This window comes from Halichoeres trimaculatus, unplaced genomic scaffold, assembly GCF_033239565.1.
Source record: "Halichoeres trimaculatus isolate MK-OKI-2021-1 unplaced genomic scaffold, fHalTri1.1 fHalTri1_scaffold_15, whole genome shotgun sequence".
Taxonomy (NCBI): Eukaryota; Metazoa; Chordata; class Actinopteri; order Labriformes; family Labridae; genus Halichoeres; species Halichoeres trimaculatus.
Window position 1 is genome coordinate 22,768,852 of NW_027437193.1, and position 70,359 is coordinate 22,839,210.

At 40.3% G+C, this 70,359-nt stretch overlaps 5 protein-coding genes across 6 annotated transcripts; 3 read left to right on the top strand and 2 right to left on the bottom strand.

Moving 5' to 3' along the window:
* The first annotated feature begins 5,080 nt into the window (after positions 1-5,080).
* LOC141804271 (uncharacterized) lies at positions 5,081-11,553 on the top strand. Its single transcript, XM_074688615.1, has 8 exons — positions 5,081-5,145; positions 8,114-8,178; positions 8,778-8,876; positions 10,403-10,431; positions 10,525-10,594; positions 10,699-10,833; positions 10,913-11,010; positions 11,090-11,553. Exons 1-8 carry the CDS (start codon positions 5,081-5,083, stop codon positions 11,444-11,446), a joined length of 918 nt encoding a protein of 305 aa, XP_074544716.1. The 3' UTR covers positions 11,447-11,553.
* A 309-nt stretch (positions 11,554-11,862) lies between these two features.
* Positions 11,863-14,724, bottom strand: sf3a2 (splicing factor 3a, subunit 2). The gene is made up of 8 exons (XM_074688971.1): positions 14,626-14,724; positions 13,646-13,934; positions 13,486-13,532; positions 13,197-13,306; positions 13,035-13,084; positions 12,692-12,832; positions 12,528-12,596; positions 11,863-12,416 (listed from the first exon to the last, which is right to left on the bottom strand). Exons 2-8 carry the CDS (start codon positions 13,841-13,843, stop codon positions 12,144-12,146), a joined length of 888 nt encoding a protein of 295 aa, XP_074545072.1. The 5' UTR covers positions 13,844-13,934; positions 14,626-14,724; the 3' UTR covers positions 11,863-12,143.
* A 999-nt stretch (positions 14,725-15,723) lies between these two features.
* Positions 15,724-19,712, top strand: plekhj1 (pleckstrin homology domain containing, family J member 1). The gene is made up of 6 exons (XM_074688750.1): positions 15,724-16,138; positions 16,523-16,590; positions 16,743-16,809; positions 17,173-17,263; positions 18,044-18,107; positions 18,452-19,712. Exons 1-6 carry the CDS (start codon positions 16,045-16,047, stop codon positions 18,542-18,544), a joined length of 477 nt encoding a protein of 158 aa, XP_074544851.1. The 5' UTR covers positions 15,724-16,044; the 3' UTR covers positions 18,545-19,712.
* A 380-nt stretch (positions 19,713-20,092) lies between these two features.
* Positions 20,093-29,593, top strand: LOC141804790 (fizzy-related protein homolog). The gene is made up of 14 exons (XM_074689408.1): positions 20,093-20,283; positions 21,042-21,115; positions 21,544-21,672; positions 21,848-21,911; positions 24,375-24,505; positions 24,593-24,678; positions 24,769-24,952; positions 25,067-25,132; positions 25,978-26,080; positions 26,222-26,406; positions 26,575-26,808; positions 26,978-27,082; positions 27,984-28,076; positions 28,185-29,593. Exons 2-14 carry the CDS (start codon positions 21,047-21,049, stop codon positions 28,224-28,226), a joined length of 1,491 nt encoding a protein of 496 aa, XP_074545509.1. The 5' UTR covers positions 20,093-20,283; positions 21,042-21,046; the 3' UTR covers positions 28,227-29,593.
* Positions 29,594-48,408: 18,815 nt separating this feature from the next.
* Positions 48,409-54,884, bottom strand: LOC141804872 (spindlin-Z-like). 2 transcript variants are annotated; one of them, XM_074689524.1, is made up of 6 exons: positions 54,802-54,870; positions 54,460-54,512; positions 54,119-54,160; positions 53,199-53,458; positions 52,220-52,453; positions 48,409-49,039 (listed from the first exon to the last, which is right to left on the bottom strand). In XM_074689524.1, exons 3-6 carry the CDS (start codon positions 54,136-54,138, stop codon positions 48,834-48,836), a joined length of 720 nt encoding a protein of 239 aa, XP_074545625.1. In that variant the 5' UTR covers positions 54,139-54,160; positions 54,460-54,512; positions 54,802-54,870; the 3' UTR covers positions 48,409-48,833. The 2 variants fall into 2 exon arrangements, with proteins under 2 accessions (XP_074545625.1, XP_074545624.1); XM_074689523.1 differs by lacking the exon at positions 54,460-54,512 and having other exon boundaries at positions 54,802-54,884.
* Between the last annotated feature and the right edge of the window lie 15,475 nt (positions 54,885-70,359).

The following is a 70,359-nucleotide window of genomic DNA, read 5'->3' on the forward strand; positions in this document are numbered from 1 at the left end:
ATCTGCTGTTTCTCGAGTGTTCGCTTGAGGCTGGCTCCAGAAAGTGCCGGAAGTCATCTACACACCAAGCCAAAAAAAGCCATTTTCAAAGCAGAAATTAGCCTGGTTCAAAAAACGTCTCCTGTCTGAGTCACTAATTTTGCTATCGGCACACACTGTATGCTGGGTGAAATTTTTTCTAACTCGGCTCAGAGGATATTAAGATCCCAAGCTTGCCCAATCAGATGCACAGATCAGGGTCACATGACTGAGAGACGCCCGAAAGCTGTACATGAAGCCCTTGCCACTACCAATGTGGCTGCGACAGTCGATGTGCTTCATTTTCAGTTTCAGAAACAGACGGGTGGCGTCGGGGAGACTTGTTTTATACAGTCTATGATAAAAACTTTGGAGAATTCATTGTCTATGATGGTCTAAAGATGTGCATCTAAAAAAATCCGCTGCTATAAAATTTCATATAAAAATGTATCCTTATTACACAGCTTTTTACTTATCAGCTAGCTTTGTTAAATACTTGATTCTGATCAGTTACAGCCCCATAACAAGGGTGACTAATTCTCAATCACAAAAGTTCTTGCACATTGGACCTCTGCTTGTTGACACTGTGATGAAAAAAGAAGTTAGTTTTTATCCCAGGCTGGACTCAAGAGTTGGAATTTAATGTAACAAATATAATAATTAGCACAAGGAGCTCCCAGCCCCCCCCCCACAGTCTCTGATAGGAAAAAGTGGGCCAACATGCTGTCCTGTACAGCTGATGAGTGCATTTTTAAAAGCGATACCAAGTAATTCCCAAAGTTGGGTCCTGACCCAAAGGTGGGTCACCAGAGATTTTTTATGGGTCACTAAATTAGTTTTCAAAATGTTTATATGAGATTCATGCTTTCCTCAAACAGAGGAAATCTCCCCTCGTAGACTTGTTTACTGATGATTGGCTCCTTACACTGTCATGGCTAGCTTTGTTTTCCTTTACTGTCACGGGAAACATGTAACTACTTTTCAAAAGTCTGAAGCCATGAGTTGGCACTACTCAAACAACCATTGCCAAACCGCCATATGTTTCCTACTGTTTTACAGCTCTCAGAGGAAAACACTGTCACTGTGTCACCATTACACATATGAAAGAGCTGACCCATAGATTACTTTGATTGTTGGTTTCCAAAAGAAAGATTTGAAGTCAGATTCAAAACCTCTTTGAGTTTGAGAGTCTGAAGTCATTGCTGGATCTTGGACAGGCACCAGCTGCAGAAATGGGGCTGTTACAGCTTGTTACAGCTGTGCAGTGACGTCACGCTGAAAATGAGACATTGATGGATGCTGCTACTTTTACTCTGGATGAACATTGCATCTTAATATCTTGTCTCGAATATCACATGACTGGGATACAAGTCTGAAAAGCAAGCAGGCTAACCTTTCACAGTAAAAATGTAAGTATTTTCTGAGCATAAACCTGACAAAGCTGTAATGCATTTGTCAAACATGCTAGGCCTGTTAGCTGGTACAAAAGATATAAGACTATGCAAAACATGATAACAGAACCCTTTTTATATTTGCACAGTTATTATGTCAATTGGTTTACAGATTGGACATATTTTGGATTGGGTTGTCGTCGCTTGCTTCCCCAAAAAAGCAGTAGTGATAACAATTGTGATATTGTAGTGGACACTAGAGGGGGATCTCACACTAAAATAGACAGGAGGAAGTGAGTTAAGTGATGACGTGAGACCAGGGCTGGTTATTAATCAGCGTGCCTGTTGAGCTTGGTATTATTGTAAACTTCAGAGCCTCCATACTCTGCTCGTCTCTTTTGTTATCGACCTCCACAATATTTTCATTATTTATGTTTCAAGGCTCGTCAACAGTAAAGCCTCAATAAGAGGGAGGCAAATTAGGAAAATACCACAATAAATATTCCTGCACAAGTTCTATTCCCTTCTCAAAGGTTACTCTGAATGGACCTTTTTGTACTGCCTTTATGCCTTTTTTGGAGAGGATGATGGTGAATGCAGAGGGAGTGACTCATGGGAAAAGGTCTCAAGCTTGGACTTGAGCCACCAGATCAAGGTCTATGACTTTAAGTACATAGAATAAACCAGGGCTCGAAAAGTGTCCAGCTTGGTTTGAATTTTAGACGAACCGGCAGGAGAATTTTCCACTTTCCACAACTGAATTGAATGCATTGATTTGACCTGCATTATGGGACCTGAATCTGAAGGGGCTTTTTTATTTGTATTAATGAGTTGTTTTTGGATAGTTGGCAGCATTTTGAATCGGTATATGTGTGAATGTCTTCAGCTGGTGGCTGGGTAAGTGGTGAATGTCAAGAGAACTGGTGGTTTTTAAAAATAAAACTTTCAGGATGACCAAGACCCTAGTATTACATTGTAGTCCTGCTCACCCTGTCTGGATTTTAATTAACAGAACCATCAGATGAGAGTTCACTAACTCTAACTTCCCCAAACAACACAACTTTTTTTCCTCCTCTGAGCCTGTGTCTGCTTTAGTCTAACCCATCTCTGCCCTTTATGTACTAAAGTAATATCAAAGCCCTCTTGCTGTACAGCACAACACCACCTCTTAAAATCAATAACATTTCTTTGAAAATACTCAGTCCCTCCACTCCCAGCCTGCCAACTCTCGATTACATTGCAACCATTTTCAGAGCGCTGACTGTAGTGCACGACTTCTGCTAACCCCTGTACCCATGAATCACTGACCTCCCTCCAGACCAAAGTTAAAGACAACAAATCTGCTGAATTCAAGCGCTTGGAGGAGATTCATGCCTCAGTTATAACCGCTGCCAATTGCCCTGGCAGACAGCACCAGACTTATTCTGTTATTATGTTCTTTTACCTTTTTGATGGTTTTGTCTCCAAGCACAGACTGTGAAAAGAAATGCCCTTAACAGAGAAGCAGAGAAGACTTAAAGGAAGCCAAAACTCAGCGGAGGGATAAAAGAGAGATCAACAGAGAAGAATTACACAGCAAGGAAGAAGACAGAGAAAAGATTTGGATTTTTTGCAATCAACATAAAAATGACAAGACATGGTTGTGTGAAGAATGGAGGACATGAGCTCAGCTCGGTAAACACAACCAGTTGAAGTCTCTGCATGGAGCACCTGATTCTGCCGGACTAGAAATTCTGGAAAGACTTCACTTAAAAATAGTAGAAAATAGTTACAGCTTCCCAGATACTGAAGTTGGAAAGTGTAGAAGGAAAACCACTGGACAAACATGTATGTTAAACTACTGTCTGACTTGAGTCTCAGGTTCACAGCGGAAAACACATCATCTTTAGGTTGGTTGTTTATAGTTGGAAACAAAGATAGTCTCCTTCTCTGGATGATTGAAGGAGTCTTCTTTTGTGTGTGCATGGCTTTTGTGGTCGTTGTCCAATAAATAATTTAAATGTGCTTTGGCAATGTCTTCCTTCTTCCTGTTTCTTTAAACTGCTACATCCCTCATCTATTATTTTGTTTGGGTAATGTACACTCACCAGCCACTTTACTAGGTAGACATTGCTAGTACCAGGTTGGACCCCCTTTTGCCTTCAAAACTGCCTTAATCCTTCATGGCATAGATTTGTCGTCTGAACATCCATGATGAGAATCTCCCGTTCCACCACATCCCAAAGGTGCTCTATTGGATTGAGATCTGGGGACTGTGGAGGACATTTGAGTACAGGGAACTCATTGTCATGTTGAAGAAACCAGTCTGAGATGACTCCAGCTTTATGACATGGAGCATTATCCTGCTGGAAGTAGCCATCAGAAGATGGGTACACTGTGCTCATAAAGGGATGGACATGGTCAGCAACAATACTCAGGTAGGCTGTGGACTTTAAACCAGGCTCCGGTGGCTGAGGCCAAATTCTGAGCCTACCATCTGAATGTGGAGCAGAAATCCAGACTCATCAGACCAGACAACGTTTTTTCCAGTCTTCTATTGTCCAGTTTTGGTGTTGCTGTGTGAATTGTAGCCTCAGTTTCCTGTTCTTAGCTGACAGGAGGGTCACCCGGTGTGGTTTTCTGCTGCTGTAGCCCATCTGCCTCAAGGTTGGACGTGTTGTGTGTTCAGAGATGCTCTTCTGCAGACCTCGGTTGTAACCAGTGGTTATTTGAGTTACTGTTGCCTTTCTATCAGCTCCAACCAGTCTGTCCATTCTCCTCTGACCTCTGGCATCAACAAGGCATTTTGGCCCACAGAACTGCTGCTCACTGGATATTTTCTCTTGTTGGGACCTTTCTCTTTAAACCCTACTGATGGTTGTTGGTTAAAAGTTTCTGAAATACTCAGACCACCCTGTGTGGCACCAACAACCATGCCACATTCAAAGTCTCTTAAATCACCTTTCTTCCCCGTTCTGATGCTCGGTTTGAACTGCAGCAGATTATCTTGACCATGTCTACGGGCCTAAATGCATTGAGTTGCTGCCATGTGATTGGCTGATTAGTTATTTGTGTTAACGAGCAGTTGGACAGGTGTGCCTAATAAAGAGGCCGGTGAGTGTACATATTTTATAACGCTTTTCACTCCATCATTACAATAGTGAATCTCTACATAAGTCATTCAACCATGTGCTCTCCATTTGGACCCCATGGTTAATGTTATTTCACGCTTCATCATACTTCTCAGTTAGGGAGGCATGGAGCAGCACCCACTGGGTGCTAGATGGTCAATGTGTCCTCGGAGCACAGTTCCTATTATGTAAGGACAAAAGGGGGCAGAAGGCTCAGCAGGTCTCTCTCGTGCCTTAATTTGGAGCGCATATGCCCACAAGCAATGTTTGCTCACCGTACTGAGCACGATGTATCCACAGGAGACCTCCGCCGCCCTTGAAATATTCTTAAAGTCTTTGGTCTAAACTTGGCCGACTTTATCGTTTTTCTTTTCAGCCTCAGTATGAGCTGAGTATAAAATTAAAAGAGCTTGGTTTACTTATCCACATTTAATCTTCAGGTTCAGTGATATTTTAAGAATTAATTTAGAAGAATTAATCATCTGGAACTAGAGTGAACGTCTTGCCAAAGATGATGAACTGGACCTGATGAAGATGAGTCTTCTGGGTTAATAAGTAAGCATGAATCAGTGGGGCAAGAATGTGTTTCTACAAACCAAAGACTCCACTTTTCACAATCAGAGAAGGTTTGGGCTCGTTAGCCTCTCTGGCTACGCTCAAATCTGTGACTGTCATTATTCATCAACCAGTCTTGAGTCGGGGACCAATATATTGACTTCAACATTTTGCCACAGTGTCAACAGGAAGAGGGTCCTTGACAGAGATAGATTGGATATAATGTGTGTGTTCAGGTTGTGGATGTCCTTGTTTTTTGAGTTCTAACCAATCAGATTCTAGTGTACAGTAAACAGGTGATGATGCAAATTAGAATCATGACAGGGTGGGCAGGACCCTGACGGAGAGTGGAGGAATGCTCTGGCCAAAAATGCAGGCAGGTGTTTTGTGTTGTCATGTGTATTATCAAGAGACAAGAAGTGGATATATTTGTGTGTGTAAATATGAGGTCTACAACAGAGGCTACCTTTTTTCTTTAAAAAAAAAAAATTAAACTTGACTGTATCAGCTGCTGCGTTAGATAAGATTAGATATTAAAGAAGCTATGAGGAGGATCTGCTTTAATTGGACTGCCTCGCCACTTTCTGGCCCTAAGTCTCACACTCACTGCCACAAAAATATGATTTTTAACAAGGCGTGTGTTTGTTTTGGAACTGATTTTCTTTGTTCAAAACAACTTTTTACCAGATACAACATGACGGGGTAAGGTATTTATCAGTACCATTGCTTAGTGCTGTTGATTTTAAGCGTGACAACAAGCAAACATTGTCAATTTGTACCAAACATCAGTAGCTGGCTATATGTAGTGCTAATAGTAGCCCGGTGCTCAGAGACATGTCAGTAATTAGCAAACGTTAGCAATTCGTGGTTAGCAAATCCTGGTTAGCTATGTCCATCCAGTCATCCTCCAAGCAGAGCTAACGTAACCTCACTCTTCATTTTATTGATGGCCTCTCAAGTTTAAATAAACCACTGCAGAATAACTGCTGACTGTGGGTTGGAATCAACATCATCACAAACAGTTTAACCTTTTTAGCCTTTAGCTCAGGCTGTATCACTCTTCTGTTTATCTTTCTTCTGCTCCTCTGTCCTTTTTCTGTCTGACAGTTAGGCTCCTGTGCCCACCATCACTACAAAATTAATCACAGAAATTGTTTTCAAGCAGATAAAGACACAGATCTCTCTTCTCACTTCTAAACTTTGTCAGTTTGCACAGTGTTGTCACGGGGACTTCCACCAGCTGTAAATCAATCCGGTCTTGTTTGATTGGATAAGGAAGCTACCAGGAAGCTACGAAATAGCATTTCTAAATAACCTACATTGGCGCTGATAATCTCATTTTAAAGTGTGGATTACGATTGGGCATGTATCTAGAAGGGAGACTTTTTCAAGATCACTTTCAAACTCCTAACAGCTTCTTTGAGTAGTATTTTGAAAAGATTGTGAATGTGACCGGAGTCCTGTAAGGTTGTGTGTTGATATTTTACTTTAATCATCCACTCATCCAGAGAAACAAATCCACTGAAGATCTAATATGCTACAGTCCTGCTATTAGCCTTAAAAGATACTTCGTTACAGCTTTGCTGGGAGCTTCATGCAAAAACTGGTATGTTGTTGTCTACATTGATATTATCAGTAATTTTTGTGTTACTAATTTTATGGGACTTGTGTTTGGTAGATAATGGTATTACAATGTTTAAATTTTATTTTAGTCATTATTCTTATTATAATATGGTTATTGTATTTTTTCTAATTTTCTCCAAACACATTCGCTGATGTTTGGAAATAATAAATAAGAGTTTCACTTTGGCAAATAGGAGAGCAAATATTTGTGCAAGTCTAAATTCACAGCAATCAATGCATTTGTGTGTAATAAATATTTCTGTTTACAACAGCAGTTTACTCGCTTTAAATTACCATAAAGCCTTACAGCTAAAAGGTTCATGGTGGTTTCTTGTAATACATGGTTCCCAGAGTGATGGACAGTCAGTTTTTATATATTATGCAAATGATGCAACTCTGGCTGCTATTTGAAAGCCTTGTCTTGGACCCACAGAAAAGGTAACAGAGCTTTTTTAAGTGATCACTGATCGGTACAGGGATGTTTGATTCATCTGGGCTGAGTCCCAACCAAGGTGTGAGTCACCAACATCACCACAAATCTGTTTACAAACACTTCCTCTTCCTCCCACATGAAGGTGGCCTGCAACCACCTCACCCTGATAAAACTCGATCATCTTTACATCTGCTTTCACTGCTGCTTCTAGGAGACCTCTGTATCCAGTAAACAAGTGATTTTTTCTCTGACAGCTTCACAGCAGAGAAGGAGAAAATTCATTGGTCTCATTCAGATGGAAAGATAGTTGAGGGAGGGAGACGCACTAAAGGCAGTGTAACGATAGGGTTTGATAAAATAAGAGACTGACAAAATCATCAAATGTGTCTCTGTGTTTGATAAAGAGGGTGTTTTGAGGATGAGCTCTTAAAAATGAGATGTCTCAGCCTTTCTGGTAATCTCCATGAAGGTTAGTTTGTCTGGCAGATTTCATTTGAGAGAGCAGAGCTGCCTGAAAGTACAGTGGCGCTCTCTGCTGGTCAAGCACAAAAAAGTATTTGTGTTAAGAACTGTGCATTACTCTGCTCAGATAAAAACATTAAATCATCTTGAGAAAGCACATTTAACATTCATTCCTCGTTTTTCCTCATCTTTTTCAAACTAAAGACACAGTTAAAAAAAAATATCCACAGTGTTCATCCATCGTGTAATTACTCACAACTTCTGTGACCAAAACATTTTAACTTCTTAGTTTCTGTGTGAAGAGTTTTCTAACTTGGCTCACTTTCCCACCAAAACTATCACTTCCTTCTCCCTCTCTCCGTCCTCTCCTGGGATTTGACAGCTGTATGATGCATGTTAATGTTGGCCCTGCCTCAGTGACCGCCTCTGACTGACTGACAGTTTTTGTTTTTTCTTTCTCTGGCACCTGTGCTCGGCTGTCACACATGTCAGAGTGTGACTCCGCTGTCATCTCTGTGCAGGAACAACAGACTGCGTGACAAAGACTCCTCCAGCTCTACCCAGGGGACCCCAAATGTTGAGGCAGGTAGGTCCTTCATTTGGCTGGGGTCTAAGTTGAAGCGTCAGCATCAGATAAACTAACCTGGGGTGAAACGTTGGGATTTAAAGGTGACACCGGCTCTTTTCTCTTGTTGCATTTGTATGCAAAGTGTTTCCATCTGTCCCTCCAGTGCTATTGCTTTGTCTATTTATAGGGCTGCTAGAACATTAGCTCATGTAGAAATGTCATGTAAGACATAAAGGCCTCACAGCATTAATCTGTTGATGTGAAGGTCAGGAAACTGCTCAGTCTTGTTCACAGACCTGACAAGATGACCTTTTACTTGTATCTTTTTGGTGCAGCCAAAATGGAATAAAGGAGACATTAAAAAACTTCTTTCAATAGCACAGTGATGAAAACTAATAAAGATAAATGTAATGACATTTTAGACCTCTGAATCATGTTTCTGTTACAGCTGGCAAGCAAAGCATTTCTAAAAATAACAACAATCTGTAAGCTACACAGGCCTCTGAATGCAGTGATGATCATATGTAAAGCACATCGCACATTCCTAACTCTGCTGAGTCCCAAGAAGAAAAAAATCTCAGTTTTGAGTTATATTGTTCCCTATCTTTCTCCCAGAGAAGGGATGGAAGAAAGCTATGAGACATTTGAGGAGGAGTTATGGCCACCAAGAGCAGATCCTCCTCCACAGAAGCCTGTTCGACAGATCCGCAGACCAGGTGGTCGAACAAACACACACACTCACACACACAGAGTCAGTAATGACTGCACATAAAAGCCTTTATCCATTGTACCTATATTGTCTGACTCTATAAATACCTGGGAGCAGTAGCACAGGGAGCTGAAATGTGACTCCTGGTCAAAGGCAGTGCGGCGATAATGCAGCTCTGCCGTGCTGGCTGAATGGTGGGAGTAATCGGCCTCAATCTCTCCAAAGACACTAAATCCTCCTTGTGAGACAGAACGCTGTCTCACAAGAGACAGTCTCTTAAAAGGGACCAACTGAGTTTAATTTTTTTTACAGGAAAACCAGTTTTCCTCGCCAGATAATGACATTGATAAGGAAAAAAACAACTTAATATACTTATAATCACTGGGTAACGGTGTGAACGATTGTTTGCTTAAAGCTACCATGAAACAGGCTGCATGTATTGCTGTGCATCATTTAACAGCACTTTGCTCCAGACTTAAAATCAACTTGTTCATGATTTTATGGTACCCAAAGGATACTCTAGTTACTACGGAGGACCTTTTTTAACTAGTGTCATATTTAGCTAAGTGTTAAATTCTGCCAATGTCTTGTTAATTACACCTCACTGCCTTCAGATCAATCAACAACTAATATGATCATTAAACCAAGAAGGAATAGTATAGCATTCAACTTTACCTAGCAAACAAACCATTAAATAAGCTAGGTCATGTTATCGTTAGCTAGCTAAAGCTTTCATTAGCAAGAAATCTTTAATACATTGTGATTGCCGGGAAAGACAATCAGCAAATAAGTAATGAAATAGTTCACTTTATCTTAAACTTTGTTTGATATCCTTCTCTACACTCTTCACTTACCTGTGTTTCAGTTCAGTTCAGTCTGAAAGGCAGAGATTTTTCTTCACCTGGACACAGCAGAACATTACGCTAACATTGAAGTTCCCATCATTAGCATAACATTGAAAAATATGACTGCAGTTAAATATAATAGGTACTCAAATGTATATGGTAAAACAGAAAGCTGTCATACTTCCCTTTGCCTTAGCTTTAAGCCACTGTGCATAAATGTTAGCTTAAATAGCCAAATCACAGTGGTAAACAAAAATAAAACATTGGTTATATGTGTTTTCAGTGGGCTAATTTGTACTTAGAGCTAACATTTCCCTTTACTCTTTGGTTGTATCATTTTCAAAAACTAATGGCTAAAAACCTTTCTTATTCCATTGTGCATCCTCTTTTCCTTAAGGCTGTAAAAAGTGTAGCTGCCTTAGCAGCCCTTGTTGTTCCAATAACGCAATAGCAAGCATGTAATCCAATGTCTCATTTCAGTCTGTACTTTGATTATACACTGCTATAAATTTTTAATAACTGAATGACTACTGTTTTTTTTAGACAGCATATATCTGAATCTAGTGTAAACAGAATATATGTAGATAAATAAATCCCAGATTGAGGCAGCGTTTATTTGTTGTGTTATGGTTTACACCTTGTTACATGGTTTATCAGCTTTCAGTAAATGTCCATCTGTCTGTTTCAGAAATGTACTCTACAAGGAAAATAAGAGAGGTTAGTAAAAACAACAGAAACCCACTGTTAAAATGCTTGAAGTGTAGACATCCCTGATACTTTTACCTTTAAAATAAATATGTCCATTAACAGGAAATGGCTCCACAGCAAACAAAAGCAGAACCCAAGACTTCACCAAGAGAACCCAGCATACCCACAACACGTGAGTCATCATTCCTCCTTAACTCATATCACCTTTTCATGATTTTTTTACATTGCTAAATTACAGTGCAAGTTCCCCCTTCTCTCTCTTGTATTTTTCTCCAGAAACCTTGCCTAAAGCCTCACCCATCCAAAACCTGAGCCAGACTGAAAGACCATGGGAAAATGTCACCCTCAACCGTTGTCTGTTTGTAGCCATCACCATCCTGGTGCTCACCTCAGGCTTTCAGAAGCTTCATGGTAAGCTAAAAAGATATATTAGAACAAAAGATAAAGTAAGATACCTGCTGTGGCTGAGTGGTCTATTTCAACCAAACAGAAACTATGAGAGGTCATGGGTCAGCAGAGGAGGAAGAGGAAATTGAACTGGCAGTGAGAAGGCCAGGAGCACTACGGCACAGAGGACAACCTCCCGAGGTAAAGAGACCCATTAACTCATCTGATCATCTCACTCAGCCACACCGTGTTAATCCCCTCCTGTTCATTCCCTTTCTAGCCTGAAACAACTCTGTGGGAAGTCATGTTTTGGTGGCTGCCAGACTTTGATGATGAAGATGATGAAGAGGAGGAAGATGATGATGACAGTGGAGAAGTTAAAAGAGGAAAGTCAAAGAGAGGAACGCTGGCGCGATCATCAAAAGGTCTCAGAAATAGGCCTCTACCAGACAAAAAGCTAATGAAGCAAAGAGAGGGAAAATTAAAGGACAAGAGAGCAAAGAGGACCAGAGATGAAGAAAAGAAGGAGAGAGATAAAACTGAGGAACCAGAGGAAGAGGCAGAAGATGAAGAAGTAGAGGAAGAAGTTGTGCCCAAGAAAACTGCAAAGAAAGAGAAGAAGAAAACTCAAAAATGATGAGTGAATTTTTCCTTCTGTGTCAGTTACTTTCTTAATTTCTGTTCATTGAGTTTATTTAATAACAAAAATAAAGGGGGTCAAATTTTAGTTCTACTTCCTGCACTTGTAACACCACTGACTTAAGAATAACATACAGTATGCTTCAAGTCTAATGATCAGTATCCACCTGCTACATCTTCTTGTTGTTTTGCCTTACAGATTGGATTTTAAGTAATGATTTGAGTTTCCAGTCAAGAAATTTAGTTTTCATTGTTCTTCTTGTTTTCAGCTGATTCTCAAGGCTCTTTCTGTATCATCTAAAAAATGCATCTGGGAATCCAGCTCCTCTAAACTTTATTGGTCATAAACACCTGTTGCTTTGTTGATAAAGATATGCATCATTTAATCAAAGTGTATGTTGAAAAATACAGATTTTGAGTCTCAGATACTTCTCTCCATGAGTTTTTAATAAAACTTTTTATTACAAAAACAGCATCACAAAAGTTTAGCTGTGGTCTTAAGGGCCACCTTTCACATTTAATTTAATCAAACAAATGTGTAAAAGCCCCTGAATGTGGACTTAAAAAATCCTGAAAGAAATGACAAAACTATCTGCAAAATCATCATGGAGATGGTCAACGTAGGGACACAGGCCAGCGTAAATATACACCATGAAAGACAAAAACAAAACAAAACATGATTCAGTGGTGAGGGATCAGTTAGCAGACAGTGTGAGGCCTTCAGGAGGAGGTGGTCTCATTGGCATGGGGGGCATAGGCATCTGGTGGGGTATATGTGGGGCACCTGGTGCACCAGGTGGAAGTGGGGGGACAGACATTCCTTCGGGTGGAGGAGGAGGCATCCCGTCATTTGGACGAGGTCCACCTCCACTCATTAGTGGAGGGGGTCGCTTTACACCTGCAGGAGGGACTGGACCGCTGGACTGAGTGATGGCTTTCTCCATTTTGAAGTGGAATTGTAGGAAAAACTGAGAAAAGAAAATAACATCAAAAAAGGAATAAAACACTTTTTCACCTCCCTCTAATTGAAACCCCAAGCAGGCTCTCACAGGGACCAAAGCTACTCAGCTGATCAGTACCTGTTTGGTCTCTCTGTTCCAGTGGGTCCAGAAGCGATTTTCTGCTTTATCGATTTCTCTACTGGGGACCTTGAAAAGCAAACATTTTTTTATGTTAAAAAGTAATCTCATAACCAAAACGAACGCATCATAAAGAGCATAGGGGACACAAATCTCCCACTCACCTTAAAAGCAATAGTTTCATATGGTTCAGCAGCTAGGAGCAAGTACTGCCAGCGACGATCTGGAGGCTCAATACGCTGTTCATATGCAGACATAAAACGATGTCTGGGTCCAATTCCTTCAGCAATCTCTGGGTAGTCAATCTGAGAGAAAGAAAAGAAGCAGATTTATATTTGACAGTCTAACCTGCGTGACCTTAAACCTGAATGCTGCAGTGAAAAGTATTAAATACACAGACAAAGGAAAACTCAAATCTTCATCTTGTTGGCTGAACCAAAACCTTTGCTTTCCCAAAACTACAAAACTCATATCAAAACAACAGATTTCCCCCTGATCCTTACTAACCTGGAAAAGTAGAGACTGCTGCCCAGTCTCTGGGTCCCTCTGTTTAGTAACTGGAAAAAGGAGACAAGGTTTACATGTTTAGATATAATAAGCACACTTCACAGAAATATTTGCGGAACAAGCAAATGACTGTACAGGTACATGAACACTCAGTCAGCCTACCTTTGTATCCTGGACGACCAATTTTGACAAACTTCTTGACTTCAACTTTTACTTTTGCTGGGGCAGGCTGAGCTGGAGCTTCTTTAGCCTCCTTGGCTGCTCTCCGTGCTCTGTTATCGGACAAAGACATCATTAGCTAAACTAAAGACATACCTAATGGTCCAGAAAAGGTCGAGTACAAGTCAAAAATGTACTGTATAGAAGTCATTTGGGTTTTCATAATGTCATATCAGTTATATATGGGTAATAGGTAATACAATTATTAATAGCTGAGGAACAGCTGACTTACAAATTGGTCTGATGTTTTTTTCCTTGTGTGTGAGCCAAGTAGCTGCCCTGTAACACAGAAGAGAATGATTTAATGTCATTTTTACATCAAATTAACCAAATAACTACAACCAAGACGAAGTTCAGATGACAAAGCCTGATAAACACCTAGGTGTATTTACCTCATTATTGTGAAGCGTCAAGCAAAGTTTGCACTCATAAGACCCTAAATGATTCTTCATAAAGTAGGGGTCTTTGTTGATGTCGATAGTCTCCAAGGCCAGCTGGCGTAACCGCTCACGTCTATCACGGTTACTCTCAGAGGCAGATGCCACTCCACCACTCCCAGTCTTTCCTCCAGCCCGATGCTGGAAATCCATTTTGGTGGTTGGTGGGCTCAATCACTCAGTTATACAAAAGAGTGTGACCAGTCAGAACTGGACAGATAAACAGTAGCTCCTTTGTTGTTCTCTGTGGAGGATGATTCACAAATCGAGACAAGGACATGATTACTAAATGACACACAGTTTTATAAATACCTTTTGTTGCACTAACAATTCAGTGAACATTTTAAAAGTTAATTCCTTTGAAGAAAACTTATTTTTCTCCTTATTTGTTTGATGAACAAATACAAACGAGTGTCAATGCTTGCCTTGTTGGGACTTGATAGCGTTACTATACTTTAAAGATTTTTTTTATGATCTATGTTCTGCCACCCGAGAGTCACACCAAACAGACTAAACTTCCTTGGAATCGATCTAGCTAAGTCTAAGATTATAACTGCTGCTTTTTTGAGGGGAGGGCAAAGCAGATTTTTGTAAAGCATAATGGTCTAATCATTCAGAAATTAACCAAATAGAAAACTAGAGTACTGCAGAAGTAAAAGAAAAACCTGTTTTTCCCGGGAGACTCCCACAAAACCATAGCAAACTGGCTTAAATTCGTTGTTACATGTAGCACAAGATTTTGAATACACTGAGACCATGCTAATGCTAGGCTAACGGTATTACCGGTTTGGACGGATATGAACAGATCTTATCCATAAAACATGCAAACTTGGCACAGTCCACAATGTTTTAAACAAATATGTTAACTTCACAAAACTGTTGTTCTCTAAAATAACTCAAAATAGTAAATTATTCTTTTTGTAAAACACACTCACCGTTTCGACAACGTTGTGATCGAGCTTACCAGAATATGAACTGCGCATGCTCGGGCAGCTTCGACTTTGGTTCAGGATAGGTGTCCGAGCATTACTGCCATCTCACGGACTGGAGCCAGTGCAGTGCTGGATTGCTACAAATACAATATGGCCTTTCCTGAACAAAGCACCCTATAAAACGTTCATAATGAGACAATGATCAGATTATAGATAGATAGAAGAGATAATGGAAAGAACCATGAGGAGTACGTCAAATCCTCAATACAGGTCCATTATCTATCTTCAGTAAATAAATCTTGAGAATTTACTAAGTGGAAGTACATAAACCTAGTTCAAGATTCTATCATGCTGAATACCCCAAGTTCCATATTTGATCATAATTAAAAACATATTATTTGTGTTTTTAAGTATCTTTTTAATGAATTAGTAATAACATAAAATAAAAATAAATAGATAACTGTAATAATAATAATAATAAATAGATAACTGTAATGATAACAATAATAAAAATTATAATAATAATAATAATAATAATAATAATAATAATAATAAATTAATCTACGATTACCTAAATTAATTCACATAAAATAAATAAATCCATTAGTGGTTGTTGCACAAATAACAGAACATGTTTTTAAAACTTTCCCCGGATATACTTTAATGAAAAAAATAACATTAATTGCCTTGTTTGACAAGTATATTTCAAAACAACATAAGGAATTTGACAACGTTTTTTAACTAAAGTTTGTACAAAGTAAACTAGAACTAAAAACGCTTAAATTACTTTTTGTTTTGTAAAGAAACCTCTTTGTAAAAAAAAAAAAAAATGCAAACGTCTGTTATGTAGTACAATGTATGAAGACATCAAGAAATGTGCAATGGAGAAAAGTATGGACATTAAAGTTGTGCATTAGTCTTTTTGCATTGTAGCTGTACGGCAGATGGTCGGTGTTTCAAGTCCTTTGCTTTACTTTCACACAGTTTTTCAAATGGAAATGTAATTTTAGAGTCAATATCACCAAACGAGAAGATATTTGTACTCTTTTCCAGTGCTTTTGAAAGAAGGCATAACGGTTTCCTGCGCTGTTCGCCAAATTTGACCCTCAGCGCCTACCATACCATCCAGCCGTGAAGGAGTGCCTGCCACACAGGAGTGTGTGTCCGGTCGGTGTGTTTTAGGAAGACGGAGATCACCTATGAAGTAGCTGACCAACCGCAGAAATGACCAAACACTCACCGACACATCTCTACTCTAATAGTGCCGTATGAACGTTGAAGAAGACGACAAAGTTAGTGTTTCCTGCTTTCACTGCCTCGCTGTATTACCATGTTTTCGGTCGTGTGGAAGGCTCAGATGTAGCGAAAGTATCCCTGTGTGTTCCTCCTACCTGAGTTTTACTGCGTCAGCGACGGACAGTGATGCGTTTCAACGAGAAGGAGCTGGTATCTCTCAGCCGCCAGCCATCAGAAAAGGCTGCTGAGCTGGGGATGAGAGGACCCAAGAAAGGAGATGGTAACATGGTTTATGCTCTTATTATGCACATAGCCCTTAACACCCCATCTGCTCAATCATTGTATTATAGACACCACGACGGATGATAGGGACAGAAACTGAGGGGCTCTAACGACAAAAAAAAAAACAAAAAACATTTGTCCTCATCTTTTCATTTTTTATTCACTGTCTCTTACCTCCAGATGACATGACCATTTGCTCTTGGTCTTTACTCACCCCACGACACGTTACTACATTTATTTGGTATAGGCACGTAAATGTCAATGGACATAAACGTTTTCCTTCATTGGCGAGAGGAGGAGAGGCTACACGCTGTCCTGTCCTGGACTGACTTACACTGCCCTTGTTGTAATGATTTACCTCTTTCTCTTTGTTGTCATACAGTGGTGAAAAGGAGGCTGGTGAAACTGGTTGTTAACTTCCTCTTTTATTTTCGGACTGATGAGGAAGAAGTGAGTAAAGCCAATGACTAAATAATAACGACATGGTTTCAGGATTCTCTCCTTTGTTTTGCATGTCCTGAAACAAATTCTTATAAATGTCATCTTAAAAAGAAACAATCTCTTTATTTCTTTATATTCTCTGTATTTATTTATCTTTTCAGCCAATTGGAGCTTTGCTGCTGGAGCAGTGCCGAGTGGAGAAGGAGGACAGCCAGACCTTCTCCATTGGTGAGCTGGACGGTCTTCAGAGTAACATCACACATGATGAAGCTCAACTTTCTCACTCCACTTTTTATAGATTAAGCACAAAATCATAAATTTGTTACAAGCAAAGGGTTGATTGGGTGAAACCATGTTCTCCGTTGGTTTAAATCCCCTACATGTGAAACAAGTGGTGCTGGGATTATACCCAATTCTTAAATCACATGGTGTTGTTTTGGCTGATAAATTTAGGAAACTATCGGAAAACACACAGTAATACTACTTTATCGTTGATCTAGACTTATCTTGAAGTGGTATGGTCAGGCTCTTTTTTGAAAACCAAGTTCTCTTTGATTAATGGCTCTCGTGACCCTATATTCCACTTTGTAGCATTTCTGGATGAAGCAGAGAAGAAGTATCTTTTTGAGTGTGACTCTGAGGAACAGTGTGGAGAATGGGTAGACTCCATCATCAAAGCCAGGTAGGTCTGATTGTTTTCACTTATAGGTCTTTATATTCTTAATATTTTGGCATACAGTTAATTGATAACAGTTATGAATAATTGGCTTTTGTCAACCATCAAATCAAAATATAAAAATATGTGCATCATAATGGAGTATTATTTTGGAATTCTTTCCTTTTACACTCTTGGTTATCAACTGAACAGAGGAGCTAAGTTTTTTGTGGTTGGACATTCATGGTAGTGTTATACCATTATTGATTGTCCTATAATAACAGAACAAACAGCAGCTCCTCAGGTGTGTTAAAACTTGAGGACAACTTGTTCTCTCTTGAAATGTATTTTTCTAATACACTGTCTTGAGACTTAGGGAAATGGTTGAATATGGTCACATGACAGCAGAAACAAATATCACTCTGCCGATTGTGGCTTTGGAAGGTGTCAGTGCAGTGTAAGTTTTACTATTTTAACAATGTTCATTCAACACTGTGTGAAAACAGTTAGTAGATTGGTATATTCTGCCTCTGGTTATTGCTCACGTGGGTGAAATCATCATTGAAGCTGTTCCAGAGAGACAATGTGGACAGTGTGACTCATGTTGAATTGTTTTCAATTGAACCTTCACTACTAACAATGTCATGCTCTGCTAACAGTCATCACACTGCCAGAGCTTACTGTGGAGGACATTAATTTCATTTTCATTAACTGTGTTTGCCAAGATGTTCATAAGCAGTATGTTACTGTCCTAATATTATTTCTTTTTATATACACACATATATATATTTGTTCTCATCTCTGTAGTTATGAGTTCATGAGGAAAAACCTGATATTCTACCGAACAGAAATCCACAGGCTCACCGGTAAGGTAAGACCTCTCACAACAACACCCTCATACACTTGATGCACTGCAGGTTGCTTCTATTTGACATACTAGGATGAATCAACATGTGAAGTGTGTCTGCCATGCTCAACCCACGAATAAAACCACTGCCATCGGTATTAGCAGAGGATATATAGAAAGATACATGAAGAGACAAAGTCTTTAATATTTTATTCAGTGCTTTCAGAAACCTATTGTAGTCGTGTGTCAAAAAACTTCTGAATTCTTTAAGATGAGCCAACAGAGCAACAGAAAAAGTAGTTCTTAATGAAACCTCATAGCTAAATCTTTTCTGCTCTGTGTCACTCATTGTGTGCTTTCCTGTGCAGGACCCTTTGGAGCAGTATGGTATATCAGATGAAACTCGCTTCCAGGTGAGCAATGGCCTGCAGCTGATGACAAGAGACACCTCCTCACTGTAAAATCAGCATCCTGTGGTCACATGTTTCAATTTGTTCACACTGCTGTTCCCACATTCACTCCACTGGTTCAAAGTATGTGAGTTTTACTTAAGCACACAAGCTTATCACATTTTCATTGATATGAAATTTTTAAGTGCTGCCCCAGATTTATAGAGGGAATATCTGAGGCTTGGTAAAGGAGAACAAACATTTCTTGTAGGTTCATATCAATCATTAGAGGCAACATAAACCTTTGTTTCCGGGATTTTATATGCAACATTTTGTATTGTGTTCAGTCTTAGCCTTGGTAAATTGATTGTGTGTGTAAAACACATTTTATACTATACGTTTTCTACTAAACATGCTGTATTTCAAGACAAGGAGGTTTTGGTTTTGATCACATTTTTTTTATTTGCTGTCTTTCTGTTGCTGTGACTGTTTCAAAACTGTTGGTGATATGGATGTGTGTGTTCAATACAGTTAGTTACGAGACAAATTTGGTGGAAAAAACCCCAGTTTGTTTTAAAAAAGGTTATAATCATTATATATTTTGCCAAACTTAAAAAAGGCACTTTGTAACTGTGTGCACCCTTTGATCTGCTGAGTTGAGCCATTCATTCTACTCCTTTTTTTTATCACAAATTTTAAGTGATCCCAATAAACTATTTATAGGTTATAACCTTCCACCCCATCTAGATCTATTTGTTTAAATACTGCTTTTGCACATCGCTGAGAGTTTTTTTTTAAACATTTATTGCAATTATTGACTTGAATCTACTGTAACTATTCTGTGGCACTTGGAATCAGATACCTTTATCTAAGCTAGACCCCCCTGAGACAATTAGCTTGTAACGTGACACTTTTTTTTATCCTTTGTCCTTTGTCACTGTGGCCACACCCCAGTTTAATGTTAGTATGTTAAGTTGCAAACAGGGTTAGGGTTAGTGGTTAGTTAGGGTGAAACTTCCCAGCCAACATTTAACTTCGGGGTATGTTGCATCCTGCTAGCTGTTCTTTGAATTTTGCAGTCAGGAGTCCTAGAAACTGTCATAGAATGTGTGTTCATTTTAAACTTTTGCACATAAAATTTGTTAGTTTGTTTTCACTTCATGTACAGTTATGTATGTTTCACTGGCAACTCTTGTATTTTACTAATAAAGCCATATATTAGACACTTCATAATCTCGAGCATCATTGCTCACTGCGTCTTAATTTTTCATTTGAAAGGAGCTTGAAAAAGTTGTATTGGTTATTTTTTTATTTGTGCAAGTGCAGAGGAATGAATAGTTTGCTATCCGAATGATCACTTATCGAGCGACGTAATCAACTTTTAAATGCTGATAAAGCAATGATGATAAATTATTGAAAGAGAAAGGCAAAGAATGAAGTTTAAAAATATAGCATAGATTCTTATACAAGCTAAGTGTCTATTTGTAACTTTTATTCTTTTGTTTTTACATTATATGTGTGCTTAGGTCGCTTGAAGATGCTTGGAAAGTCATTCGCACTTCGCACAGAGAGCTTACTGCTGCTCTGACACGTTTCCTTAGTAACGAGTGTGATTCAAAATGAGCTACGTCATATCCTTCCCGTGATGCTTAGCGAGCCCAAATTGAACGCTCAGTAAAAGAAAACATTCGGATTTTGTTTGCCCTGTTTCCAGAAATATAACGCAAGAAACAGTCACATTTTTTATTGAAACTGACAATAGTCTTAAAGGCATCGTGACGTCGTAGAACGGGAGAGATAATCGGAGCACGGTAGGTGTCAATAGAAGTGTAGATTGAGAACAAACAATGTTGCTAATCTGTTAGCCGCCGAGCTAGCGTATCCTACGGTAGAGTCAGTCTGCAGAGTTCGTGGTAGCACCATAAACCTCTTATTTGTTGGGGATTGAATCCTTTCACTGGTACGATTGCAGATGAGCTACAATCTCTCCACTTAGTAAATTTCACGTTTTGTTACAATTCAACATAGAGTATGGCTGCAATAGAAATGCTGATGAAGTTAGGAATTGTCTTTTTAACTGAGCCCACCAGTGTTTTTATTATCTCCACTGTTACTAATGTCATTGTCATTACGATCCAATTTCCCCCTCATATCTTGTATTATAACCAAGTTAAAGTACGGCTTCAGTCAAATGTTTCTCTTTGATCGTTTTTGCAGTCGTATGAATATTTATTTGTCTATGTCAAAGTACGCTCTTCCTTCAGCCAAAGCCCCGTCGTGTTTTTAGATAGATTTCTTCAGGTGATTACACCAGGGAGGCCTCATGAAAGAAACACCACCGATTGATTGTCTTACAATTTTAGATGCTATTATCTGTATTTTTTACAGAAATGTAAAAGTGATTAACGACATTATTTTGGTCTTATTGGTTTTGCACGAATTTAAACGTAGGCTACTGATAAACAGGCTGATGAATTTTTGTTGTTAGCTGTTGGCTGTAATCCACTACTACTCATCAGTTTGTTGAGTTACAGTAACCTAATAGAAATGACAATTCCTTTGTTTTCAGACGTCATGGATCAGGATTACGAGTGCAGGCTTCTCAGGCAAATCAACATCCAGAATGAGAATGCAAGCCCTATAGTAAGTAAATGACATATGTTTTGATTTCCCATACATAAAATAATCAGCAGTCCCTCTTGTACTCGTAACATGTTTTTGCAATCTATCCAAGGTTTTACAGTCCTTTTGCTGAGATTTAGTCAATTCAGTAATTTTCTTAATGATACTATGAAGGAATTCCCCACCAAACAGAGCTATTCGCTGGCAAAGGGCGTACAATGAGTAGAGTGGCTGTTGTTTTCAGTAAACTGTTTAACAGGCCTGTCTTTAATGCTTGACAACGTCACACGTGTCAGTGGATCACAAGACCTTGCCAGCCAAATGGCTGGGTTTTGTGAATGTAGCCTCCTGTTATCAGCACCTCAAACAGACACACCATCTGTCTTTGAGACTGTCCTGTTTGCTTCATAGTTTTTCAAAACTGCATTTCACTCTCCTCTCTTGTGTAGAAAACTGTAGGGGCGATGCGAGCCCTGACACCCACAAGCTCCCCCCTGTCGTCACCTAGTAAGCATGGAGATCGCTTTATTCCTTCCCGTGCAGGAGCCAACTGGAGTGTCAACTTCCACCGCATCAATGTGAGTCATCAGCCACACATGAGTGTTTCAGTGTTTTCATAAGTGTGGATTATTTCTGATAAGGAAGAATGCTATCATATCAGATTACGTTCATTTTTTTTGTCAACAACACATGAATGCAGTTGTAGAAAAGATGTTTTCAAAGATGATTTATTTGTTTCAATTTTTGGCACAGGAAATTGAAAAGTCACACAATCAAAACAGGAAAACCAAAGATGGAACAACAGACAGCAACAAAGGTAATCAAGCCGCCTATATAACAAAAACCTGATGGTGCCTTTAACATGACAAGTCTTAGGCCATGTCCACATGTAGCTGGGTATGTCCACACAAAAACGCAGCTTTATGTCACAAAAAACAATGTTTTCTAATAAAAAAATGGGGCCAAAGTGAAGATTTTGGAAAACTCAGGTTTCGTGGATTGGTTGTGTAGGCGCTACTAAATTGAGTTTTTGGTTCTCAAACGTCACAGCTGGATGACAGGGGCTCATTGTGATTGGACAGCATGGGTTTTACATCTGAAAAACACTTCCCATTATGGGTTTGGCGTCAAGTCGCATTCACCAGCGTATTTGCCTGCTGCATGTGGAGGAAAGCATTTTTAAAAACAAACGGGGGGTTTGTTTTTGAAAGTACCGGGCTATGTGTATATAAGGCCCTAGGAGGAGCAGCTCAGGCCCTGCCACATAGCCGGGTACTTTCAAAAACAGATCTCCCCCTCTCATATCTTTTCAAAAATACTTTCGTCCACATGCAGCAGGCACATCCACCAATAAGTGTGGCTCAAGGCATGCCAAACTCATATTTGGCAGTTTTTCCAGATGCAAAACCCATGCCAGCCAATCTGAATGATCCCCCGTCTTTCACCTGTGGCGTTTCAGAACTGAGAACTCTATTTACCGGCGTCCACACGAAACCATGAAACTGGAGTTTCCCAAAATCTTCACTTTGGCTGGAGTTTTCAGAAAACCTTGTTTGTAGTGACACAAAGCTGCAGTTTCGTGTGGACGACAGGTGTAAACACATGAAAATATATGTGGTTCCCCAAATACCTGACATGGCCTGAATCTCAATGTCCTCCCTAAACCCTGAGCCCTTACAGACTAATTGAGATCACCTGGAAAGTTGCATGAGTCTGCAAGGGCTCAAAATGGTATTGCTCGGATCGGGACAGCACTTTGCCACTTCTCACATAACCCGCATGTCAGCATGTAGCGCACCTGAGCAGCATTAGGAATTATTATTAAACAATTATTAGTCTAAAATAATTCTCAAATAATTCTTCCAATACACTCCTATGGTCAAAACAGGTTATCCACAAAAATGAAAAATATATGAATATGAATAATTATAATATATTAGCCTAATTAAACAGCACCGCAGCATGCGTAGAGATATGAAGATTTAGGCGGATTAAGGCTGTTTCATACATTCTTATTCTGAAAGACAGGCAGACTTACATCTCTGAAGCATCAACATTGGATTTAATTTTTGTGATTCTTCTTTGTCGGCTCTCTTTTTAAATTATTGTGTTCTGTGTTTGTTTACCAGCCGTGTTTGTGGGCTGTAAAATTTGTGATAATACGAACTCCAACACTTAATTTTGTTTAAATGCCTTTCGGCATATGTTTTTTGAAAAAATAGCTACCTGAAGTTTTCTACAGTAAGTAAAGTTTTCCAAAAAGGCTCTGCACGTCACCATTTAGATGGTTCTGTGAGTGGGACAATGCTGGAGACAGAGTAGTGACTTCAGACAGAGAGGCATGGCTGTATTGGAGCCAAAATAACACAGTAATTTAATTAAATTTCTTATCTGTGGCTGGATTACAAACAAAAAAGGCTGATGCTGATATGCCTCAAAGTGTTAAATACTGGCACTGATAATTGGCCCAGCTGATAGTCGGTCTACCCCTAGTAAGGCACCTTTTCTGAAACCCTTATGCACCTTAGAATTTTACACTGGGACAGCACTAAGCCTCACAGACTTCACGGGTGAGTGTGGACATTGAAATTGGGCCAATGACACCAAACAACATTACTGTGGTCATGCAGATGTCTCTTAAACAATGCATTGCTGTGAGATTAATCTTAATGTAAGCTTAAATTTACTGGTTATAAATTTTTTGTTGCAGATGTCTCAAAGTGCTGCTTCCACTCAGTTACTACTTTCATGTACACTTCACGACTCTACTTGTTTGCTTTTCAAATCAACAAATTCAGAATTTGACTAATTGTTGCAGCTTTACTTGTTTCTTCACTGGCATCTACTTTAAGAATTGCTCAGCACTGAACAAGAATTAAACATTTGTGAAGAATTTTCTCCCTGCCAGATCAGCCTTTTGTCATGAAGCCGTTGCTTGATAGTTAATGACTGATACTGACTTTGATCTATGAATTTGGTGCTGACACAAGTAACTGTATCATATTAGAGAACATTCAGTTATAGTTATTGTAGCTGTATGTTAGCACGTTTTATTCAGCTCCTCTTTCCAAAGTCTCCTCTCTGCGCTGGAAAATGTGACCTTCTCTTGTTTACTGAGCCTGAGTAGGCTCATGGTAACTGGAGGATTAGACCAAGTCTTGTGAGAAATTTTCCCCTCTCTTTGGAGATGTGAGGCTGAGCAAAGAAATGAGGCTGTGTTTGAACTCAATCATTTCCACAGCCTGGTTTGATTTCCCCTCTGTCCCTTCCTCTGCCTTAGCGGATGGTCTGGCTTACTCTGCTCTGCTGAAGAATGAGCTGCTGGGAGCCGGCATTGAGAAAGTCCAAGACCCCCAGTCAGAGGATCGCCGTCTGCAGCCATCTACGCCTGCCAAGAGAAGTCTATTTAGTGTAAAAACAGTTTTTATGTCTGTTCCCCTGGTTAAACGTTCTGACTGGAAGTTCAGGGATCACTCATCATGTGTTTGTGTTTTGTAGTATTCTGTAAGCACCAAAAGAGCCCTTCCAGAAGAGGACGGAAACACAGTCTCTCCTTATTCTCTATCACCTGTCAGTAGCAACAGGTAATATGTTCTCCTGCTCATTTCTTACGTGTTGTCTCTTTCATTTTTGATAAAGCTGCATTCTTTACCAAACTGCTTTGTGCTCTGCAGCCAGAAGCTGCTGCGGTCACCAAGGAAACCTACTCGCAAAATATCCAAAATTCCCTTTAAAGTTCTGGATGCTCCTGAGCTTCAGGATGACTTCTACCTCAACCTGGTGGACTGGTCCTCACTGAACGTGCTCAGTGTGGGACTGGGTACCTGTGTTTACCTGTGGAGTGCCTGCACCAGCCAGGTGTGTATGATTGTCTTATGAAATCTTTTTAACTGCATTAAATCTGTTGTGTAAAAGTGTGAACAATGTGCTAATCATAAATGCATCGATTTATTTTATTGTTCATCCTCTTAGGTGACCCGTCTCTGTGACCTTTCTGTAGAGGGAGACTCTGTTACATCAGTGGGCTGGTCAGAGAGGGTGAGTTTTTCTTTCATCTGTTTTTACAAATGACTTGACTTTTTGAAATCCTTGGTAACTGCAAAATTCCTGTCGTTAACTTCATTATTCAAATTTTTTTGTTATTTTCAAAACAATGCGAGTCTCAACAATTTAATTATAGTATATATGTAGTTAAGTGTGATATATATATATATATATATATATATATATATATATATATATATATATATATATATATATATATATATATATATATATATACATATATATATATATATAAAAATATATAAATATATATATATATCATACTTAACTACATATATACTATAATTGAATTGTTGAGACTCGCATTGTTTTGAAAATAAAAAAAACATTGAATAATGAAGTTAACGACAGAAATTTTGCAGTTATATATATATATATATATATATATATATATATCTCATACTTAACTACATATATACTATAATAATAAGTCATAATAAGTCAGGCAGGTGTGTGCATAAGCAAAACAAAACAAAATAATATAAAAAAGAAATGTCAGAATCAGCTGAATTTGTGTAAAACTTGAGCAGCCATTTCATATTTTTGACGAGCTATGTTAAATAATCACCCAGCAGCTCAGAGCTGTAGTAAAGCCAGCATTAACTCTGTTTTCACATTTGTTCTGATGAGCACAGAGCATGCTCAGATGCTCAGTTTGACCTAAAATAAATCCAAGAGCTGTTGATTGATCTTTAGTGTAGATGCAAATGAAATAGAATATGCATAAAGAGCTCTGTCTTTATTATCTGGCAACTGTTTTTGGAGTCTGACTCTCAGACTCTCCATGGTGATATTTAATATTTCTTCTCTATTTCTAGGGTAACCTGGTGGCAGTGGGGACTCATAAAGGGTATGTCCAGATCTGGGATGCAGCAGCAGGGAAGAAGCTCTCTGTACTAGAAGGACACACAGCCAGAGTGGGTGAGTTGAAGAGCCGGATGGATGGAGGAGTAACATTACAACAATCTTCATTCACTGTTCACAGTCGTCTATTATCAGCAGCTCTTAGCAGTGAGCGGTGAATCATGCTCTTTTCTTTCTGCCTTTATCCTCTACTGTCAGGTGCGTTGGCCTGGAATGCAGATCAGCTGTCATCCGGGAGCCGCGATCGAGTGATTCTGCAGCGCGACATCCGAGCTCCGCCTCTCCAGTCAGAGCGCCGTCTCCAAGGACACCGACAGGAAGTGTGCGGCCTTAAGTGGAGCACAGACCACCAGCTGCTCGCCTCAGGTGGAAATGATAACAAGGTATGTTTACAGAGAATCTCACCTGTGTGTGTGTGTGTGTGTGTGTGTGTGTGTGTGTGTGTGTGTGTGTGTGTGTGTGTGTGTGTGTGTGTGTGTGTGTGTGTGTGTGTGTGTGTGAGAGCTGCATGGTAGTAACCTAGTCGTTATTTCTCTTCCTGCTGCGTGCAGTTGCTGGTGTGGAACCACTCAAGCGTCCACCCGGTGCAGCAGTACACGGAGCACCTGGCTGCAGTGAAGGCCATCGCCTGGTCTCCTCATCAGCACGGCCTGCTTGCCTCCGGAGGTGGAACCGCCGACCGCTGCATCCGCTTTTGGAACACCCTCACCGGGCAGCCCTTACAGTGCACAGACACTGGCTCTCAGGTCTGCAACCTGGCCTGGTCCAAGCACACCAACGAACTGGTGAGTCTCCCTAACGTTTAATATTTAGCTTTAATGTTCTCCTTCGTTTTTACAATGCATATAGATTCATGTGCTAATTGAACTGACATCAGGACAGGAACTGGGTCCAAAAATAACTTTGTTTTTCAACATCTGAAGTCATCGTATAACACAATCATGTTCTCCACAGGTCAGCACACACGGTTACTCCCAGAATCAGATTCTGGTGTGGAAGTATCCCTCTCTTACTCAAGTGGCCAAACTAACTGGACACTCCTACAGAGTACTTTACCTGGTCAGTATATGTTGTCCCTTTATATAAATGTAGAATGTGTATATTCCATCCCAGCAGTTCTGAGACACCAATTTATAACTGAAGATTAGTGAAGGTGAACCTGAAAACCTAAAAAAAAAAAAAGAAAAGAAAAGCACTCAGAGAGCACAGACCTCCACCAAGCATATTGTGATTGTCACCAACACTTTAGTCCTACTTTAATGTTATACTCCTTTTCAGCAGACTGTCTGCTACAATTTGGTTTTAGTTGCAGGTTTGTACAACAATTTGTTACCTGACAGTGTTGAAAAATTATGATGACCCTCTAGATCTTAGTATCCAGAATATTGACAGGATCGGATCATGCTTTCACATCTGTCAGAAATTATGGTGACCTTGTCTTGTATTGTTTTGCAAAGCAATCTGACCATTTATCGTAGAGTTATATACACATATGGTGAAAACCGCCCTATCTCACAATGATAAAGAATCCTTTGAACAAATCCTGGATCCAGACGGTGATCCAGATCACCTCCAAAATGTAATCGCTTCTTCCTTATCCCATTTCAAACATTTCCTGAAAATTTCACCAAGATGTTTTTGTTAGTTTTTGAGTTATGTTGTTCACAGACAAACTATTCTAAAAACATAACCTCCTTAGCGAAGGTAACAACAAAGATACGACTTCTCTTCTCTGCATCTTTGTTTATTTGTCCAAGTTAAAAACATTTCTGGATGTTTTTTTCCTGAAGTCCTGCTCTGTTTTTAGCCAAACTTATTAAGCTCTCAGAGCAAGTGGCAGCAAATTCAGCACCCGCTGGGAGGGAAACAGAACAAATAATCTCGTCATGGCCCTGATCATTCTGATTACCCACTGTTGTAATGTTTTGTTTTCAGTGTGTAATAACTAGTTTCTTTGTAGGCTATGTCCCCTGATGGAGAGGCCATAGTGACAGGAGCTGGAGATGAAACACTTCGCTTCTGGAATGTCTTTAGCAAAATGAGATCCACTAAGGTATTCCACCCTCCATCTGTCTGCTCCAGCTCCCACATCCCTTCATTTGTCTGTAATATTTTGATTCAAGTGCCTCACTCCCTTCTTCTGTCTCCATCTCTTCTGTAGGAATCAGTGTCAGTGCTGAACCTCTTCACCAGGATCCGGTAGTCTGGGTACCTCTGTGCTACGAGGGGGAAAGAATAAACAGGAAGGGGATTTATCTGCATGTGACGAGTTGTAAACAGGACCCCTCTTTAAGTATTCACCTCGGTAGTTCAGAGGCCCCTCAGTCGCCCTGAGTTGTTAAGCCAAGTTGTAGCTGGAGGTGGGAGGGTGCAGAGGAGGTGCACAGTCTGAACATGGAGGGCTGAGAAGATATTTACTCACAAACACACAGTATTCTACTTTCTCCTGAATGATCAAACCTCTGCCTCTTCAAACTGACCGGTAATCTCTGATGGCATAGAGGACTTTCAGATTACTTTTTGTTTACAGACTGGTGCACTCACCTGCCAAATAATAAGGTTGTCCTTTTGATTGTCTATTTATTTTCTATGTCTTGTTTTGTTTTTATTTTTTTATAATTTTATCATAATCTTTCTGGTGTGTTTGTTTGAAAGACTGGTGGATTTTCTTTTGTGTGTTTGACTGAGGGTTTTGGTCCAATCCGTGGAGTGTATTTGGCTCTGATCAGGTCTGCAGAAAAATCCCAACTATTGTTTTTTTCTATTTTACTGAAAGGTGGTAATATTTGATGGACACTGATTTACATATCACGCAATCCTGTGTGCTGTTTTTCAGTATCTTTCAGCAGTGTTGATGTTTAATGGAGGTTAGAAGAACAGGACAGAAATGCATTTTTTGTAACCATCTCTTTTTTTTTTGTCGGTATTGACTCATGTTTCATAATTTCACGAGAAAAAGTTTGTAATTGCAAAATAACCATCAGAACAATAGATTGTAAAAATAGGAGGAATCAGTGTGTCCTATGAGGAACCTTTTTATTTGTCTTTTCTACTTTTTTTTTCCCTGAATTAAAAATCAGACAGGAAGCAGTTTTGTTTCAGTGACAGCAACTTAAGCAAAAGAAGTAAAGCATTTGGGGATTTAATCAGAGCGAAACGCCTGTCTGAGAGCATGTGCTTTCTGCTTTGTCTGCTAACATATTCAAGCTCGGGGGCACTTTCTTTTGCAGCATTCAAACCATTTCTGTACTGAGGATTTGTGCCAGTGTACTCTTGTTTTTAATTGGAAACAAAAAACAGATCAGCCCATTTTTTATGTTTGGGTTAGTGTACCCCATGTAAATGAATCCTATTTATTTGTGTTGTGTACAAAGATTTAAAAATGTACAGAAATGGCATGTTTGTTTACTAATTCTGTGTGAGAGGAGCTGATGGGCAGTTTCACTGCCAAACTTTATGGAGAAATCTTTTAATGCCACTTCAGAATCAAGATAAAGCTGCCAACTTGAATTACACAAGGAATGTTTAAAAGAATATTTCTGTACTGAGAGATAATCAACAATTAAACGAATATCTCTGATACTGAAGCTGCCCTGTCTTGTGATCTGATAACTGAGGACAAGCTGAAATATTGAGAAAAGCTTGAAGATGACAACTTGTTGCTTAAAATGAACCACAGTACGTCACGTGTTTTTTTCTGCCTCAGTGCACATGGATTACAAACTCATGTCTTCACACAAGGCTTATTGTGGCACCCTGGGGGGTCCTCAGACTTCCAATTACTGCGCACTCACAGAGGATGGAGTATGATTCCTCCTGTTTCAAAATACAACGATGAGACTGGTTATTCATTTTAAATTATGTTAAACTCAGTTATTCTGGGGCAACTTGGAAATTTCAGATATACACAATGAGCTTCTTACCTCGTACTGGTTACAACACTTTTGCCATCTTTGTGTATCAGATTCTGATTTTAAAATCTGTTGCTTTATTCTCACCATATAGATTTTAAATATCTGTTTCAAAAGTTAACCCAAGAAAAACTTTAATTTCTGATATCTATCACATAATTTCTATTATCCATGACTTCACATCAGATACAATTGGGAAAATAAGTATTGAACGTATCAACTTTTTTTTCATTACATTTATTATTATTCACTCTCTTGTACAGCACTTTGTTTTAACTATGGTTGTTTTTTAAAGTGCTTAACAAAGTTGGATTGGATTGGATTGGACTGGATTATTTCCAAAGCTGCAATGCAAACAAAATTTCTACCAGACATTGGTATGAACTCAAATAATCCACACATGAAAAGAAATCACAACGTTCAGGTCCATAAATATAGATTATGTGGAATTAAGTGCGATAACACAGGAAAAAAGTATTGAACACATAATGAAAAGGCTGTATACTCTGGCAAGGAAATGCACCATACCACCTGAAATCTGTCAGCAATTATTACTTGAACTTCCAATTAGTGCAAACCTGCATCAGCTGGGCTAGGGCAAATTGATGGTCCTATAAAAAAGGTTGTTTTTTCACCAAGCAGTTAAATACGACACACCTCATGATGGGTAAAGGCAAAGAGCTCTCTGAAAACATTCACAACCTGATTGTTTCTCAGCATCAGAATGGAACTGGTTACAGACTTATATCAAAGCACCTGAATATTCCAGTCAGCACCGTTGGGGCCATTATTCACAAGTGGAAGAAGCAACACCTTACCATCAACAGGCCACGCACAGGAGCTCCTCGCAAGATTTCTGACCAGGGAGTCAGAAAGATAGTCAGAATAGTACTCAACAAGCAAAGGACCACCCTGAAAGTGCTCCAGAAAGACTTGGAGGCAGCAGGTACAATTGTTACAGAGAAAACAATAGGCAATGCACTCCACCGCCATGGCCTCTATGAACGCTCAGCCCACAAGACTCCATTCCTCAAGAAAAGGCATGTTGAAGCTGGTTTAAAGTTTGATAAACAGCATCTTGACAGGCATGTAGAATACTGGGAGAATGTTGTCTGGTCAGATGAGACCAAAATTGAACTTTTTCGGCTGTCATACTACATACCATGTTTGGAGGAGAAATGGCACTGCACATCACCCAAAAAAACACTACACCAACAGTGAAGTTTGGAGGTGGAAGCATCATGGCATTTGGTTGTTTCTCATCTCATAGTGTTGACAAACTTCATACATTTGACAGAAATTCTTGATATGACTCTGCTGCCATCCACCAGGATGATGAAGATGAGACGTGGCTGGACCTTCTAGCAGGAAGGTCGAGCGTGGGTGGTATTTTCAAATACAGCGACACAAATTAACATCCTTTCTAAGCAGAATAAACATTTTGGAAACCTGCCAAAAATGAAAAAGAAAAAAAATAAACATAAAAGTATAACAATTATTAATAATAATAATTTGTGTTGTATGTCACTTTGGACAAAAGTGTCTTTTGAATGAAATTGTAGAAATGTAATTATCATCTCTATAGAACTTATAATGCAACTTAGCCATCCATGCAATTCCAGAAGTATTTCAAGGAGAAATCATTCGTACTATCCGGAATGAACACTTTGGATACCTGTGATAAAATCCTCCAAAGGAAAGTTTCAGGTGCACCCATTCAAGCCTCGTCTCCCTGTTGACTCCGTGCTGCACCAGGTGATATTTGATGTGACTGTCATGAACAGGGCATGTAGTAGTTCATATTTTCCAGCAACTTCAAACATTAATTGAAAACCAAGTTTTTGTTCAGCTAAAAGATTTGGTGAAGCTAACTTATTATTTTGTAAAACCACAGAAGTCTAAGAATGTGAAATTTTGTATTATGTTTTAACTTTTTTTAAGATCACGGAAAGAGCTTCGTATCTATCTTTTAACACTTGAGATCACTTTTGTGAAACGACCGTGTTCTGGTTTGATGGACCTGAGTCAAATCAGTGTCTTTTCTTTTATCTGTTCATCTTCAACAGCTGTAATATTTCCAACATAACTTGTTGATGATAACAGCTCCTCAAACTTCTCAAGTGCTTCTTTGCAGCCATGAAAAAGCATTTAATGTACCATTTCCAAAGTGAACTCACGTTTGGTGTTTGACAACAGTTACAGTGGTCTTATCTGTGGTTTGAAGTTTGGATTTTATTTGGTGAATGAAAAATATGCATCATTACATTTACATCATTCATAGTTTGTCTTCATCAGCTTTCCTCCACTTTTGTTATCCTACTTTCCCCTCCTCCTGTTTTGTCACCTGGCTGTCCCCTTTTTTAAAGAGGTAGTTGCTCTCTGCACTGTGGAAATGAACACCAGAGGGCGCCATCCTGTGAGGAGCTCCAAAACCAGTGAATCAGTGCTCCACTGCTGCTGACACACCTCGGCAACCAATCTCAACAGTTGTCTTGAAGGTGAGACTCAAATGTAACACTTCTTAGAAACATGTCCTTGTAATAAAGCTCGAGGTCAGGCTGTGTGGAGGGGTAAATGTACACATTGTACCTGGTTTCATCTTACCCTCGGTCATGTTGCACCATCTCTTATACAACAAGAATTTGGGATGGACAAAAAAACAGCTATGGTCTCACCTCGTTCCCTGGAAGTCTGTAAATTTCCATCATATTACCAGTCCAGCCCACACATGCATAGTTTTGACCCGGAGCATAAAAAATAATGAACGCTCTCTAACGCCTCCCAAAGCTCCCACACCTCTGCTTGTGCCCTGTGGCCCATCCAAACTCACTTACACATTTTAACAGTAAATGGGTTTTTATCAGCATAAACAACAGCTAAAGGGCCTAATTCATGATAAAAAATAAAAAAAAAACCTTAAGAGTGTTCTGCTCCTGTGATTTTGACTTTAATTTAAGGATAGATTTAAAAAAGGCTGATCTTGTAAACAGTGTTGGAGTCTAAGTTGGGCTGTTTACCTAAAAACACACATAATGCAAGCATAGAAAAGCTATTTTGTGCTTTTCTGTTAAGATTAGGTTCTGCAGTCCAGCTTGACAAGCCTCTTCCAACACCACAGAGCTCCGAGCTTCTCTCCCCTTTCCAACTCCATTATAATGTCATCTAAATAACATGCATAGTCTATTATAGTGATCAGATAAATCATCTGAATGAAAGACATTCAGCACAGTCTTGCTGCTCATCTGGGTGGCTCTGGGTGGGCAGATGTTAACATTAAGCCCTGAAAGCAGAGAGGAAAAAACGGAGGGGGAGAGCTAATATGCGTAATCCCACCGCCTGATGTTTCTATCAAGAGGCGCAGAGTGAGATCTTCATTATACCAGTAAAGCCTGAAAACACAGTGAGCAGGATTGTCCCCCAGGTTCCTCCATAAGCCCGGCTCTTGAGCTGCATTGAGATCCAGCCTGCAGGGATATCAAAGGAACAAGGCCTTTGTGATGACTAATGGCTGCAGCCAAACCAGGCTTTCTTTTTGGTCATTTCGCCTCAAGGAAAAGAGCACAGACAGAGGGTCACCTGTGTGTGTGTGTGTGTGTGTGTGTGTGTGTGTGTGTGTGTGTGTGTGTGTGTGTGTGTGTGTGTGTGTGTGTGTGTGTGTGTGTGTGTGTGTGTGGTGTGTGTGTGTGTGTGTGTGTCGCTCATCCCAGCTTCACCTTTGCAGCGTTTGTTAAATTGTTGGTATTATTCTTCTGCTTCTACAGCACAACTTACAATGACTTATCCAGAGTTAAAGCAGAATGTATAACAGGGCTGTTGGATGGATGAATTTCAATGGTAAATTAAATTCTTGAATGAAAATAGTTGTTGAAGAAGCTCTTAATTTTTCTTTCCTCTACACATATTGGCTCCATAGACTGTATAAAGCATGGATGTAGTCTCGCCGACGTCACCCGCCTGTTTCTGAAACGTAAAATGAAGCACATCGGCTATAGCGGCCATATTGGTAGTGGCAAGGCCATAGGGCGGCTGTCGGTCACGTGACCCTCAGCTGTGCCTCTTATTGGGGGAGCTCACGATCTTAATATCCTATGAACGGCCGTGTTAGGAAAAAATTCACCCACTCTACAATGTATGCCGGTTGTACAATTCGCGACTCAGACAGGAGACATTTTTTGAAGCAGGCTGTAAATAGGTTAATTTCTGCTTTGAAAACGGCTTCCTTTGGCTTGGTGTGTATGTGAATTCTGGTACTTCCGGAGCCAGTCTAAAGCGAACACTCGAGTAACAGCAGATTTTAGCACTTCCGCATAGTCTCATATTCTTAGTCGGGAGGTTGCTGCTTGATTGGCCCTCAAGATTTCTGTGAGGAGCTTGTTGATTTTGGCGCCCCCTGTTGACAATGAAATACATTTTATCTCTCAAAATAAAATTAGATGAATATGAGACAATCCTTTAATCATCCTGCAGCTGTTAAATTAAAAGAATTACAGTAGCAAGAGCAGTGTATAGTGCAAAGAAAATTACATTAAGAATATATATATATAAAAACTGAGCAATATAATAAGCGCTAGACTGGAAAAGATTATGGATTGAACCATTTAACCACAAGAAATATGTAGAAGCAATATACAAGTATGAAATGTGCACAACATAAAGTAAAACCGATATTCAGAACAATATGATGGTGATGAGGTTTGCACATTAAGATTGAAACCGTGCATAAATTGCACACGCACTTACAAGTCATAGCACATCTAGAAGATTAAGGATTTCAGCATTAACATAAGTAAATATACAATCTGACTATGGCTAGAAGAAAACACCTGAGGTATCTCTTGGTGAGACACCACAGGTGAAAGAGCCTGTCCCTGAACTAGCTTTCTAGTAAGTTAGAGTCTCCTGTTCAGGGTCTTCTTTGGTGTTCTTGTCCCGTCAATGTGTAAGTTGTGTTATCTCAAAAAAACAAACAACTTTTTGTTTTTTTGGTTTTGCTTTAAATAATAAGTACCGCTTACTGTGAATCCATGTTAAAAATTATGTATGAAAAAAGTGTACAAAGGTTCTCTTTTTCACCATGGTGTAAACAACCACCTACCCCCTAAGGAGGTCACAAGCTTTAAAATTACATTATAAAAACTGATAACCTTGTGGTCTTGTTGATTTTGTGGGTTTCACTGTTGATGTCATACTGTTTCATAGCAAGTTAAAATTTAGCAAAGTAGCTTTAAGTAATACGCACTATACATAATAACTAATACAGACTCCAGCCTTGCGCCTGTTGAAAGCCAAAAGGCTTACTAACAATTGGAATAACTTCTGACTTGTAGGTCCCCAGAGACAATAATCTAATCTCTACGTAGTTAAAATGTCAACTAATCAAAGAGTGCTGTTGATTTTACAATGAGCACTTTACTGGAACAAAAATCAGAACATTTCACCACAGTCCTTTGAATGTCCAATAATTGTACATTTAAATTACTCTGTTTTCCCTTATCAGCCTACAACTGATGTTCAACTGCCAAGAGGTCAAAAAACAATGAGTAACACTTTATTGTTACGATTATGTAATTTACTGAAATTTACACCATTAATGGAAAATAGAGAGCCTCCCTGGTGGGCCGTTCTCTATTTATAATGTTGGTAGACGTTGAGGATCTGTGGTATACTCTACTTCTTTCTTGGCTGGCATTTTACGTGCAAAGTGGCGTCAATGTCCTGAGTTTTTCTGGGTTTGTATTTTAACAAATTTCACTTTGAGTGAACTGACTTTAGACAGTTTTGAGTTTGACTGTATTTTGGACGAGTAGATAAATTTAATTGTATCCAGTCACTGCATTACAAAGCAATTAATTTTGCCACTCGCAATTTCCCCAGCCCTCGGGTATATAACATTGTTTCCGTTTACCAATTAATTTGATGCACAATCTTGATCTCAAAGCTCGGGTTTAATTCAATTAAATAAGAGCTCCTCACGCAGTCACCTACTCAGATGAAGTCTTTTGCACCCCTGAGACACAAAATTTCAATTTATTTTTTTTGTCTGTGTGTCTAGGCCTGCTTGTGTGGTTTGTGTGTGTGTGTGTGTGTGTGTGTGTGTGTGTGTGTGTGTGTGTGTGTGTGTGTGTGTGGTGGGAGGGGGTTGATCCTCCATCTGATTTGAATAATGTGCAGAAATAAGGTTAAAAAGTGCATATATTTATCAATGCAATCGATCTTTCAATAATTAGAGACAGGAGTATTTTTAACCCTCGACATAAATCCTTAATTCCCTTTCATGTTTAACTCACCTGCATCTCTAACCTTCATATAATGTGATTTTTAGGTTGCCTGGGTTTGGGGCCGCACCCTTAACTAGGTCTGAAAAGGCGCCACGTTGATTGGCCACCTCCCGCTGTCATCACTCCGCATGGTCCCGCCCCCCACTCGTCCTCTCCGGCAGCAGCAGGCGTATATAAACACGCTGATCCATCTTCCTCCAGCTTACCCAGTAACATCATGATAAGCATTACGTGGCGCGCGGATGGGAGGGCGCACGCGCTCAGATTGTGGCTCATTTCAATAGAAAGCTGAGCAGTGAAAGAGACGCAGCCTTGACTACTCATCCAGCACGCGCTGCATAACATTATGTCGGCTTCACCTGTTGTTCCTGTCGACACACGGTGAGTATATCACTAACAAGAAATCTCCTGCACGTTTTTTTGCAGTCATGGTAACATTAGGTAATTTATTAGCTGGGTATCGGTTTGCTCGCGCGTTTTCGCTCCTTAAAAAGCTGTCTGTCCTTGTTTTTATTCCGCACTTCAGGATTTTAAAAAAATATTTAGCTAATGAAGCCCCATGATTAAAAAACCGAGGAATCCACACAACGTGTGCTGGAAATTTAAAAACGCTCCCATTTTTTTCTCCTCTTCCTGCCTCGCCTGGAGGGAAAAAAATGTTTATCATGTCGTCGTGTTGCCGCGATTTGAGCAAAGAAAACAGAAAAATGACAGAGTTGACCTCACTTTAGATGTAGACTAGGACCACTGTAGGTTAAATGTGTGAGATATTTTGGGTCTTTCTGGCGTTTTAACCTCCTGAGAGAAAGAAACTTCGGTGCAGCAACAGGTGGCATGGTTTTTTTTTTCTTTCTCGGGCCGGAGTCGAGACGAGATGCTGGAGGAGGAAGGAGATGGACGCGGAGGAAAAGTAGGGCGTCATTCAGCACCGAGACAGTGGACAGCTCCCTCATCGAGGGCTACTTGTTTCCCTTTAGTAACAATATGGACGGCGTGACAGCTTCATTCAACTGCTTTACTGCTCATGTTGACAAGAGTAGTGTGTATTTCTCAGATGCCCCTGCTGTTCAGTAACTAAAGAGAGGATTTATGACAGCAACAGATTCCTTTTCTTAGCCTGCACTATACTGAAATGACTTTAGTGAGCAGTATTGATTATTTCCTCTGGGGTCTCCTCTTGGACTGAATAGGGTGTCCTCTTAGCTCAGCACTCCTCTTTTTTTTCCAGTTTTCCCTCACCTCTTCCCTGCCTCCTTCTCCCTCTCTCTTAACTGTCCCCATCTTCCCATCCCCCCTCTTCCACTGACTCCCAGTGTTGTTGCATAGCTACCAGCCCAGAAACATACTGGAGATGCAGGACAATCTGTCCGTCTCTTCTCTCTTTCAGTGCAATAGTGACTTATCTGAAGAGAAAACACAGATCCCTAGTAGAGTTGGTGCTCTTTATTTGTGTTTTTCTCAGTCTAAATTGGGCGCAGATTTTGTTACATATGTTCAACAGCATTTATCCTAAGTGCTGTGCTGTGATCCTCTCTCTTCCTCCCCCCTCCTCCTCCTCCTCCTCCTCCTCCTGTCTCCCTCTTTTGAGAGGAGCTGAAAGGTTGGCATTACAACAACAAAGGAAGGATGGAATGTCAACAGGCTTCAGAGAGAAATGGGTTTGAGGGAAACACAGAGACAGTAACCGCATGTAGTATTTCCATCTCCGACATCTAAAGTTCACAAGCTATCAACACAACACTCAGACACTGTGCAAAAAGCCATGACACATCCTGAAATGTTTTCTGGCTGAACTCTGTGCAGGGGACAATGCAGGATCGATACATCACGTGTAGCAACGGAGCAGTGCAGGGAAGACTCAAATGTTTCAAGGCCCTCTGTTGTTACAAGCTTGTCTCTCTTTTCTCTTATTGCAGAACGAAGCTGTGGATGTGGCACTCCAGAGGATGGAAGTGTTGTCGTTGCTGAGTGGAAGACTAGTGATTTTGTTGTGACGCTGATCAAAGAACAACAAGTCCCAGTCTGCCTCTCAGCAGAAGCAGTGCTCTTCACTCTACATCTGCTTTCACCTGCACAAATCAGAATGTGTTCCCAATTCAGTCATGTCTTTGTGACAGCGTTTTTTCTCCTGTTTATACAGCTGCAAGAGAACAAAAAATACCCCTAAAAACATGTTGATTCATCCGCCACTGCCAGAGGAAGTGCGACTGGGTACAGCCTTCGTGTTTTTCAATGTCAAATCACACATCTCCTAATCACACACAATGAAAACTGCTTCAGTACTTTTTGCAAATACAAACACTCATTTCACTCTTTCCACTTCTCAACTTCACTTTGACTTCTTGTGCTTTAAAAAGTGACTGCTCTGCTGACTGAATAAAACACGATCATAAACCTCTCGCATGTATTTCTGCATTTTTCGTAACTTAACACCAACAACAAAGCCAGAGTGCTGTACTAAACTATTTAGAAGAAATTGAAAAAAAAATACATAACATGAGTAGTTTATGCATTCTCATACTATTTACCAACTCCTAACACTGATCTTGGATGAGACGACCTGCTGCCACAAAGCCTTTAGGTGCTACTATGAGCAAAACTGTGAGTACTTAGAGGACAAGGCACACACTGTTCATCAAAATAGGGTCTAAATCCTTCTGAGGACTTAAAGGACAACCTCACTGGACAGCACTCATTTCCTGTAGTGAATTATCAGAGTTGAAGGGCTCAGCTGAATATTAAAGGAATCTCTGCTTTGGTCTGTATGGACCTCACAGACAAGAAAATCATTCTAATTATTCAGTTTGAAGCTGACCTGACTTTCTGTGACTAGCTTATTTCAATTCTGCACCATGCAATAGAAGTGAAATGTGTGAATACAATAGCTTTAATGGGATCAGAAATAGTTGGAGTTATAGACCAAATCATGCACAAACGTAACCTGTCCTTTTTCCACTTGTGTTGAAGTTTGTGCTGTCGTTTAAACTCTAAAGGCAGCATTGGATCTGCACGTAACATGGTGGACAAAGGTTGTGGCCTTTTCTGAACCTTCAGTGAATAAACTTGTACAAATAAAACATATACACAGCTGCCAAGAAGTCTGAGAGGCAGGTCGCCCAGCGAGTCAAGTCCCTTGGATTTCTCCCTTGGCTCCAGGACAGGTCAATAGCTGATACTGTGTTCAAACAGGTGGAAAAATGTATCTGAAACCAATTAAAAGAGGCAGGACACAGATATGTAGTTAAAGACTTCAAATCCCTCCCTGTAGTCAAGATGCCCTCTGATTTTACCCTACTTTAACAGATTTACTGAAAAGCTGTAAAGATGAGGGCTAATATTTTCTCAAACAGGAATCTACAATCATCTGATTTTGTGGATGGAAAAGGCTTGAAGCTTCAGACAAAAACAATTACAAAACACACCACATCTGCTCTATTTTTGCTGTTGTTACCAGGATACCTGCATGAGTGACCTGACAGGATCCCCATTTAGTGTTACACATGACAAACAGTGTGCTCTCAACAGGAAAGTCATCCTGCCTGAAACGGAAAGGAGCATGTTCGCACGTATAGAGACTTTTCAGTGTTACCACATCAACGTAAAGTGAGGATCACTTGAATTCATGTCAACGCTGACACAAAACTAACACGCAACTAACATGTGAACAACGAATCATCTTCATCTCCACATGATAATCAATCATGTCCTCATCTCCTGTTAATAATGATCCCTCATAATGCTGACAGCCCCCCTTCCCCTCAGAAAACACTTGCAACGTTTTAATTAAAAATGCATCGCGGCTGGTCTCATCTACGCTGCACCCTGTAAGTCTACAGATTGGCAGCATGCTGGTTTTTCATATATAAAACCCAGGGACTGGCTGCCGTTGCTTAGCAACACAAAAGAGTCAAGTGCTTTTGTTTATTGGCCAATAAGAATGCAGACAAAGTTTCAAGGTTTTCGGAGAAGGTCCTGCAATAATGTAACTCTTAAAAGAAATAGAGCCGAGGATTCTCTAGAACAACCTTCAAACATTTGAGTGAGTGTATTAATAGTATTATGCATACAGAGAAAAAACCTTCATGGAGCTTATATACACACAGAGATCTCAGTTCAGCTCCTTTCTGCAAAGTCTACATTTGTCTTCTTTCTCTTTTGCCGAAACAATTGGCTCTGCTGAACCTGGAGGTGAATCAAACTGTGCACACAGGTCCAGCTCTGCACAAACGGTGCATCCAAATGTTTTCCTGTCAACACCAACGTAAACACCTGTTGCATATTCTGTCTAAATAAACGTTCATGAAAGACAAAAGGAAATCCTCACTCATAAGTTTGCCACTCATGGAGCAACATTCTGTCAGAAACCATAAAAACACTGAAGCAGACTCATTGAAGTACACACAATCTTTGACTCTTTGTCTTGAGAGCTGAATATAATATGCTTGTTTGTAACCTGCCAGGTGTTACATCAGCCCTGGTGAGTGCCTGATTCTCAGTGTGAAACCACTCCTTATGTCACACACCTTTTTGTGTGAGCTGAGTAACTCTAAATGGACATTTTATGCTTTCCTTCACCTCTATAAATTTGAGTCATGTGACTTGTAGGTTAATGACCAGTTGTGTATCCACCTCCGCTCACTGTAATTCCCTTTTGGATGTGGCCTTGTACAGACATTAAACTCTCTTTTCTGATGTTTAAAGGAGGCTGTACACATCTCAAAACCACAGGCAGTTATTTTAAAAGGACATAGCACTCTTTCTCTCAATCGGTCAATCGTCTCGCCAAATCACAACAAATGTTATCTTAAGATGCTTTACAAAAAGAGCAGGCGTAGACATGCTAAGATTACATTATAAACAAAGACCCAACACTAATATAAAGAGTCTCATGCCATCTCAATCTACCATTAGTATAGCACTTTGCTGCATTTAGCAAATTAAATGGCAAGGCCAAACTTCCTTTAACAGGCAGAAACCTTGAGCAGGACCAGACTCATATTAGACAGATGCTGAGTCTTTGTTGAGGTTTGAGAGAGGTGGGATTATATGTACTATTTGTATTTGCTTGGAATTAATGCTAAAAGAATGCTCTGAATACTCAAGTTCTCCAGTTATTATGTCTGAACAGAAAGAGGATGCCAAGAGTCCAGGCAGATGGCGTCATGATGCCTGAACCTGGTTGAAAATAGTGATGGACATGTGAAAAGGAAGTGCTCAACAGGTGACACGTTGCATCAGTCACATTCTCGGGAGCACAGACCTTGTGTAACACATGCACTCTCCCCCTCCTCGCTGCTATTACTCCCTGGGTGACCAGCCTGGCGCAATGGTGTGCCAACTGTTCCCTGCTGTCTGTGTTGGCACCCATCGCCACCAGCACCCTGGCATCTCAGAGGAGGACTCTGGGGCAGAGGTGATCCAAAATCATGTGGTTACATGTGTGATCAGGGAGAGCAGGGATCAGCAGTAAACATGTCGGCTTGTCATCAATGCAGAGCTGATGCTGAGTGAAGTGAGACTCTGCTCACACCTCCGGTTTTAATGTGAACACTTGCTCTGGTCACCTGCAGTTCACTTTAAGAGGCCATCACTCTAACACTTCAGCTAACTGGGTCCTACTCTTTCCAGGGGATATTAGCAGATAAGCTGGTTTTACAGTAGTGTTACAATGATGCTGACAGAAATTGATGATAAATAGAGAATCAGAGGGAACCCGGGCAGTGGCCCAGCAAGGGTTGGAAACATGCCAAAAGGCTGATGGAGTAAAGCATGCATTTACCAGGTGAGCTAATGGGGTGGTGTTTTTTGAGGAGATGCTTTTCTGTTTTTTAATCTGGAAAGTCTTACATCACAGTAAAACTAATGCTGTTAAAAAATGGTAATTTAGTTAACTGGTGGGTGGTCAAAGGCCAGTTTCCTGTAGGAGATTGGGATTAGACTGAAGGATTCTGCTTTAATGAATGAAGTGAGAGTATGAAAATTAGGAGTTTTATATTAAAGCCACACTGACTCTTAGATAATATAGCGCACTTTCCAGGTATTGTTTGCTGATTTTATGAACACACAGGCATCGCTCTGTGTAGTGTTAATAATAGTAATAATAATAATAATAAATTTTATTTGTAAAGCACTTTTCATCAAAGTGATCTCAAAGTGCGACAGTGAAACAAGGTTAAAAACAAAAACAAGATTACAAACAGGTTAAATGCCTTCAGGGAAAGCTTTTTTTTTTTTTTTAAAAAAGAAAGGTTTTTAGGCCCTTCTTTAAAGAGTCTGTTGCTTGTGGAGCCCTCAGGTGCTCAGGGAGGGCATTCCACAAGCGAGGAGCGGCTGAGCTAAAGGCCTGATCACCCATTGTACAAAGTTTGGTCCTGGGGGGTAGAAGGAGGTAGTTGTTACCACAGCGGAGGCGTGATGAGGTTTGTGGTTTGAGAAGTTCTTTTAGGTATGGGGGGGGCGTTTCCATGGATGCAATGGTGGGTTAGGAGGGAGATTTTGTATTGAATCCTGAATGAGACCAGAAGCCAGTGGAGGGAGTGAAGGATGGGTGTTATGTGTTCATTCTTCCACACCCTCAACAGGATCCTAGTGGCGCTTTTTTAGATATATTGGAGTTTTTGTAGGCCCTTGCTTGGAGTCCCGATGAGGAGTGCGTTACAGTAATCGAGCCTTGAGGAGACAAAAGTGTGGACGAGTTTTTCAGCATCTGTAAGACTGAGTAGAGGGCGGGGTTTTGCGATGTTTCTAAGGAAGTGAAAGGAGGTCTTGTGGATATGTTTTATGTGAGTGAGGAAGGTAGAATAGAATAGAATAGAATAGAATAGAATAGAATAGAATAGAATAGAATAGAAAATACTTTATTTATCCCCGAGGGGAAATTCAGGAGTCACCGCAGCATTTAAGAAAACAAAAGTAAGAAAGAGTATAGAAAGTGCAAAAATGTCCATAAGAAATTAGATGACGACATCCCGTCCACCACTCGTCCACCACTCTCCAGCCCAGCCAGTCTCCACCTCTACAGGGTCCAGGACCAAGCCTCCCCAGCAGTCTGTTCAGTCTCTGTCTCCTGGATCCTGTCTGCTCACAGCAGGCGAAGCTCCTCCGATGTGTCGCGGCGTCCGATGTCAGCTCCGTCAGCCACGTCCGTGAACAGCATGATACCGCTGGATTAGCACAGCTAGCTCATCCATCCCCCGGAGCGAGATCCAACGTTCCCAACAACGATGGATGGAAGGACAAGTCCACGTCGTCACCTCCCAGCTCACATCCGAGAACCAGCACGTCGTCCTCACCTCCTCCTCCTCAGCTCGAGGGAAATCATCAAGCCCTACACTAGTTAGCATTGACATGCTACAGGCTGCTAACAGCTAATTTCGCATGTAAACAATGCAGCCATGGTTACATGTAGGATCTCCAGACAAACATAAAAAATACCGCCGAAGCCACAAAAAGTTTGGTGTCCGTGACCGACAATGAACCATACAAAGCGATGATCCACTCCAAATACAAAGATGACGAAAAAGAGACGAAAAAATTACAAGAAACGGACAAACACATCAGCTCGTCATCAAGCTCTGCTCGAGCCTGATAACAAGCCATTCATTTGAATCAGGTGTGCTGGAGTGAGGTAACATCTTAAACATGCAGGGCAGGGAGTCCCCAGGACCAGGATTGAGAAACACTGGGCTATGCTAATGCTAGTTGAGCTAACAGCTATCTCAAATGCCAAAGCTCATTGGGCTAACAGTTACCACAGTTACCGGGGCCCTAGCATTACCCGGTGAACCAGGTAAATATAATAACAAGTGGGTTAGACCCTGCACAGTGAATACATGACCAGAAGCACCACTCAGACATTTAATTTGTGGATGTATTTTAACTGCCACAGCGCCTCGGTAGCTCTCTTGGTAGCTTCAGTCAGCTGCACCGACCCCCATTAATAAACTCTACACCGCTGATCATGTTATTAGCTGTGTTTAATATACTACTGAAAAGTCTTTGAAAATTTGCTGGCAAATAGTGCCGGTGTTTGGCGGAAACGCGCTGGAAGCCGGCCACAATTAGATTTAGAAGAAGAAGAGGTCGACATCATGTCATCATTCCCGGTAAGTACGGCGCTCGGCAGTATGCGATTTGGGACAGCACTACACCCTCAAAATTTGCGCACTAAGCCAGTGAGTATGTAGTATGCTTAGTACACTCAATTTGAAAATTTTGAGTACACAGTATGGAAGTATGCGATTTGGGACACACTAAAACACTCTTTTCTTCCAGACAGGTATAATTGGAACCAGCCCAGGGCAGATTCAGAGAGTCTGATGGTGTGGTGGAGGCGCTGAAGGAGGATGTTATGGTCAACCGTGTCAAAAGCTGCGGAGAGATCCAGGATGAGGAGTGATGGTGTGCCGGTGTCCGCTGCCATCAGCAGGTCATTTGTGACTCTGACCAGAGCTGTTTCAGTGCTGTGGGCAGAACGGAAACCGGACTGGAATTTCTCAAAGATGGAGTTTGAGTTGAGATGGTCCTGGAGATGGGCAGCAACTACTTTTTCCAGCACTTTGGACAGGAACGGGAGGTTAGAGTTGTTTATGTGGTTCAGTTAAGCAGTGGCACCGGGTGGAGCTGGACCTCAGCAGAAAGTAGATTTTGATTTACAGGATGAGGATGCAGCTGCTCAACTCCCTTCACAAGGTAAGATAAGTGTTGAAGTGGCAGCAATACGGATTTCAGGACCTGACAGCGGTGTGTCTGGATGTCCTCACTTCTCCCACAGGACTTCATGGACTATCATGAACATACTAAAAAACTTTACAAATAGACTGTACAAGGTGACACATTCTTGTGTTGGTTAGCTCAGCAGCCTCATCAATGGAGAGTAGGGTTGCAAAAGCGGGGAAATATTCAGGAGTTTCCTAATTTTAGTTTAGGAATACTGGGAATGTTCAGGGTTTTATGCCCATCAATTTGAATAATCCTTTTTTAAAAATCCCTAAAAAAATAGTTATATTTTGTTTTAGACTTCTTTTCTTGTCGGTTTCGATTTAATAAATAAGATATCACATTAGACATGTTTGCATGAATGTCAGCTTATAACAAACCAAGATTTTTACATTTTTACATGTATATGACCAGGTAAATGCAGTTACTATAAATTCTTGTAAATTCTTTTTAATTCCTGTTAATTTCTGAAAATTTCCAGAATTTTACAACCCCACAAGTGAGTACCGAAAAAGGTTTTGTGTATATTTTTTATATTAACAGACTTTACATAGTTTACAAACCTGAACAATTAGGTACTGAAGTGGCAGTTTAGAGTAGTGGTCAACATTGGCGCCTCACAGCTAGCAGGTCTAGGCTTGAATCCAGGCAGGGGTTCTTCATGTATTGAGCTCTAAAGTTATTGGATCTTTGCACTGTGGGGAGGAATTGTTTTTTTTATGGCCATGATGTACTGAAAAGGGGAGTAACCTTCATATGTAAGCTTGCAAAGTGGCACATTCGGAGCTGGTAGTGGACATGATGCACTACAAGGTGCAGGGGGTTGACACTGTTTGAAACCAGAAAATTCTATATTAGTGAAATAGTAATCACTGATACTTTTTGTTAAATGCTTTATAACATACACTCACTGGCCACTTTACAAGGTACACCTTGCTAGTACCAGGTTGGACCCCCTTTTGCCTTCAGAGCTGCCTTAATCCTTGGTGGCATAGATTCAACAAGGTCCTGGAAACATTCCTCACAGAGTTTGGTCCATATTGAAATGATAGCATCACACAGTTGCTGCAGATTTGTCATCTGAACATCCATGATGAGAATCTCCCGTTCCACCACATCCCAAAGGTGCTCTATTGGATTGAGATCTGGGGACTGTGGAGGCCATTTGAGTACAGGGAACTTATTGTCATGTTGAAGAAACCAGTCTGAGATTATTCCAGCTTTATGACATGGAGCGTTATCCTGCTGGAAGTAGCCATCAGAAGATGGGTACACTGTGCTCATAAAGGGATGGACATGGTCAGCAACAATATTCAGGTAGGCTGTGGACTTTAAACCATGCTCAGTTGGCTGAGGCCAAATTCTGACCCTACCATCTGAATGTGGAGCAGAAATCCAGACTCATCAGACCAGGCAACGTTTTTCCAATCTTCTATTGTCCAGTTTTGGTGTTGCTGTGTGAATTGTAGCCTCAGTTTCCTGTTCTTAGCTGACAGGAGGGTCACCCGGTGTGGTCTTCTGCTGCTGTAGCCCATCTGCCTCAAGGTTGGATGTGTTGTGTGTTCAGAGATGCTCTTCTGCAGACCTCGGTTGTAACCAGTGGTTATTTGAGTTACTGTTGACTTTCTATCAGCTCCAACCAGTCTGTCCATTCTCCTCTGACCTCTGGTATCAACAAGGCATTTTGTCCCACAGAACTGCTGCTCACTGGATATTTTCTCTTTCTGGGACCATTCTCTGTAAACCCTAGAGATGGTTGTTGGTTAAAATCCCAGTAGATCAGCAGTTTCTGAAATACTCTGACCAGCCCGTCTGGCACCAACAGCCATGCCACGTTCAAAGTCCCTTAAATCCCCTTTCTTCCCCATTCTGATGCTCACTTTGATCTGCAGCAGATTATCTTAACCATGTCTACATGCCTAAATGCATTGAGTTGCTGCCATGTGATTGGCTGATTAGTAATTTGCGTTGACGATCAGTTGAATGTGGAGTAACCTAAATAAGCAGCACGTGACTTTAGTGGGAAAAACTGACACTTTATGTTAAAGTGGTGCTGGGTGTGAATCCCATGTAGAAATATAATGCTCTAGACTCTGCACAGTGAAGTACAGACAACAACTTTGAGTGAGTGTAATGCATATAAACTTCATTAAGCAGACTACCTGATTATTCAGGTAGATAAACCTGAAAGAGCACTAACAGGCAGGAGAGCAGGGTTGTTGGTTTGGTGCTGGTTCTGTCTGGTTTACAAGGAGGGGGCAGGGGCAAGGTGAGGGTGGAGATTATCTTATCTGTGCTTTGTAGTTTATTCATGTGGTTACACAAAAAGAAATTTGAAAGCAGCATGCAAATGTTCAAAAATATGTATTTTACCGATATATATATATATATATATATATATATATATATATATATTTATGTGTGTGTGTGTGTGTGTGTGTGTGTCATTCTGCTGTTGCATCTGCAGGATAAAAATGAATACTTTGTAGAAAAGTTGCTTTGAATTCATTTAATCTTTCTCAGGCATTGGGTCTCTACGTCCATTCACAGTTGACTTGTCGTATTCAGAAGAGTCAAGGAGACTTCCCTCAGCTGAATGTGACGATAGAAAGAGCTGGTATTAAAATTGAACTCCCTGTGTTTTAGTTCTGAAAGTATTGACATTCAGAACAGGGAACACCTGCTTCATATAAAAGACAGAACAGGTGTTATCAGGTATAATAGATAATCAATTGGAGTTAAGACATTGTGTTAAAAAAGGTTCAGTTGTTTGAATGAAGTACTTAAATGAACTTTAATGACACCTTGAGAAAGATTTTCCTTTTGAGATTTGTGAATTTTTAATCCCCCAGAAAAGACTGATTCGTATCAAACAGTACATTCTCAATAACTTGACAAGTAATGTGTTTTCAAGCAGCTTTGTTTTATGTTCATAAAAATGTCTCAGATTATATTTACAGAACAGATATTAAGGGTCACAAAGGACAGGCCTGAATATTTCATATCACATCATTCTTTTCTCTTCTTTTTTTGGCAAATCAAGACCTTAGTCCAAAATACTAAACAATGTTGGAGGCCAATTTGAACTACATAAATAATGTGTAGCACAAACACCTTAAAACAACTGGACAACAACACCATTTTTTTTTTCATATATTATATTAATGAAGAAAACTTGCGGTTTACACATGGAAACAAAAGAGAAATATGATACATTTTTTTCTAAAAGAATAATCAGTTTTAAATGTGAGAAGTGAGACAGTCACTGCTCATCAATATCTATACACTGTAACTGAAATCAGACTTCACTGTGATGGTAAAATTAGCGCACTGGTTAAATGAATATTACAACTATATTCAATGAACTGAAAGGCCTCCCCAGTGACACACATAAAGCACAGCAGATGAGGTTTGCCAAAATGTTACCATCAGAACAGCGAGATATTTCAGGTGATATAAATAGCACAGACATATTAAAAAAAAAAAACAGGTGAAACATGGGGGGATTGGTAAGAAAGATGAATTTTTTAAAGTTTGCTGTGAGTTTTATTTTTAGCAAAAGTATGAACTTGGAGTCTGAAAGTTTCACTATACATGTATGGTTTCACAAAACCTGTAGCTCCATTTCCTCTGCTGGGCTAAAAAACCGCTCTCAGACATCTGCATCATTTGCAATGAAGAGGACTTCTCAGCCAAACATCGAGGTCAAGCTTAAAACTGAGAATCAAAAACCAACATGTCTTGCAATGCGGGGTTAAAAAATAAAAACAAAAGATGGTGGTTTTGATCTTCGGCACATCACCTCCAACTAGAGAAAAACTGAAATCTGTAACACTTTCACAGGTAACGGCTGGTCGAGTCAGAGATAAGCCATCGACAAAGGATGAAAGTGGACAGTCAGTACTAGGTAGTTTTCACCAGATCATAGACGTGGATGTGGATGTCATCGTCATATTTGATGTAGTATACAGTGGGCTTAGCTGGGACCTGGTAAATAACCAAGCCCGTCCTCTTGATGCCATTATCTGTGACGTATTCCACCTGTTTACCCACAAGGCTCTCTGGCTCCTCACCTGGCTTCCTGTCTGCCGGGAGTAGGTGTTTGTTTTCTGTTAGACAGGTAAACAACAAACAGATAACAAGATGAAAATCAGAGAAACAGGAGCATGTCTCATCTTTAAAGCAGAACTTTCACCCTCCTTTAAAATGCATGTCCGGATTATTCACAGTCTGGCTGTGTTTAAAAGTCAATTTGGGTAAAATTCCCACTGCACTCAACAGCAAAAGGATTACCAGGAAAATCTCACTTATTACATCAAGTATTATCTACAAGAAGGAGTCTTGCACACTTGAAGAAAAAGTGAGGAACGATCCTGTCCTGCAATCCAGGCAACAGCAGCAGACCTGGTGAGTGCATATGATGCTGCGGATTCCCACAGTACAACATAATGACACTTAAAGTGTTGGCAAAATTTTAACTGAATAAAATGTATGTGTCACTGAGCCACGATAAGACCAAAATAAAATAGGGGACGAAAATGTTTAATTCATCTGCAGACAACAGACCTTAATCTGTCCTACTAACCTGTTCGAGTCAAGAGGAGCTGGAACAGGATTAAGAGAAATAAAACCCACAAGAGGGACAGTTAGATCAAAGAGCCTTAATTATGTGGAATAACCAGCTCTCTTACTCAAAATTCAGCAGTTTTAAATACTTCATTCTGATTGGCTAAAAAACTTTGACACCAGGAATGAAATTGGCATGATAAGAGCAACGCCAGAAACACACAATTCACAAATGTCAAAACAAATCAATCCACTGAGGAGAGTTCCAGCTTATTTTACAACTACTTGTTGACACTGAGGCAAGACGGTTAGTTTCTGTGAGCATCACTGGTAAACAATGTGGCAAATTCGCTAATTTTAATTCAGCTAATTAAGAAATTTTGATTTCAGATTCTGTCCTGCAATCCAGGCCACAGCTGGTGAGCACTAGGGCTGGGACAATATGCTATTCTCGCGATTCGATTCCATTACGATTTAAATTGTGTTTTTTTAGATATTTATGATTTTTGCCAATTTTAGTTTGCTTTTTTGACACTAGACCATGGTAAAATGGTTGAATGATGATAATGATGTGTACATACTATATCAGCAGCCATATTTTCCCATAAACTGCATATCACATGAGTCAGAGAGAAACCTTTCACCCTCTACTGGAGAAAAGTGGAACTTTTTTTCCAATCCAGTTTACAAACAAAGACTAAAACGAAGAATCTTAATTTGAAAAAAAAAAAAAAACAATTATTTGACAAAGAATACCAATTTTGATATTATCGAACAAAAATCCATATATATTGATTTTCATTTTTTATCTCCCACCCCTCGGCTCTCATTTATCAATCTTGCGTGGGAATTAGCGCAGATCTGGGTGTAAAAATAATTTTGTGTCTGATTTATGAAATGTGCGTACCAGGGCCAATCACGGCGTATGCCTTATCAGGTGTTGATAAATGTGGCAGCTGAAAACAATTGTAATTTCCACAACACGCCCCTAAATATTCAAGGTTTACCTGGCTGAACCCACAGGATTTACGACATGGAGGGACGCATTATGGGAAAAAGGACAACACCATAACAGCAGAGGTAGAGAGGAAATGACGCCACGTTGTTTCGCAGCCGGAAAAGTGGCGGAAAAGTAGAGCGGATCAGAAAAAAACTCTCCTGCAAGGAAATCACTGCAGTGATTCTGCAGCATGGATGTGACAAAGTGAAATACAGCAGAGTTTCAAACATTTAATTTACACAGCCTTTGCTTTTACCTTGATTAATTAATCTGTGAAGTCTGACTATTAGAAGCCACAATATTATTGATTGTTTCTGTTCTGGTTCAGAAACGTGTTAAGTTGGCTTTTAAAGATGTGTTTGAAGTCTGAAAGAAGCTGTAGACTCCAGCCTGAACCTGTCACAGACTGAGGAGGGAGTGGAGCTGAAGTGTGTCGATCGTGCACGGGTAGACCGGACTTTTATGATTATTCGTACCACGAGGCGAGCACATAGGTTATGATCTCGTAAAAATGAACATCCTTTGTTATGAAACAGTCACTTTTTTGCACTGTTAACATTTATATGATAATATTGTGAGGAGTGAAATAATAATCTTGACAGTAAATCTTGTAATCAATACAGCTTCCTTAAAAAAAAATCTGTGCTAAAAGTTTGATCCAGAGATCTGCCGATCTGTGCATGGAAAAGAGCGTTCACCCATTTTTCAGGCGTACGCACGTTTGATAAATGAGGGCCCTAGGGAGCACATGACTAGGATTCTGAAAACTACAACAGAAACTTAAACTTTGAGTGGTGTTCAAAAATAAAAAATAAAATTTAAATTGCTGGAAGCTGTGACTTTTGTCGCATTTATGTTTAAAGGTTCTTCAACTGCAAAGCTCACAGGAAAAAAAGGCATCTCTGCTTTTGCTGAGGTCTGCTTTACCTTTGCTGGTGCTGCCCTCAATGAAAATGTTCAGGTGGATGTATTTCTTAGCAAATTAGCAGGCCAATGTTTCAATTGACCACAATCTTAAAATTTTTAGATTAATGTTAATTTGTCCTGAAAGGAGGCTGATAAAAATTCATTTCCATGGAAACATTACCAACCATAATATCAGAGGGAGTTTTCTCAGCTGTATAAATCTTTTTTTTTTTTTTTATCAAGTGAATCGTCTTTGAAAAATTTTTTATGTCAGTCTGTATGTGTCTGTAGTTTATGGCCAAATAAAAACGGGATTAATTTATAAGAAACAACAACCGTAATTGTAAAAAAATTGTATTTGTGTATCAATTTTCAAAGCAGGGTGAAAAGGGGTTCAACAAAAGAAAAAGAAAAAGGGGAAAAGGTGTTACTGTAAATCAGAATAGTAAGACCCCTCCCCCTGAAACCCTGGTACTGCTCACCCTGTCAGTATCCGAACAGGTATATCCACCTGCTCACCATGCACCATGACTTACACAATTACCTCTCCTATTCTCCTGCATTCCCCGCCTGATAGTATAATTCTCTTTTTAATTTGAAAAGAGTTTGCACAGCAGAACAAACTTTCCTATTATTAAATCAAACAGAAACCCTTCACAAAACAATCAGGAGAAAAAAAAGACACAATAGAGAGTGGAGTGTTTAGCAATGCTGACTATGTAAATTAGTCCCGTTCCCTTCCTCCCACAATCCAGCAGTTTCTGAATCATGAAACAATAAACAGTTTCATGCAAATGTACAACACTGGTTTCTGTACCTGATTCAGGCAGGACACGTAGATCTCCGTCCTTGTAGTCATCCCACAGCTGGTACATGTACAGCACTGGGTCTTTCTCGTAGGTGATGTAATACCAGTGGGTCATGATGGGGGCTCGGGACAGCACCATACCTCGCCACTCGTTCTTCTCTCCGTCCTCCTTCTCAAACAGATGCTCCACTGCTCGGCCCACCAGCTCCTCGGCCCCAGGAGGCACCTTGATTTTATTATTCACTGTGGAAAGAAGACACTTCAGTAAGCCTTAGAACTGAAAAACTTTATATGAGCTTAATTTGTTGTATAATTTTTCATCTTATGGTGCTGAAACAGCAGCAATTTTTCCATTTTTTATCCCTTCATTAAAAGAAGCTTTTAATGGGGTAGTCTGTAATGATCTGACACAATCTATAAATTATTATGAACATGAAAAGCTTTAAGTGTTGCCTGTGTAGCTGCTAGGATCAAGTGCAACTACTTGCCTCACTGTTCACACCTGCAATTCAAACTGTTAATGAGAGTTATTTGGATAACAAGCCCAAATTTATCATCTGAATTTAAGATTGTAACACTTTAAAAAGTCCAAGGGGGTAAAAACTCAGGCATGATTCTGTTTCAGCTGAGTTGAGGAAATGTTCCTCGTAACCTCAGTATAAACAATGATTCAGGTCCTCAGGTCCACTCACTGAATTAAGTCAAGTATTGATTGAGCTCAAGAGATCACGATGTTATCTTGTCAAGAGACAACCATTCACACACTAACATTTTTTTTCTTTCCAAGACTTCAGGTTTAGAGAAAAGAGTAGTATGTTTTAAATCAACAGGAGGTCTTAGTGGTATAGCTAGCATTCCCAACAACAGACACAGCACCCAAGGGACAGAACAGGAAAAACACCAACTCAAACTTAAAACTGAGAATCATCCATGGTGTAGTGAGAAACAAGCTTTGTCTACGATATCAAGCAGATAGGAGGGAACTCACCAACTTTCTCTGCTAACACTTGCAGGTTGGACACCCTGCTGTCTTTAAAGAGCTCAATGCCGTATACACAATCAAAGCCGTCATATTTGACCATGTAGAGGGAGCTGTTCACAGTGAGCCGCTCCAGGACGGTGCCTTTCCACTTGGTTACATTTCCCTTCTCCCTCCAGGTGTGCTGAATCCTTCGGCCCAACAGGTTGTCTGGGTCCGGACTCAGGGTTGACGCTGAGCTCTCACTCAGCTCTCCACTGCTACGCTTCCTGTACACATGGAGGGAAGAGTTTAATTAACATATCAGTTGGAGATTTAAAGTGGGTGAGCTCCACGAGGTACTAGCAATGCAAAAATGTGTTTTGACCGTGAAGATTAAACCATAAATCACTATTTAGAGCTGTTTTCCCTAACTTGTACAGACTAGTCTACAGAAAATCAATGGGTGTAGGCTTGTCTGATTACATAAAAATCGTAAAAACCTGTGCTTTCTAATGTGTCTTCACTTCTAACAGCTCTACTTAATGGATCTCTGAACATTAAGTCGTGTCTAAGTCGTCACTGATAAAAACTTGTTTCAGTGACTTAAAACATGATATTATTAGAACAAAACACTGCAACATTTACCAAGCATCATAATATGGCCAATTCGTTTTTTTTCAAATATCCTAGTCATCTAACTTGAAATCCAATGGCTTTATTTTAAAAACACCTATCCCATGTTTTTATTTTCCTCAAACGTCCAAATGTATCACTTATTGTACATCTTTGATGTAGAAATGTAAAATGAATGTCTGTTTCTTTGCAGTGTGTAGTCACTTCGTCTGACACCCAATTTAAAGCATTTTTAGAAATCAAAAATAAAAAATAACAGGTAATTGAACACACGTTTTTTCAATATAGCAAAGTTAATTAGATTGAATCCTTACCTGCCTCGTTTCTTTGACATGTTTCCATAAATTCACACAACCCTATGACACAAAAACAGAAAAGTGAGGGAAAATGACAGGACCTGAACATCAAAGTCGTGTTCAGACACATTTAAAAGAGCAGTTACTGTACTACAGACAGGTCTGCTGGGTCTGCTCCCCAAAACCAACTCAGCTACACTCATGCAAATTAGCCAACAGACTCCCATAGCCGGATGTAAACAACATAACTGCGACAAGCAAATGCTAATGCTAACTAAGGTAGCTGAGTGCTAATTTAGCGAGTGGCTTATACATTTGTAGAGCAGAGCAGATAAATATGTAACTTCAGCAACACTAACCGTGTAAACGTCGACGTGTCGAGGTTGGTTGTACACTTGCAGCTACATTGCATCTAAAATTGGAAACAGCTAAGTAGACAACCTCAGTAAATCATTCCGGTCGCTCTGTTTCTATTTTAAATGGGTAATAGTTATGATCACTCGTCTCCAGTATTTCTTTACATAAGCTAGCTGAACAAAAGGAAATGCATCGCCATGTAAGCGCTGATTTTGCACACTGCTTGTAACGTTAGCTTCTACATTAACATTACAAAATTAAGGAATGACCAATATAACATTTCTGTTTTTGTGCAAATGACAGTTTCATTGGCTAGAGCCTGTAGAAGGAGCGGTTTGTCCTACCTGATCAATATTTTCACATGTGTTTGTCTTTGCAGGGCAGATTCCAGCACCTAACGTAGGCTAGACACACGGAAACGATCATGTTAAAAAAAAAAAAAAAGAAAGAAAAAAAAAAAAAAAGACTTCAAATACCAGAACCGACCTACGGCTCCCAAAGCACTCTGGGATATGGAGTCCCGTTGAAGGATTCCCGTGTGAAGAAGCACCACTGTTGACCACCCTGAAGCCATTTGTTAACATCTCAACGTTAGCCGACGTTTTATGCCTTTATACCAGTTAGACATTGATATTTCTGATACCTTTTATCTGTCAAAACTTTAAGATACAGTCCAGCAAAATTAGTCCTAAAACTACAAGTCCCAGTGTTTCCAACACTTCTTCAGTCAGAATATCCTTAACACCTTTTTTACGTCAAGAAATATCTTGAAAGTCTCAGAGACACAGCAAGAAACAGTACTTTGCACATTTTTATAGAACAAAAAATTAAATTACTGGGGGATTTTACCTTGTAAACCAGGGTTTCTGCTTATCTTTAATATGTGAATGCAACTACATTATTTTCACAGAGGCTCTTGATTTTCTATTTTATTAATGATTTAATGTTGAAGAAAAGGAGGTCACATCTTGAACGACAAAAAAAAGACACTTAATAATTTTGATAATAATCTTTAAAATGGGCTTTGCTGTATTTCAACAAATTTCAGTGTTATGTTGAAATCATTGAGTTTTACTTTGTTGTAGTTAACTATCATGAAGTGCACCATTTAATAAAGCCAGCCATTTTTTTTAATATACAAAGAATACACCACAGGAACTGCTCTGACACTAAAATGCTATGATAACACACAAAGAAGTACCCTCCTTATAGTTGAAATGCTTATGATTACCACAAGATGTCAGACTTAACACAAAATCTCTGCCTCTGGCTCCACCAGACTTCAGATGATTGACTGAACATTGTGCAGTGAGTGATGCAGTACCCTTGGGTGCCTGTCTGACAGCATTTTCAGGGTGGAAGCTTTGGTTTTATCTTGTGCCAAACCACCTGTATGTGCATGACTCACTATTGCTGTGGTGCTGAATAAAAACAGTTTGTCAAAATAAGCAATCAGCAGCTCTCAACTGCAATCAGTAGGGAATAGTTGTGCTCCTATTACTTAAACAATTTTGATTAACTTAATTTTACCCACAGCATATTATTCATATCTTCTCCCACCATATGGTAAATATCACCACTTTTACAATCAAATGTATGTTCATATAACACATAAACCAGTAAAACAGTTGTGTGAAAGGTCACACATGGTCAAGTCAAGCAGGGTTTGAAGTTTCGAGTTAACAGAAATAAGCTTGATCATGGTGGGTGTTATGAATGTGGATTTTAGCACTTTTCAACTCAATGAATAAATGATAATAAAAATGATAAATGATTCAGTATTCCTGGAAGTGCTAAAGCTTTCCAGCAGATAAATGAGTACTTCTGTTTTGTCCTGGTTGGGCTGTAAAAAGGTTGCAAAATCCAGACCTTGATATCTAAAATACAGTAAAAAGGTGAGTCCCACTGCTCTGTGTCATCAGGAGGCACAGCCACAGAGCTGAGTGTCGTCAGCATGGATGTGAATAGAGATGACACATCTTTTAAGGTTATTGCCTGGGGTAGCATATACAAATCACAAGGTAAAGATCCTAAAACTGATCCTTGTGGTACCACACAGGTAACCACGTGATGTTTGGAGGAGTGATTAACCGTTTCAATAAACTACCTTTTACCAAAGTACGAGGTAAACTAGTTTGAAAAATTTCCATCAGGCTAATTTGTTCTCTGGATCTAAAAGATTTAAAAGCAGCACTGAGATCAAGTAGTACAAAGACAGTATATTTGTTGTCGTCCATGTTTGATCTAATGTCAATCATTACTTTTAGTAGGGCTGACCTGACCGAAACTTCTCTAATTGAAAGTTTAGGTTTTGCAATTTACGGTGATATGTTGAAACAAAATGAATGTGTGGGCTGCGCGGTGGCGCACCAGTTAGTGCTGCAGCCCCACAATAAGAAGGTCACTGGTTTGAATCCTAGCTTGGCCAGTGGGCCTTTCTGTGTGGAGTTTGCATGAATAGAATAATATAGAATAGAACAGAATAGAATAGAACTTTATTGTATTTGCAACAAGTACAACAAAATTGAAGTCACAGCAGCAATCGAGAAAACAAAAGTAAGAAAGTGTATAGAAAGTGCAAAAAGGTCCATAAGAAAGTAGTTGATGACAGCTTGTCCATCATTGTCCAGTTCAGCCAGCCTCCACCTCCACAGGGTCCAGGACTGAGCTTCTTCAGCAGTCTGTTTAGTCTCTGTCTCCTGGATCCTGTCTGCTCACAGCAGGTGAAGTTCTTCCAATGTGGCGTTGGTGTCTGATGTTAGCTCCGTTAGCCATGTCTGTGAATAGTATGATGCTGCTCTGCCTTCTGGTATTCCCTCTGTTTTGCTGGGTTAGCATGGCAGATCTTACGTTCCCAATAACGATGGATGGAAGGACAGGTCCATGTCGTCACTTCTTAGCTCACACCTGAGAACCAGCACGTCGTCCTCACCTCCTTCTCCTCACCTTGTGGGGAAACATCAGGCCTTACACCAGTTAGCATTGACATGCTACAGGCTGCTGGCAGCTGAGTTCACATGTAAACAATGCAGCCATGGTTACATGTAGGATCTCCAGACAAACACAGGAGAAAAAGTAGTAAAAATATCACTGAAGACACAAAAAGTTTGGTGTCCATGACCAACAAATGAGCCATACAGAGTAATGATCCACTCTAAATACAAAGATTACGAAAAAGAGACGAAAAATTACAAAAATGGACAAAGAAGAGAGAGCTGCTGCAAAAGGCAGCCATAGCCAACAGGGTGGCGCCTAGCAATGTTCTCTCCATGTATGCGTGGGTTCTCTCTGGGTAGTCCGTCCAAAAACATGCTCATCAGGTTAATTGGTCACTCTAAATTGTCTGTAGGTGTGTGTGAATGGTTGTCTGTCTGTGTGTCAGTCCTGTGATTGACTGGCGACCAGTCCAGGGTGTACCCTGCCTCTCACCCAATGGCAGCTGGGATAGGCTCCAGCCACCCGAAAAAATGAATGTACAGGACAAAAGGAGTTATAGCAGGTGTTAACTAAACTTTATGATCTTGTTTTTGTTCCTCCTTGTTGCGTTTCAAACAAAACAGAACAAACCAAAAAATGTCATCAGTTCATACGAAATTCAGGGATAACATCCATGTGTCCACTGGCTTCCCATGGTGTTCCCATTCAGTTACCACTTGAAAGCTAAGCCATGCATTTACAAGTCTTTACCAAACAATCTGTTGACTCCACAAGTTCCATTTAAAGCAGTATACAATGTACTTGTGCATTGAGCATCAGCAGAAAATCTGTTTATTTTCACTTTTATCTCATTTGGACTTCTTTAAATGTCTCTTTTGTCAGCTATTCAATCTTCAAACTCAACTGCGGCTTCCAGAAAGATTAGCCATAACCCATTTCTATTAATTAGACCATTTAACACACGAGAGTCTGCCATTAGCAGTTTGGTGGTCTGGGTGGTTTTAGCAAATTGTGATCCCAGATGAAAATAGCTTGACCACAGGACAGTTCAGATCAGTACACAACAGACACAATTATTTGTGAGGCGTGAGCCAGTACGGTAAAGCCGACAGCCTTTGTGAGGAAGCCAACACTGTCTCGACACAAAGCTGTCCAGCGTCCAAGGTTGCCTCCTTGCCTCCTTGTGTACTTGTTGTTGTCACAGCAACAGGAAAAGTCTGAATGATGGAGGAATGGGCTAGGGCCTTTGTTGTTGTTGTTGTTGGTGGTGGTGGTGATTTTGTTGTTGTTGTTGTTGTTGTTGTTGTTGTTGTTGTTGTTTGTGATGCATTTAGTCCCATGTTCGCTCCAAAGCAGAAGTCTTTCAGGTTTTAGGGCTGAAGGAAGACCAGATATCACAGTTATCTGATACTTATTTTTTTTGGCATCAAGCATGTTTCAAAGTTGCGTTGCCTCAAAATCTTCACCTTTATGTTTCCTCCTCTGTGACTGACATCCTCCTCTGCTCATCTTGCAGGTTTCTCCGGCGCTGCCATCTGAGGAGGAGAGCCCACAGCGGCCCTCTCCCACGGGACACCATGAGAATACCGCCTCCAAAAATAGAGGCCTCCTCCTTCCTCCCCCTCCAACTCTTCCTCTCTCCCAGGTATCTGTCTCTGCTGTTAATGAATGAAGGACAACACACACACACACACACACACACACACACACACACACACACACACACACACACACACACACACACACACACACACACACACACACACACACACACACACACACACACACACGTCACAGCCGAGTTCAATTCAGCTCTAGACATGCATGATACAGCTACGATATGCCATCATTAGTTCAGGTTGCATTGGGATGTTGGTAATACAAGAGATATCTCCCACACACACACACACACACACACACACACACACTAAACAAAAACACACATGCTAATCTTGGCATGCCTTTAAGAGTCTACTGTGCAGTTTCCCTGTGTCGCTGATCCAAAAACATCAAGTGTTTCTCTGTAGGGGGTAGATTGTTCTGAGCATGTGTGTGTGTGTGTGTGTGTGTGTGTGTGTGTGTGTGTGTGTGTGTGTGTGTGTGTGTGTGTGTGTGTGTGTGTGGCGGGGTGTTAAAAGAGAAGTGTGCTGCTGACGAGTGTTTTCAGCTTTAATTAGCAGGGTTCTGTCTCTGTCTAGATCACAGCTCACCTCTCCTTCCGAATAAGGAATGTGGGCAAATTTGACAAACCATGTGACCTAAATAAAAAAAAAAACACACAAAGGCAGAAAACCTGAACCTTGAACATCACCATTCAACTGCCAAGACTCTCCAGATTTAGAACAACACAAGAGAAGTCTGCTGTCTGTTTTTTCCCATCTTTTTAGATGAAAGTGTATCTTCTGTCGAGATGAGGCAGTTTTACATGTTTTATTTTGAAATCAGTTTCTGGATCTTTGACTTTTTCTCTCCCAGGGGGAATTTTATTTTCAAGTAAGTGTGAATAGTTGTTTTTTTTTACACTTTTCACAGAAACAGTTTTTATTTTTTCATTGATTGCGTTACATTAATTAATACAGTACAAACCTGATTAAAATCTTAAGACCACTATATACTACCTTTTTGGTACTGATCTGAATAGAACCCTGGATCCCACTCACACTAAGAGGATTGCCATGATATCCTACTTAGCAAAGAAGTGCATTTTGCTCAACTGAAACCAACACAATCCTGCTTCATTGTCTATGTTCAAACAAACTTTGAATGAAACTCTACGTCTGGAACAATGTACATATATCTTGAAAAAAAAGGGATATCTTTTCCTGAAAATGTGGAAACCGCTTATGGACCTCTGACATCTATGTCGCTCGACAGCTCATGCACTGACTCTGAGTGTAAAGGAGGAAAAAGTACTGTGACCATGGTTTATTAATATATTAATTGCTTTTTTGTGTGTTTGTTTTGTCTTTCTCTTTAAATCAATTTACTTTTTAACTGTCTTGTTGTATATTTTTTGTCCCATTTCGTCCTGTCTAACTCTCCCTTTTGATACTGATTCTGTTCGTCTTGGTTATGTTCTTGCATAAAATGTAAAAATACATAAATAAAAAGGTAATTGGAAAAAAAATTCTTAAGACCAGTTGAAAAATTGCTAGAATCTGCATTTTGCACGTTTGGATCTTAATGAGATTTTAAGTAGAGCTACAATATGTCTCTTCTTGAACGTGGTCGGATCGTCGAGCTGCATAAGCAAGGCCTCACACAGTGCGACATTGCTGAGGTTGGACGCAGTCAGACAGTCATTCTACATTTTCTGAAAGATCCTGAGCATTATGGAACAAAAACAGTTTAGTGGTAGACCCAAAAAATTACACCTGAGCTGAGCCGGAGGATCTGATTGGCTGTCCGTCAAGACACAGGGCGGTCCTCGACCCAAATTAAGGCCCTTACTGGTGCTGACTGCAGAGCAATAACTATCAGACAGCATCAGTGGGGAAAGGGTTACAAAGACAAAAAAACAAATTCAAAGACCTCGTCTCCTTCAATGCCACAAAACTGCCCGTTTAGACTTTACCAGGGAGCATCAAACATGGGACATTGAAAGGTGGAAAAAAGTTTTATTCTCTGATGAGAAAAAAATGAACCTTGATGGTCCAGATGGCTTCAACGTTACTGACATGACGAGGAGATCCCACCTGAGATGTTTTCTACCCGGCACAGTGGAGGGGTCCATCGTGATCTGGGGCTTTTTCATTCAGTGAACACTGGAGCTTCAGGTGGTGCAGGGTGGTCAAACGGCGGCTGGTTACGTGCAGGTGTTGCAGCGGGCATCCTTCATGACTGAGGGCCCTGAACTGTGTGGTAACAGCTGGGTTTTTAACAGGACAACGCTGCAGGTCACAATGCTGGCTTGATGAAGGACTTCTTCAGGGAGAATAACATCCCTCTTTTGGACCATCCGTCATGTTCCCCTGATTTCAATCCAATAGAGAACATTTGGGGATGGATGGCGAGGGAAGTTTATAAAAATAGCCATCAGTTCCAGACAGTTGATGCCCTTCATGAAGCCATCTTCACCACTTGGAGCAATGTTCCCAAAAGCTTCCTGGAAACACTTGTATTAAGCATGCCCAAACCAATTTTCTGAAGTGATTGACAAGACCAGTGGAGCTACTCATTACTGAGTCCTACTGAGAAAAACTTTTGTTCTGATTTAGAGAGTTTTTGTCATTTTTTAAGCGATGGTCTTAAACTTTTGATCAGCTGATAAACAGCCTATTTCAGTTTACTTGTTTTCAATAAATCACTTTTCAAAGTGCTTTTTGTCACACTCCTCCTTCTTGCTTTTGCATATTGTAGCTCTACTTAAAACCTCATTAAGATCCAAATGTGCAAAAGGTAAATTCTAGCAATTTTTCAACTGGTCTTAAGAATTTGATCAGGTGTGTATTTTCAGAGTGTTTGAACACACGTACTTGCTATATCCCACCGCTGCATATATCTTTGCCCCATTAAGGTATTCCCAATTAAAAAATGTAGGCATCCAAATCTATTAACATGGATCCATTAATACTTGTATTTTGGAATATAAAAACAGTTTAGTGGTTTCAGAGATGCTAAGTGAGAGTAAAACATAATGTGTTATAGAAAAACCTCATGAGGAACAACTGTCCCTTTTCTGAGCTGGTGTTAGCTAGAGCATCTGCCATCCAGCACTTAACCATACTGCTAAATGTTTCAATGTAATTATATCCAGTGGGTGTGATAATAAGTAAATCCTCTCATTAATTGGGTCTTAGGATTGTGTTGCTCTTGCTGTCACAGCTAATTGACCCCAAGAATGAGGTGGAGTACATCTGCCTTCATTTATGCACAGCTCTAATTAACACCACCACCACAACCAAGAGGGGACACATTAGTGTGTGTGTGTGTGTGTGTGTGTGTGTGTGTGTGTGTGTGTGTGTGTGTGTGTGTGTGTGTGTGTGTGTGTGTGTGTGTGTGTGTGTGTGTGTGTGTGTGAGAGACATGGAATCTCTTGACCCCAATCAACCAAACCAGACCAGAGAGAGGGTCTTCTATGTAGTGGACTCTGGAAGCACTGAATCCTTCATATGATTATCGTATGTTTGCACTCTTACAGGGTCTGTGAACCACATGTCAGTGTGAAGAGTACAAGATTCTTTAACTTTCCTGTTTTCAACTCTTGAGTTGCTGCTTTGGTCTTCAGAAATCATTTCAGTTTTTAGAGAACAAAGTTACCAAAACAGTCAGTTGCACCGTTTGATAACAAGTTGGAGCTGATTCAGGCCTCTGCATTATGTATGCCAGTTTGGTTCAGTTACTGACTGTAGGAACACACAAAGATGATATCAACAGAAACTGATTGGACTACATTTTTTTCCAGATACTCAAAGACACATGAAATATTGCTCCAGACAGAGGAAGTAAAATGTAATAGAGACAGGGACAAAGTAGAGGAGTAGAGGTCACTTATAGACTTTTTCAGAAGGTTGTCAGTTGATTTTTATGCGAGTTAAGTGAGTCACAGTTATAGATGTTCAGAGGGAGACAGTTCCAGATAGATAAAAGCTAAAGCTCTGCCCACAAAGCTGTGGTGCATGCTCTTTGGTGATGCGGACAGGAGGTTAGCATCTGCTGATCTGAGGTGGTGGTATTGGGGTTGGCGTTTGAGAAGGTGGATCAGGGCTTTGTAGGTGCTGGGCAGGAGCTTGAGGTGGATTTAGTGCTGTATGGTGGGCAAGTGAAAGTGCATACGGGTGGGTGTGATGTGATAGCTGGGCCAGGAGAGGGTGAGCAACCAGGCCACTGAGTTTTGGTTGTTTGAGGTCAGTACAGGTAGAGGATGCTGCACAGTCTGGGGGTTATGAAGGTGTGGATGTGCTTCAGCGACACAGAAGGAGAAGGTTGGTTTGAGTTGTGCAATTTTGCAAAGGTGGACAAAAAGATTTAAAAAACGAGGTCTGAAATGCTTGCAACAAGTTTAAAAAATCTGCCAATGAAACAAGAGAAAAGTTAGTTGTATTAAGACGTTATTATAGTTTCAAGCAAATTTTCGAGCAAATTTTTTTATTCCATCGACAAATTTATATATATTTTTTTTACTTGTTACCAGCAATTTAGAGCTCTTTTTTTAATAATTTGAAACAAGACATTTTTCTGGAGTGATCAGTTGAATGTGGCTCATATTGAGTATGATAAGACAATTTCTACTTAAAATAAGACAAAAACACTTGATAAGATTTCAGTTTTTTGCAGGGAGGAAATTCAGTTTTGTTAATATTTTTGTTACAAGCAAACCTGTGGGATCATCAAAGCTCAGTTAGAAGATCTGAGTGAAGGGGAGTGGAGATTTGGGGCCAATAACAATGAATTCAGATTTATTGCAGTGAAGTTTGAGAAAGTTGCCGTTCATGCATTTTATAAGATAGAAAGACAGAAGGACTGCTTTTTATGTAGAGCTCTAGCATTGGAAGTGATGGCAGCATATGATGTGGTCCATCCTTGAGGGACACTCTGGAGTCCTTGCAAACCTCTCAGCAGCCATTCGCTCGGACACGAGCTGGAACATCTTCTCATTCCTTTTGGCGCCATCCAATTCTCTCTTCACAGCCTCCTCGCCAATGATGCCGAGGAAGGTCTGGACCTCGGCGGTCGTCATGACACCTTCGGTCCTCCAGCCATTTTCCAAAAAAGGGAGTTTTCCTCGCGAAGTTGTCTGGAGATTCAAACTTGGCAGCGATTTGTGTCATTTTTTAGTACTGCTGTCGCACGGGAAGTGACAATTCTACCGACCAATCAGTGGTCTGCAGTGTTGTAGCTCCGCCTTTTGAGATTGGATCAGTTCAGTCTGGTACCCATACAAAAGGGTCGCAAAAAGTGGGACGGCTTGTCCCAGTTATTTGGGGATCTGTCCCCGTGTAAGTCAGTGGAAACGCCACAAAATGCACGTCGTACCAAAGCAAACCGAACCAGACTGCTTGATGGAAACACGGCTTATGTGTAACAGGGATTTGCAGTTATTGATGGAGATGTATTGAAATCTGTCTGAGATAAAGGATTTGAACCAGCAGAATGCTGAAACCAGTTAGACCAGTGCAGTTGACTGAGGAGGATGGCCTGATCTATGGAGTCAAGATCTGCACTTAGGTTGAGGAAAAAGATGTTGAGGAAGCCAGAGGTAAAGAAATAAGTTAATGAAATATTTTTTTATTGTTGTTTACCTGCTGAACACAACACATGAATATGTTTGTCTTTTATGTTGAAACATCTATTTATCTGAGCCTCAACTCGATCTCTGCAGGTGCCTCAGGCAAGATGACAACAGAAAAAGAAACGAAATGAAAACTTTCCTAACAACCCACAGGTCATATTCTTTTTATGCAATTGATCTAGAGGTCAGTTTACTTCAGTCATTTGCATCCCAAGTGACTGAAGTAAACAGAAAGGGGCTAGTTTTACCCAAGGACACTTGGATGTGACTGTGTGTTATTGATGGACAGAGGAGATGTGGTTAAAGGTGTAATGTGGCACGGTGTACGTACTGGACAACGTCATTCAGCCTGTCAGAGGACACACTCACACACACATCTGTCCTTTTACTCCTCCCATACTAAGAAGCTTTATATTCACCCACTGAGATAATCAGCAGTATTGATCACTCCTTCTCCAGAGGTGTTGTGAATCTAATGTTGATTATTGTTTATTTTCATGAGTAACAGTGATGTGTTACTCTCTGTAGTCACTCTGCAGGACTTAGTGGACTCTGGCTGCCCACGCTTTCACTCCCTTGTTCTTCAATCCTTTAATCTCTACATAAACCCACTCTGACTTCATAGCCCTGAGTCATACTGTATCACATCAACCTCTCCTCTCCTCTCCTCTCCTCTCCTCTCCTCTCCTCTCCTCTCCTCTCCTCTGGTGTTCATCCTGTCACTTTTGCACGAACAGCAGAGGGCACTACTCTGTCAATGAAATGCTAATGCTCTCTTCCTCCATGTGTTTATGTCTGTATACATGAATGTATCTCTGGGCTGGAGAGCTTCATTATATCTTCTGATGAATTAATGTGTGGATAAATAGGGTTAAACTGGAAGTTTCTGTTGATTTAACGATATTTATGCCATGAGTTGATTAATTATGATTAAATGCAATCACTCTCCTGTTCAGCGTACTTCTGCTCTTCTGTGCTTTTTCTTTTTGACAGTTCAGCCCCAGTGTCCACCATCATTACAGAAATAATACGAGAAATTGTTTTTAGCGCAGAAAAACACAGATCTTTCTTCTCACTGCTAAACTCACTCGGCCAGCGTGGTGTTGTCATAGAGACTAGTGTCCCAAATAAATTCTGTCCAGGCCAACCCAACCAGAGAGCTAAGAAGTAGCATTAAGAAATAATACACATTGGCGCTGAAAATCTCATTTTAAAGTGTGGATTAAGATCAGGCATATATCTAGAAGGGAGACTTTTTCAAGATCACTTTCAAACTCCTCACAGTCCTTTTAATGAAAATATTCTGTTTGATGTTGTTTTACAGACTAACACTAAAATGGTAAATCTAATGTTAATTCCCCCTGAAAGGAGGCTGAGAAGAATCCAGGAGGTGTTATTCCTGTGGAATCAGATGGACTCTGAGTTTATCATGGTAAAAATAAATCACTTTTAAATCAATAAAATTAACTTTAAAAGTCTCCCTTCGAGATATATGCCTGATCATAATCCACACTTTGACATGAGATTATCAGCACCAATATTTCTGAATACATGTTATTCTAAATTGCTACTTCTTAGCTTCCAGTTCAGGTTGACCAGGACCGGATTGATTTACAGCACAGGTCTCCATGACAACACCACGCCAGCTGATGAAGTTTTGTAGAGAGAAGAGATAAAACAAAGAGATCTATGTTTTTCTCTGCTAAAAACGATTTCTGTGATTAATTTTGTAGTGATGGTGGACACAGGAGCCTAACTGTCGGACAGAAAAAGGACAGAAGAGCAGAAGAAAGATAAACAGGAGAGTGATACAGCCCAAGCTAAAGGCTAATTAGCCTTTAGCTTGGGCTGTATCACTCTTTGACACAGGAGCTAAACTGTTTGTGATAATGTTCATTCTAACCCACAGTCAGCAGTTATTCTGCAGTGGTCTGTTCAAACTTGAGGCTCTATCAATAAAATGAAGAATGAGGTTACGTTAGCTCTGATTGGTAAATGACTGGCAGGACATAGCTAACCAGGATTTACTAACGTTACACATTACAGACATGTCTTAGAGCACCGGGCTGCCAGCTGTGCTAAATATAAATATAAACTTAATACAAACTGACAGTGTTTACTTGTTGTCACGTTAGCCTACAGATACGCCGGAGCACCAGGCTGACGATAGCGCTAACATATAGCCGGTTGTATCCAGTAAAAAGTTGTCTTGAACAAAGAAAATTAGTTTTGTTCCGGTCTCCATTTAATTCCAAAACAAACACACGACTCACTAAAGTGTATTACGACTGTGCGGGGACCCTGGGCCACAAAGTGGCAAGGGAGTGCAATTAAAACAGATCCTCCTCATAGCATCTTTAAAGTTCACATATTATGCAAAAATCACTTTATTAAGTCTTGTAGTGAAATTTGTGGGTCTTTGGCTTTCCTCCCAGCCCACAAAATGTGATATTTAATGACAAAACCTGTACTTAGTAGTGCTTGTGAATGTAAAATCCTGACCTAAAACGAGCTGTTTCGATTTTCCAGGATTTGCCGTCAGTGATTCCCTTTTTTGACCAATCAGGAGCAGGTCTGACCTGATTGCAACTGTGCATGTGTGTGCTAGTCACTTCACGGCCGACTGCTTTTCCAACTTTGGACAGTACAACAGAGGGCTAGTGAATAGACTAGTCCTGAATCCAGGCGCATTACCAACCATCCGCCAACAAACCTCGGACCCTGGAAATGTGAGTATTTTAAATGCTGTGTGCTGTGGAGCAGATGTAAGAGCTTTTCCTCAGTGTCCCCCCTGTCTCTGTGTTAGCTTCAGGATGCTAACTTTAGCTGTGGTTAGCCTATTGTTTTAGCCTGTAATGTTACAGCAAACGAGCTTCGCTGTTTTCTAAACATTGTTCACCCAAAGCTTGTGGACCCATTCTCAATGACGCTGAAGAGCGGGGCGGTATCAGCGGTGGCTCATTTACATATGAAGGTCACGCCCACTAAATCAGAGCGTTCTGAACAGAGTGGCTATGAGAGCCTGGAAACAATGCTGCTGTGCTTGATTTATTGGGTTTTTGGACCAAAACATGTTACTACCATTTCATGAAGACATCAATGATCCATATTAAACTGCAGAAAAGGAGCAGAATATGGGACCTTTAACTTGGGTGTGTTTATGGGTGGTAGCCGGGTAACGTGATATTGTGTGGGGGACATCTGTCATATCTCACCACCTACATTATAGCTCATGTCCTCGCTGCTTTATTCCACTCTGGTGAAGTTTTTCCCCTTTTTACAGGTTTGTTGTGCCAATGAGACCTAAGATTTACAAACACAACTCTGTACAGTTATTTTATGCTGCTGTAGTTATATAGTTGCTGTTGGCTGTACAACTATAAATAAAATCCATCCTGACCAATCAAATAAATGCTTTCTGCCCACTGAGCAGTGTAATAGATGGGATTATCAAGCTTTGCCAATCACTGATTTGCACACACTAATTTCTGCTCTGGAGGGCTGTGAATCTCCAGTAAGTGGAGCATGTACGCTCATATGGGAAAGATATGATGATCAGGACACGTTTTACAGCCTTTATGCACATGCTGTTGTCATACAAAGGCTGAGTGTTAATGGAGTTATATGCATAGGCTGTGACCAGGCTGTAAAAACTGATCCAAATCTTCAACCTACTTTTTCAAATGAGTGCTTTTGTGACACACAAATGACAAACTGATGTCATACACACGTCATCTGGCTGCAGTCTGCTGCGGTGGTTGTAAATCAGAGGATGCTTTCTCTCTTTTTTTTTCTTTTTTTTTCCTCTTTGGTGTGATCTGGTTTGTTGTTTTGAATCTTTATGACGAAAGCAAAGCCGAGAACGCTGCCACAGGATCGCTGTGGAGTAACAATATGCCCCATCCTCCCTCCTGCACCTCTCACTCAGTGTGTGTGTGTCAGCGTGAGTGTGTTTGTGTGTGTGTGTGTGCGTACGCAAGTGTGTGTTTGGTGGTGACGGAGGTGGTGGGGTGGGGACAAGCTGTGTGTCTTGCTGTGTGTGTGGTGCTTGTGGGTGAGGAGGAGACAGAAGGAGAAAGAGGGAGCTAGTCTGCAGCTTTACCCTTCCAGTGACTCAGCAATTTCACAGATATTTTTTTTTTTGTAAATAATCCCCTCTTCTCATTCCTGCTCTCTTCACTCCTTATCCCCTTTGCCCTTTTCACACTCCACCCCCTCCTCTGTGCTCCTCTCCCTTTTCCCCTCTCTTCCCTCCCTGCTCCCAATAATCATTTATGTCTCATTACTTAATTGGTTTTGTGTATAAAAATAACATTTCATCACTGTAATGACTCTCAATTAGAGAAAAGAGGGGCAGCAGATTTGAAAAGTCATCATCAAACACCCGTTGTCTTATTTTCTGTTTCTAAGAGTGATGGAGGTAGGAACCATAATCTGCTGAAATTCAAGAAAAGGGAAGAAGGGAAGAGGCGTTACTTAAACTCAGATCTTCAGCTGAATCCCCGTCAGTGACAGAACTCATGTGTTCAGTGCAGAAAGACAGAGAGACAGAGAGACGTCAGTGGCGCTTTGCTGAGAGCAGAGAGAGACGCAGGGACAGAAATAGAGCATGCTGGGATATCTGAGGAGAGGAGGAGAGGGGAGAGGCCCTGGGTATTCTGCCATCCTAGATAACACCAACTCTGCAGCAGGGGTGGCTGGAGAAGTGAAGCTAACAGTGAAGCTAACAGTTAAGGTACGGAGCAGGAGCATGCACTGGGTCGTGGAGGAACTTTCTCTTCTGTGTGTTGATTATTAGAAAGTTTTTGTTTAGTGGCCTGATCAGTTAAATTTATTCTGTTTAGTTTGATGCATGGACTGAATAATAATATGGACACAATCTCCGTTTTCGAGCTTGTTATGGGATGGGATCCACAGTCCCTTTTCTACTTTTAAAAGATGTCTGAAGACTCATCTGCTCAGGGAACACTCAAGGCTGGCACACATTACAGGAGTCTTCAAACCCTCATACATTCAGAGAGCACACCTGATGATAACATAAAGCAGATCGCACAAGATGTCTTTCTTCTGATCTTAAAGCGCGTGGTGCACATTACAGAGCAAATCACACACTAACTGATTCTTCATCAGAGTATCAGCGTCTTCACGCTCAATATTCCAAATCTCTAGTAAAACACGACTTCAGTGTAAACAGACATGATGTATGAACAGGAAAAAGCAATGATGGTTGTTTTTTAGCTTCTATAATTAAAACACACACACACACACAAAAAGAATAACGACAAAAGAAAAAGTTGTGGAGATGGTGGGGATATGGGCTGTGTGAATAAAAATATGGCTTGAATGTGAGTAAAGTCATCACAAGTATTACAGAAACATTTCTTACTTCCTCCTCAGACAGCTGCGTCAGCTCACGTCTTGATTGGCTTTACTCCGGTACAGGTGATGTGACAGGCTGTGTGTGCTTGGCTGCCCTCAGGCTCTGTTTACACGACGTTTCATCTGAAAACACTACAACGCAGTGAAAAAAAAAATGCATTTAAACGGAAGTGCAGAGGGACTGAAAATGCTGTAGTAGGCATGCCAGGCCTGTAGGTGGCGCTATAACTGTCTTGTCCAGAAGCCACTTTCAGGGAGAGCTTCACCGAAGTAGAGTTGAGCCGATCATCTGGTGTATTGGTGAATACTAAGTGCAGAAGTGGAGCAACAGATGCTCATTTTGTATAAAGACAGT

What these genes read in the sequence shown, in the direction of transcription:
- LOC141804271 (XM_074688615.1), top strand. Translation starts at nt 5,081, where the DNA reads ATGAATCAGTGGGGCAAGAATGTGTTTCTACAAACCAAAGACTCCACT. An exon ending in TCGACAGATCCGCAGACCAG is followed by an intron (nt 8,877 to 10,402) that starts GTGGTCGAACAA and finishes TGTCTGTTTCAG; the next exon opens with AAATGTACTCTACAAGGAAA. An exon ending in CTACAAGGAAAATAAGAGAG is followed by an intron (nt 10,432 to 10,524) that starts GTTAGTAAAAAC and finishes GTCCATTAACAG; the next exon opens with GAAATGGCTCCACAGCAAAC.
- plekhj1 (XM_074688750.1), top strand. Translation starts at nt 16,045, where the DNA reads ATGCGTTTCAACGAGAAGGAGCTGGTATCTCTCAGCCGCCAGCCATCA. An exon ending in TTCGGACTGATGAGGAAGAA is followed by an intron (nt 16,591 to 16,742) that starts GTGAGTAAAGCC and finishes TTATCTTTTCAG; the next exon opens with CCAATTGGAGCTTTGCTGCT. An exon ending in TCCACAGGCTCACCGGTAAG is followed by an intron (nt 18,108 to 18,451) that starts GTAAGACCTCTC and finishes TTTCCTGTGCAG; the next exon opens with GACCCTTTGGAGCAGTATGG.
- LOC141804790 (XM_074689408.1), top strand. Translation starts at nt 21,047, where the DNA reads ATGGATCAGGATTACGAGTGCAGGCTTCTCAGGCAAATCAACATCCAG. An exon ending in AACAACAGACAGCAACAAAG is followed by an intron (nt 21,912 to 24,374) that starts GTAATCAAGCCG and finishes CCTCTGCCTTAG; the next exon opens with CGGATGGTCTGGCTTACTCT. An exon ending in CAGGTGGAAATGATAACAAG is followed by an intron (nt 26,407 to 26,574) that starts GTATGTTTACAG and finishes TGCTGCGTGCAG; the next exon opens with TTGCTGGTGTGGAACCACTC.
- LOC141804872 (XM_074689523.1), bottom strand. Translation starts at nt 54,138, where the DNA reads ATGTCAAAGAAACGAGGCAG. An exon ending in ATGTCAAAGAAACGAGGCAG is followed by an intron (nt 53,459 to 54,118) that starts GTAAGGATTCAA and finishes CCATGTGTACAG; the next exon opens with GAAGCGTAGCAGTGGAGAGC. An exon ending in AGTGTTAGCAGAGAAAGTTG is followed by an intron (nt 52,454 to 53,198) that starts GTGAGTTCCCTC and finishes TTCTTTCCACAG; the next exon opens with TGAATAATAAAATCAAGGTG.
- sf3a2 (XM_074688971.1), bottom strand. Translation starts at nt 13,843, where the DNA reads ATGGATTTCCAGCATCGGGCTGGAGGAAAGACTGGGAGTGGTGGAGTG. An exon ending in AAAAAACATCAGACCAATTT is followed by an intron (nt 13,307 to 13,485) that starts GTAAGTCAGCTG and finishes GTCCGATAACAG; the next exon opens with AGCACGGAGAGCAGCCAAGG. An exon ending in ATGAAACTATTGCTTTTAAG is followed by an intron (nt 12,597 to 12,691) that starts GTGAGTGGGAGA and finishes TTGCTTTTCAAG; the next exon opens with GTCCCCAGTAGAGAAATCGA.